Consider the following 71,326-nt stretch of genomic DNA (forward strand, 5'->3'; position numbering starts at 1 on the left):
AATCCCTCCATGGATGAGACATAAATCACATTTTTGTAGACAAGGTTTCAGCTGGAACAAAGTCTCAGACTGGGCCTTTTCCTCTCTTGTCCTTCCCCTCATAAATCTCCCCTGTGGTTTGTATTTGCAGCCTGAGCAAGGAGGGTTTGGAGGCATTTTCCTCCTGGTTGGCAGAGCTGGGTGGAATTCCAGCAGAGATGTTTTTATTCAGCACTTGGAGAGCACAGCAAGTGTGAGGAATTATGGAGGAATGGAGATAAATTTTTATTGCCATGTAGTGGGCTTGATTTACACAGAAATTTCGATTTTAAATAACAAGCTTTAGGCTGTGAGACCACAATTAAGTGAGACTTCATAACATTTGTAAAATATGTAAGATAAGACTGAGTCTGCTGCCAGTGCTACAATACAAGCTTGACTTTAGGAGCAGTGTGCAGCATAATATTTACTTTAAGCCCTAAATGGAGCACAGGATCTGCAATAAAAATATTTTAAAATGCTCCAGCAATAAACAAAGTAGCAGAGGAAAGAAGGAAAATAAAATCCAAGGCAGTGTATTGGTTTTTTTGTCAGCAAGGCAAATACACTGCCAGAAACACTCCCAAGAAATCAAACATCCAAACTACTCCTGGTTCCTTCTGTATTAACAGTGGAATAAGAAAAGGAAAACCTTGTACTGATGTTTCTATAAATATCTATAAATATCCTTTTTGTTCCACTCCAGGAAAAAATACTTTACTATTCACCTTTTAGCTAAAAAATCAGGATTTTTTTTTTTTCCTGTAAACCAAAGAGAGCAAGGGAAGGACAAATGTTGTTTGCAGATATTCTCCCCTGGAATGCCCATGGGCAGGAACATGCAGAAGAGATTTTCACAGATTTCTGGGCAGATCTCTGCAAACTGAAGATATTGTTGCTCCCTCAGTGCCAATAACATCTCTGAGTGTATTTTCCCCCCTACGTTTATTTATTTGCTATTATCAACAAATCAATGGGAGTGTTCATATTTTATCAGAGTTGTTGGAGTTTAGAGCTCCCGAGAGGAGCACAGAGAGAGAGTTTAAGTGGGTTTATCAGTAAAATGGGGGGATTTTTATCACTTTTAAAATATGACACAAATCTTCTGCTACAGGTGAATTTTTACACTGTGAGTTTTCATTCCCTGATAAATCTTTACTGATGCATCCATAACAAGCTGTGATTTACAGGCATTTTGTTCCCAAAACCCAGGATTTGGAGGCAGGATTAATTCTCACTGAAATCAGCACAGAACTGCTGGGGCTGAAATTCCTCCGTGGCTGTAATTAGTTATTAATCACATTTCCACTTGATTGCTGCATATATTAAACAGTGGTGCTTGGCTGGGAGGGGTAAATCAAACCTGCTACTTGTTGGGCCAAGAACAGGGAGGAAATGAACATTTTAAGCATTTTAAATTTCCAGTTTCTGCCCAGCAAACAGCAGGCAGGAATCTGGAATTAAACCATCCCAAGGACCAGATTTTCTCTCTCAGTTTTGACCTCTGGGGACCAAGAATTTGCCTTTGGGCTGCATCAGTCAGGAAGGTTTAAAGATAAATAGCTTCAGTGTTATGCAGATTTTCTGCAAAAATTTTACAGCCCAGAGATCCTGGGGAAGATTCTGGACCTTGATGTTTTAAATTCTGTCTGCAGAGGTGCCCCTGAGGAAAAGTTCATTTTTCACCCAGCAATTAATTCCTGTGGTTGTGCACACACAGTTTTAACCGTGGTTTTAACAGTTTTAATTGAGTAAAACTTGGAGTGAGCGAGGTCTCCGAGGTTTTGGGGCAGTTTCAGCACATTTTAGAAAAGATTTAATTTCCCTGCTTGTCAGCTGCACAGTGAAATCTGTTCCAATGGATGAATGGCTGGAAATTAAAAGGCAGAAGTAGAAAAGATGATGTGACTCTGACTCCTTCTTTCCCCCTCTTGCTCTCTGTCACAAGTCCTACATGAAAAGCCCAGATCTCAAAGTTTTGGATATATTTAGCACTTAATTACTTTCTGTTTAATTACTTGGCACCAACTAAATGCAACCTCATTAATTTTTAATATTGTTCTAATAACAATGATTAATTTGCCCTCTAAGAGACATCTCAATAACAAAACTGTGCCCAGTGTTGACAATGCCATAGAACCTGGACAAATCCTGGGGAAGGGAATTTATAACCTCAGCCTGTAACTTCTAACATCCTTTACATCTGAATAATATCACAGAGAAAAAAAAATCTAATTGCATTCCTAACATTTTGTGACACCAAAGTCTTCTATGATAAAATCATCTGGGATTGACAAAACTGTAATGAGAATCCATGACAAGAAAAAAAAAAAGGAGTTTTGCCTGTCTAAAGTCTGGTTTCTTTAATCAGTGTGAAGATTTCAAAAGAAGCAGTGTCCCTAAATCACCCATTGTATCTGGAAGAGCTTCAATAAAGAAAATGAAAAAAATCCCCTAAATAGAAATGTTTGCAAATGAAAAATGTGAGCTCTAACAAGTCTTCGAGTTCAATCAGCCCTTTAATTTAATGAATCATTTGCTTTCCTTTTATTACTTTACCTTCACACTCTCACCTCTTGCTTTTTCTTCATGCTCTGAATCATAGAATCAGAAAAACTTTGCATTTTAATTATCTTACCTCCAGACTTCCTTTGTAATGTGTTGATAATTTGCTTATAATTGAGTGGAACATTGGACCCATTCAATTTGATTTTTTATTTTTAAATCCTTCTCCTTCAGTAGCTCTCACAGTGCATGAGGTGCTGGTTACTCCTGGACTCAATAGATTGATTGGCTGGGTATTGATTAACCATCACCCTGCATTGGGGAATGGTTAAACACTTCAGCCAGGAGATAAAAATTGGCATTTTGCAGACTTTAAGGAGCATGAGGGAGTTGTTTCATCGACCCTGTGCTTTTCCTGGAGGTCTGGGCTGGGTTTTTGGTGTTCCTCAAGCAGGCTGGGAGCTGGGATCAACACCAGGGCTTTGTGTCTCTCCTTTTTCTGATTCCAGGGAATTTCTGCATCTGCTGTGTCCCAGCTCATGCAATGGCAGGAGAATGAGCTGCCAGCCTTAAAAAAGTGCACACTGCACATCCACAGGTGTGGCTTTTGGGTTTTTTTGGTCCCTGGTGGTATTTGCAAGGACCAGAGAGTGCTAATATAATTTAGCTATCTCTCAGAAAAGCTCACATTTAGCCAGCAGAGAAAGACCAGAGCCTTACTTGACAGTTCCACAAGAATCTTTATTTCATGGGAAGGGTGGTGAGGCAGGATTCTCTCAGAACAAAGGGCTATATTTATAGGGTTTATTTTTATTTATAGGGTTTATATATTTATTTATATATAAGTTCAGGGAGGATTCAAACTACAACCAATAAAAGTTTATACAAAGAACAGCATCCAATCCAAGTGAGAAGTTCTAAAGGTGAACTGACCAATTACACAAAATAATTTCTGACCAATTATCTTGCAGGGTGTTAGGAGAGTGACCAAATTCTTAAGGAATTGTCTCAGCTTTGGTATCTAGGATACCTTATCTATTATAGCAAGTTCCAGGGGAAGATGGCTTTGGAGGAATTGTATCATCCCCACCCAGGGATCTCCAGCAGCCACAAACCCTTCCCTGAGCTCTGCTGGCTCTCAGCACTGCCCAAACCCAACCTGCTGTGGGAGAGGAGCCCTTGGGAGCAGCAGATCCCCAGGAATTGCTGCCCAGCCCCATTCCCTGGGTGAGAAATCCCAGATTTCACCCTGCAGATCCTCAGGAATTGCTGCCCAGCCCCATTCCCTGGGTGAGAAATCCCAAATTTCACCCTGCAGATCCTCAGGAATCACTGCCCAGCCCCATTCCCTGGGTGAGAAATCCCAGATTTCACCCTGCACATCCTCAGGAATCGCTGCCCAGCCCCATTCCCTGGGTGAGAAATCCCAGATTTCACCCTGCACATCCTCAGGAATCACTGCCCAGCCCCATTCCCTGAGTGAGAAATCCCTGATTTCACCCTGCAGATCCTCAGGAATTGCTGTCCAGCCCCATTCCCTGGGTGAGAAATCCCAAATTTCACCCTGCAGATCCTCAGGAATTGCTGCCCAGCCCCATTCCCTGGGTGAGAAATCCCAGATTTCACCCTGCAGCTCCTCAGGAATCACTGCCCAGCTCCATTCCCTGGGTGAGAAATCCCAGATTTCACCCACAGGATGACACCAATGTGAATTTATGCAAATGCTGAGGTGTTTTCCTGGGGCTTGTGGAGACTTCATTCATTTCTCCTTGTCAAATATGGTTAAGATCCATATGTGTCACACTAATTAAAGCTTGTGTGGGGTGGAGAGGGATGAGGAGGGATGAGCAAAGAGACTTTTATTGGCTGGATCAAGGAACAGAGCTGTGCTCTGCTGCCATCACCTTTAATATACTCCAAAACTCTGATATGGCCTAATCTGGTCACAGAAATTGAAAAAAGGCATGATAGCAACAATGAATAAGGAAGGAGAGCACCAGGAGGCAGAAGTATAATTAGAAAAGCTGCCTTTATCTAAAAATTTCATTAAAAACAAAGCAACACTCAAACACACAGAGATATACAGGACATAAGTTTTAATTAAAAGTGCAGCTGCTGCTTTGCAGGCTCAGCTCAGAGCACTCATTTCCCTCTCCCAAACAATTCCCTGCCTCTGAAACTCCACATTTTGGAGCAGCTCTGGGGCTCAGGTTAGGAAGGAAATAGAAAACTGATCACAGCTCTGAGTTCATAAAATCCTGGGCTAATTGGCCACTGAGTCTTTACAGAATAATCTCCTGCTCTCACAGGCTGCAAAAGTCACCCAGCAATAAAATGAAGGGCTTTATAAAATATTTATATTATATAGATATTTTATAGGGTATTTTATAGAAGGATATTTTATAGAAGGTTATTTTATAGAAGGATATATAGAAGGATAATTATAAGGATATATAGAAGAATAATTTACACACTGTTTTAGGAATAAGCTTCTTCTCCAGGTCAGACTTTGGGATTTTCCCTTTCCTTGGAGCAAAAGGAGTGAGATAAATTTAATCTCTTCAGTTCCTTTTGCACTTGGGATTGTCTTAGTCCACATCACTTGATTAATGCAGTTATTATATATAATAAAGTTATTGCGGAGTTGTTGGGAGCTTGCTTAGAGATGGATCAGAAGAATTCTGAGATGTTTTCGAGTTTTTATTTTTTATTTCTTTATTTTAATGCTGTTTATTGTTTTTCCCTCTTTGGGAGTGTCCTTCATAAATCCTCACCTCTGGTTACTCACTTAAATTCCAGCTGAAAAATTGTTAAGGAAATATTAATGTAATTTACATTTCTGCCAAGGATCCTCACCTCCCCTCTTCATAAACAGCACAAACATGTCAAGGAAAACTCCAGAATCAAGGCAGTGTGTTAAAAAATAAATTTCCTGCTGGCTATAGACAACGTTGATGGGATAAAAATGAATCATTTCTCCCTGCTATACCTTGGCAGATTCTCACAGTGACAGCCAGGGTCAGTGTGCACCAGAGCTGGATTAAATCTGTGTCCTTGGCTCTGACACAGGAAGGCTGAAAAGAGGTAAAATTCAGGATTGTCCTGTCTATAATCATCAACAACCCCCAAAAAGTGATTGAAGTTAAATTCCATTTTGGGGTTGTGTTTCCTGCCCCAGAGCAGTGGGAGCTGCTGGGGGATGGAGCAGCCAGGGAATCACAGCCCAGCATCACTGAGCAAATTCTTGTCAATTCTTTCCCTTCCTTTCTCTCACCAGGCTTTACACAGCATTACATTAAGTTCTTCAAATCATGGCTTAATGCAAGCCTCAGTGATGTTTGTGTCCTCACATCCTGGCCAGCAAACCGAATTTAGTCCAATTTATCTGCTCTGGTTGCACTGAGTGGCCTCCAAAATGAATGCTGGCAAACACAGTGGCAGAAAGGAGTTAATAAAAGATAATTTTGCTGTTGACAAATATCACTGTTGGTGAGCCAGGCTCTGTGCAGGTCACTGGGGAAGCTGCAGGGATTATTTCATTTCCTCAGGGGGCTGATAGGATCTTGCTGCTCTCTGAGGCTGGCTGGGCTCAGAGCAGTCCCTGAGCTGCAAGGACAGAAAAGTGATGTTTGCAGCTGAACCAAAGGGCTGGGGGGACAGGGACTGAGCTCCCCTGGCTGGACAGAGCATTCCTGGCTCAGGGGTCACCCAGGGAATGCTGAGCTGGGGCAGATTTTGGGTCTGCAGGAGGATTTAGTTCAGATCCTGAAGCTGCTGCCTGGGTTCAAGAGGTCCCATCAGAGAATGGAGCAACACAACCTCTCATTTCTCTGCTGGGTCTTTTATTTCCTGAGCTCTGCCATGAAAGCTCTGTGCACACTCTGACTGGCAGAAGCTCAGGCTCCCACAAAAATCAGATTCTGCTCATTTTACACCCCAAAACATGGGTGGGAGTTTTGGCATTGCTGCTTGAACTGCAGGTGCAGGCTTTGCTTCTGAATTCTGAGTTGGGCTTTGAGCTCCATCTCTGCAAATGATAAATAAAATTCCCACCAAAGTGTGAGTCATTTTTATTGGCACAGATCTCCTGTCTGAGGTATTTTTCTTTCCAGGTGAATGCTGGATAATTAAATAATTCACATGGCAGTTGAGTTATGATACCTGAAAGTGTTTGCAATATCTGGATGAATAAAATAATGGTTCCCATGAAAAATGAAAGAGCATCAGTCAGATATTGAACAAGTCAGAGTCTTTACAGTTAATGATAATCAATAATAAATAAATAGAGATAGGCAGGTAAGTGGTTTTCCAACAATTTTGCATTGCTGATCCTGGGAGTTTGCTTACCAGTCATTAACTGCCTCACAATCTCATTTTACACCTTCCTGCCAGGAGAATATCAGCCTCCAAAAGTTTGGAAGAGATTGTCAGTGTTTCCCACCTGGCCAGACCTTCCTTTTCCTCAGTGTGAATTTATCAGCAATGACCAGAACTGGCTCCTGAGAGCTCTGTGGCTCTGCCCCAGTGAAGGATCCCCCTCACTGAGTGAAACAGGAGCCTGGAGACCCAGAGAGAGCCCAAAATCACCTTAAAAAGGGCCCAGTCTGTCAAATCTTAACCCTTGTGTTTAATCTTAACCCTTGATTTAAATCCTAACTCTTGTGTTTAATCTTAACCCTTGAGTTTAATCTTAACTCTTGAATTATATCTTAATCCTTGTGTTTAGTCTTAACCCTTATGTTTAATCTTAACTCAAATTAAATCTTAACCCTTGAGTTTAATCTCAACCCTTGTGTTAAATTTCAACCCTTGTGTTAAATCTTCTCTTATTTTTAATCTTAACCCTTGAGTTTAATCTTAACCCTTGATTTAAATCTTAAACCTTGAGTTTAATCTCAACCCTTGTGCTCAATCTTAATCCTTGAGTTTAATCTTAAACTTTGTGTTAAATCTGAACTCTAATGTTTAGTCTCAAACCTTGTGTTAAATCTCAACCCTTGTATTAAATCTTAACTCTTGAATTAAATCTTAACCCTTGAGTTAAATCTTAACCCTTATTTTTAATCTTAACCCTTGTGTTAAATCTCAACCCTTGTATTAAATCTTAACTCTTGAATTAAATCTTAACCCTTATTTTTAATCTTAACCCTTGTGTTAAATCTTAACTCTTATTTTTAATCTTAACCCTTAAGTTTAATCTTAACCCTTGATTTAAATCTTAAACCTTGAGTTTAATCTTAAACCTTGTGTTAAATCTTAACCCTTGAGTTTAATCTCAACCTTTGTGTTAAATTTCAACCCTTATGTTAAATCTTAACTCTTATTTTTAATCTTAACCCTTGAGTTTAATCTTAACCCTTGAGTTAACTCTTAACCCAGGGTTACCCAGCAGTGCTGCTTGCCATGCTCTGACCCCTCTGCAGAGCTCCCACAACCCAAAACCACCCAAATTTCAGGGAGAAGCCCTGCAGAGGCTGTGCCAACACAGGAATGCTCAGCCACACGTGTGTGATTTTCCTTCTCTCTAAGACCAGCCTCAACTCCCAGATCCACACTTCTGAATTTGCCTTGTGGAAGTCTGTGCCATCGTGGTGTTACTCTGATAACTCTGGATGAGATAAACACTCTCCATTCTATCAGACCTGATTTTTGCACAGTAAAAGTGCTGCCCATCAGCTCTGCAGTGAGCACAGTGCTTGTTTTCCTGCTCTCCAAGGAGATTAATCACAGATAACCAAAGTGTCACTGAGTTCCTGTGATTATCACTGCACCCCTCTTTCCTTTTCCTTTCTTTTTTAAGAGAAAATATGGCTTGAGTGATGGGAAACGTGGGCAGCACTCAATTGTGTGAAAGTCAAGTGGAAATCAGAGCCTGGTAACTGTTCAGCAGAATGAGTTAATGACTGTGACCCTGCTGATGTTAATCTGATTATTCTGAGAGGGAAGCAGGAGTTTCTGACTCTTGGCACTCTTTGGCAGAATGTGAACAGCAATGTTTGTCTCCTTGCTGCTTCCCTGATTTTTCAATGGGAATAATTGAAACATTTTAGTCCTGGAAATTCAGCATTTCATCTCAGGCCAAACTTAACACATCTCATTTTAGTTTTAGGCAGAAGTGCAGCCGTATTTCAACATAATGGCAGTTTGTGAATCCATGGATGTGCTCCTATAATTACAGCTGAAAATATTTGTAGGGAGAAAGCCTTGCCAGCTTTTCTGTGTTATATTATTAAATGTGTCCTTCTAAACATTTTTCATTCAGACTCCTTTGTTTAAAGCTATTGAATCAGGTAATCCATCATTTATATTCCTCAAAGATGCAGAACTCTGCTCAACAGGAGCTGAGGGTGCTCAGTGCCTGTTAATTCTTGTGGTCCCTCTGTAGAAAATGCACAGAATTTGTTGCCTCAAAGAACCCCAGGTCCAAGTTCAAGGATTTATTTGTGTTTTTATCTTCCTCAGAGTTCAGTGGTTCTTTCCAGACTCTTTAAAGTTCAGGCCAGTTTCAGTTTTCCACTCTTCTCATGGCTCTTCCCATGTCCTGGCCCTGGCACAAACCTGGGAAGCTCCATGGAAAAGCTGAATTTCCAGACAATGCAGAATTTCTGAAATCCTTCAGACATTTTTCTTCTTGTCTTAATCTGCCAGACTGCCTTCAAAAAATGGTGGGAAAAAAAAAAAACAAAACAGAAAAGCACCTCCAAAATCTGTTTGGTTTAAGGAATTCATAATTTTTGCCTGACTTTAGCTCTGAAATGTCACATTTCTTGGACAAACCTGAACTGGAATAATACTCAGATCTTTTTTGGCTCAAAGGCTCAGGTTTGCTTTTTTTTAATGTGAAACCTCAGAGAAAAAAGTCAAACTCTGGTCTGGAAACCATGGACACAAACTCTATTTTTAATCCACTGCCACCTTTAATATAAAAGACCCAAAAAATCGAGGGCTGGGTGTTTTTATGGGAAGTTTGGGGAGGGGATTTGGAGTTTTCCCAGGTGGGCTGGGACAATCCCTGCTGCACCCAGGGAATTTGTTCAGCCCTGGTTCCTTCCCTGGCTCTCTGTCCCAAGGTGGAATCAGCAGCTTGGGGGAAATCCATTCCCAGCTCCTTTCTCAGCTGAATATCAATATTTATTTTCATTTATTCCACTCCTGCCTGGGTTATTTCTCTGCACACCCAGAGGAGCCAGGTCCCAGAGTGCCCCTGGAAGGTTCAGTCTTTTCCCAGTTTTTAAGGGAAGAGCTGCTCCTCTCCCAATTTCCAAGCAGGGAAATCAGAGCAGGCTGGCACTTGCAGAGAATTGCATGGTGATTATGAGTGAACTTCTATTTCCTTTAATGAGGCACAAGGAAATTGCCTGACAATATTTTATTTTATTTTTTTTTCATGAGACAGAAATTTCCACTTAGTGCAATACCTAATTTCCTTCCCCAGGAATGCCTCCTATAGAATTCCCAGTTAGTTTGTAATTGTTTTCTTTTATCTCTGTGACTAATGAAATGCCCAAGATAAAAGGTTGTACTGAGAGGCAATTGGGATATTAGGAGTTTTTCTATGTCCCAAGTTTTATATATTCAACATGGAAATTAAATTAGGCTTCATTCCCCTGGAAATTTATATCTTGGCCCTTGTTATACTTCATATATTTAATTAAAATTATAATATATTTGGCTGCAGTTGTAAAATTATTTTAAAGGAAAGTGATCTCTTCTGGGGCTTGTTTGGGTGGTGAATTAAAAGCTGTGGAGATGCAGAAGGAATAACAAGGTCTGCTGGGAGAATGCTCAGAGACAATTGGTGAGAGTTTATTTAGACCTCTAGGAAATTCAGATTAAAATGTCTCCCCACATTAAGGTTTGCTGGAATCGTGGCTGCTGCACTAACATGGAAACAGAAACATTTCCCTGCTGTTTTTCCTTGTTTGGTTGCTACAATTCCATAAATCCCAGAGCTCTACGCTGATGTGCCCATTTCCCTTTAGTGGAGCCAGAGGAAAACTCTTTCCCACGGCACTGGAAATGACTTACCCTGACCACCTCCAATTTTCTCTCCTTGTAAACTCTGTTTAGTGTTACAAAAACAATTCCAAGGCCGATTGCAGGTGCCACACTTCTCCCCTGACCTTTAAATCAAATTCAGCCTTTCACTCTCCAGCCACCAAGGAAAACCTGACAGCTTAATAAAGTGGAGATTTTAGGCAATAAATCCAAGCATTCATGAGAAAAGGGATCAAAGCTCTGCCTCATTGTGGAAATTCCCAAACAAGGCTTCTGAAACTTGGCTAGAATCAAAATTTGGGTTGTCAGGAGTGAATTCTCCTTAAATAATAAATAATAAATAATAAATAATAAATAATAAATAATAAACAATAAATCAATGCTGTGCCTGCATGGCCCAGTCACCCCAGCCAAGATCAATTCATGCCAGGCTGGGATTAATGCCAGGCACGAGCTGGGAATCCCAATGCAGCCACCCCAAAATAAAGATATTTTGTCAAATATCATTTGGGATAATGTCCTCGTGGTTCAAACAAAGTGTGCAGGCTGAGAGGAGTCCTTGCCATCCCTGCCAGAGTTCCATGGTGCAGGTGTTTATGGAAACAGCTGTGGGTTTATTGTACTGACAAAGCAGGTCTGCAGAAATCCCTTTATTTTCAGACAGTCATGTGTGCCCAAGGGCATCCTGAAAGGGGAAATGCAGCTTTGGGGTCAAGCAAAAAACAAAGAACAATTAAAATGTTTGAGGCTGTATTAAAACCAAACATCATTTCTGATAACAAAGCAAATCCTGAATTCAGGGAGAAGGTCTGGCTTTCAGCAATTTACTGAAGGCATGAAAAAATCAAAATATTTGGCTTAGGCCAGTGAATAACAACTCCAAATTAAATCCCCCTGCAGGGGCATTTGCCACCAAATGCTCTGGAAATCAGATCTGTCTTCCCTAGAGAGAGAATGGAAGTTCCAGAATGGAATTCTGTGTTTCCACCTGGATTTGGCAACCAAACAAAGCAATGGAAGTTCCTCCTCTGCCATGGTTTTGGTTGGAAATTTTACTCTGAACTTGAAAAATGTTCCACTTTCAGTGAATCAGTGTTCTGATGAGGAGAAAAAGGGAATATTTTGCTTTCCATGGGAAATTCTCCTTTTTAGCTGTTGGGGGAGGGAGCCTGGCAGTGCCCAGAGTGGGATTTTCAGAATGGGATTTTTCAGAATGGGATTTTTCAGAGTGGGATTTTTAAGAATGGAATTTTTCAGAATGGGATTTTTCAGAACGAAACACCTTTCCATGTGTATCATACAAAATATTTCCATGTGTTTTATACAACATCTCTCCATGTGTTTTATACAACACCTTCCCATGTGTTTCATAGTTGCTGTAATTCTGCCTGCCCTGTGTTTCCCTGGGCCTGCCCCTGGAAATGCCTCCTCTAAACAATGACCCCAGGCTGCAAATATCCCAAATATATCCCCTGTAAACCCCTAAATTTTAATTTTCTGGTGGGGTTAAACCATTATCTACCCGACACAGACAGCATGGGATAAAAATAAAGGAATTGGGATTTGCTGTTATCAGTTGAACAGAAGTGCAAATTCAGAGGGGATCCATTGTTCCTGTGTTCATTTATTGTTGGCAAAAAAAAATAAAAATCCATTGCTTCAATGGAAATATCAGTGCAGATATAAGTAATTACATTTCTTTTCTCCTATTTTCTGCATGCTGGAAAGGGAGAGACTTACAGCAAAGAGAAGGAAAATCTGGAAATAAGGGGATTCAGCAGGGGAAAGGACAAGGACTCACACCTTTATTTTAGTGAGATCTGGGAAAGAGAAAAAAAAATAAAGCAGAAAATAAATTAAAAAATAAACCAACCAAAAGCACCTTATTTCATACAGAAAATACAAGTTTTCTGTCAACCTTGCAGATCAGAGGAAAGGGCTTAGGTTCTTTCTTTTGGACATAATTCATGGAGTAATAACAGATGAATACCCTCCCAAAGTCAAGATGCATTATTTCAAATTGCTCCTATATTTAAATATGAAACGAGCTGGCATTTTGTCATGTCAGCTAATGGAACTGCTGGGGAAAATCTGAGCTTGAAAAATAGACAATTAAATGGTTCCTTGGAAAACAAGAGAGGGATTTGCATATCTCTTTCTAATGATGAGTTTGCAGTTCTTCCAGAGCTCCAGCACAGTGTAAATCAGTGATGGGACCCAGAGCTGCTCAGGGAAATTCCATAAAAACTGCAATGTGTGGTTTTTGCTGCTTTGACATTTGCCAAAGGATTGTTCAGCTCTCCAATGGCTTTCCCAGCACAAAATGGAAAAGCTCATTCTGCTAAAATTGCTTGAATGTTGTATTGAGTCAGGGAACTCCTGCAAATTCCTTCTCTGTTATTCCTGTAAATCTCCAAGGAATTCTCTGCCTTTCCAGGCAGAATCCCACTTTGTATTCCAGGCAGACACACAAACCCTGGCAGCTGCCTCAGGGATCTTTTCTCTCGTTTTTAGCCTGGCTCCCTAAGGAAAGCCTCGTGTTTGGAGGGTGGGTGGGAGATGTGCAAACACATCTGTCCTTCTGGGCTGCCCTCTCCACATTCCCATGGTTTGGTCCCAGCTTTCCCAGAGTGAGAAAAGCTGCAGTGGGAGTTTATCAGGCACTGGAGAATATGCATCAATTATATAATATATATATAATTATATATATTATATTAAATAAATATAAATATAAATATAAATATAAATATAAATATAAATATAAATATAAATATAAATATAAATATAAATGTAAATGTAAATATAAATATAAATGTAAATGTAAATATATATATCTTCTCATCTACATGGACATATTTGTCCATCTCACTCCCTGCAGGAGGGGTTTGGATCCCTCAGTGCCCACAGGTGCCCTGTCCCAGTATCCCCCAGTATCTCCCAGTATCCCCCAGTATCTCCCAGTCCCCCCAGCTCCTGTTCCCAGCCAAGGCTGTTCCATGTAAGTAAAACCTCACAAAAGAAAAGCTTTATAAAATCAGGCCTTGCTATTTCAGCTGAATTCACAGCCAGCCTGGCAAGCTCCCATAAGAAAGAATCACAAGAATGAAAATCAGTTTGCATAACAACCTGTTGTTTAAAAAGGCAGTTTGCATCTGTGAAAAATATAAAAATCTTGGAAAATCCACACAGAAAAAATCTAAACACCTGTATAGAGAGAAAACCTTAACAGAAACAACTTCTAACCAATGAACTGAGTAGAAAGAAAGTTAATAATTAGAATTAATAATTAGAATTAAACACAAGAACTTAGAAAAGTGAATTAAAATAGGCTAGGACATTAGAGCTTCTGGCTGCTGAAATTTAGAAGTGTCCTACCTGTCTTTATTCACTGCCAGTGTTACACCAAGTGTGCAAACTTTGCTCCTGACTTTGGGAAAGTGAGAGAATGCAGGTTTTGCTGACTGAAGAACTTTGTGAATCAGCCCAGTGAGAGCTGGGGGAGCTCTGAGCTGTCCTGGGCATTGCTGTGAGCCTGGCACCTGCTCTGAGCTCAAATCACTGAAACCAGGGCCACAAAGGGTTCCAGGGTGAATTTTGGAGCTCCTCAGAGCTGGAGGCTGCAAACAGCCCCTCTGAAATCAGTGGAAATGCTCCTGGAGAAAACAGCAATTCAGCAGGGATAAGGGAATGAGAGCCCATCGCAGGGCTCAGAGCAGGCTTTGGATCCAGTGTGTAATTAGAAAAATATCAATGTTCCAGGAGTGCAAACGCTCCAATAGACTCGCTGGGATTGCCTGCATTGCAAAAGGCAGTTTTCACACAGTTCAAACTGCATTTCCTCTTGATTAGCAGCTTTTCTCTCTCTCTCTGGAGCTGGGAAAGTGAGGAAGGAAATTGGGGTTAGAGCTGATTCACCTGAACAGAATTTCTGCCTCTGTCTGTTAAATTTTGAGTTGGAGATGCAAGGTGGAAGGGTTTGTTACAGCTCAGCTGGACTCCAGGGGGAAAAAATATCAGAATATAGAACCATGATTTCAGAGGGACTGAATTAATCACTGAGCAATCCTTTAAGTAATTAAGGATCTATTAAATTGCCAGAGCTGGATCAGATTCCTCTCTGGACACTGCCCTGGTTGGGCAGGCTGGGCTCTGGATCATTTAAATAAATCTCTGCCAGGCTCAGGCTTGGAGTTGAGAAAACACACATGGAAGGACTTTGAAACAAAGCAGAGTTTAAATAAATAAATATTATTCATATTTATTAATAAATATCTGTTTGGGAGAAGCTGGCGGGCACATTTGGATCAGCTCCTGGCTTCTGTGAGCTCAGAATTTCTTCCTAGAGAAATTGAGATTCTGGATTGAGATTCTCTCAATCCAGAGAGGTTTTACTCGTTGTAAAATCATAGGAGTGATGCAAACATCACTCACAGAAGTCTCAGCATCTTCACTCCTGTATCCCAGTGCCTCATGTCAGATTGTCCCTAATTCCAACAGAAATTCTCTTTTCTGGATCCCCAATCTCAGCAGGGACTGCTCAGGCTGAGGCACAAAACTCTCCCTGCCTCACATCCTCTGCAATCTGCTGCTCCAGCCATTAAGAGCACAATTAGAAAGTCCCATGACAATGATGCTGTGAGTGTCTGACACCTCTGCTGGGGCTCAGCTGCTGAAGGCTGAGAAAAGCCCACGGGAAAAAGGAGATGCTGCTCATTTCCCTTCCCTGGGCAAATATATGAACCAGCCCAAACTCCTCATAATTACAGCAGGTGATAAAGATGCACTTTAATAGCAGGAGCTAATGGTGGGTGACACTTTTACAGGGGTGACAGATGATCTGTCTCTGTGCTCTGCACACTTTTGCTACAGGAGGAAGGTGAAACCTTTGATGTGAGGCACTAAATCAGTTATGAGGCAGCAATAAACTCCTGGCTGTGGCTTTAAAAATATTTATCCTTCTCAAACACCTCCTGCAAATGGTACAGGAGCAAATGGGTGGGGTCAGGCAGAGCTGTGCCCTCCTCCCCAGCAGGGTTTGGTTCTCTGTGCCTTTGGCAGCCCAGTGGAGCTGAACCACGTTTGGGTTCTGCTGCTTCATCCAGTGCTCAGCCTGGTGCTGCCAGGGGTGAGAGGCAGGAAAATCCCCAGTGCAGCCCAGCAGTAAAACACAAATCCAAAACACAGCCCAAATCCAAAACATCCCAAATCCAAAACACACCCCTAATCCAAAACACATCCCAAATCTAAAACACAATCCAAATCCAAACCACAATCCAAATCCAAAACACACCCCAAATCCAAAACACTTCCCAAATCCAAACCACAATCCAAATCCAAAACACATCCCAAATACAACACTTCCCAAATCCAAAACAAATCCCAAATCCAAAACACACCCCAAATCCAAAACACACCCCAAATCCAAAACAAACCCCAAATCCAAAACACTTCCCAAATCCACAACACATCCCAAATCCAAACCACATCCCAAATCCAGAACACTTCCCAAATCCAAATCACTTCCCAAATCCAAAACACACCCCAAATCCAAACCACATCCCAAATCCAAGGAGCTGCACCCCGTGTTCTGGAGGCAGGGAGTCACAGCAGCAGGGCTCTGCTTGGCCATGAAACCATCTCCTGTCTCTGCATTGAAAACTCTGGGGCTGAGCTTATCTTTTGAGTGAAAAACAAAAACAAAACAAAAAAACCCAAAACAATAAAAAACCAAAACCAACCAAACAAAAAACCCCACAAAACCAAAACCAAAAAACAAAAAAACCAAAAAGACCCCAAAAACAAACACACAAAAAAACCAAAAACTAAAACAAAAGAAGAAGCAAACAAACAAACAAAAAATTAAAAAAAAAAAAAACCAAAAAACACAAACAAAAAACCCCACAGAACCCTTAGGGTTTATTAAAGCTGTGTTTTTTCCTCATTATGTGGTTTGTCCTGATGATTATTGAAGCCCTTCCAGCTGCCCAGCTCAGGGAGAGCAGAATTTGCCTTGCAGGGACAGCAGCAGTGACAAGTGCAGGAAAGCTGAGTTTGAAACTCCATTTATTCCTGACAAAGTCTGTGTCTGATCTGAGCTCCACTCAGGGAGCTGGGGCTGGGTAACCTGTCAGAGAACACAGGAATCATTCTGGAAGGAGCTCCCTGAGCTTGGCAGGCTGGGGCAGAGCTGGATCCAATGTTTTGTCTGGGAATGAATTTCCTTCGTGGTAATTGATGCTTCCAGATGGCTCAAATGGTTCATGAGATCAACATTTTTATTTTTTTCTGCATGGTCTGAACTGGTTCATATTGTCCACGTTAATTATTTCAAGTCTGCACAACTTGGAGCAGAAATGCAGCTGAAAGTTCTGTGCAATTCAGATTTTATTTAGGAATAAGTTATAATTTAGCTTGCTCCTGCTGCCAGCTGGAAGGCTGAAGTGAGAAAGCAGCAAATTCATTTCTGAAAGGTTGGAGGAGATTTTTTCATAGGCAGGTGCTGCAACTTCAGAGCCTCAAACCTAAAGCAGGTTTCTCTAGCAGGAGCATTGTAAAATCTCTCTCCCCTCAGACACAGAGGAGAATATTTAATTCAACCCATGTCTGCATGTTCCTCTGGGGAGAACCCACATTGTTCTTCTCCTGCTGGGCAGAGCTGGAATTCTTAGGTGGGAAATATTTGGGTCTCCCAGGGAAGTCTGAGTGGTCCCAGGGGCTCTGTGGAGCATGACAAACTCATCCCATTTCTGTAAAATGTGAGTGGAACCACCACTTCTGCTCCTGCAGTGCCACAAAACCAGAGTTATCAGCCCTGATAAAGATTCCAGCAATATCTATTTTATTTATAGGTCACCTGGGTTATTCCTTTATTATAAAAATAAACCAATTTTGGCTGTGAAAGGAAAGAGGTCTGATCCCTGATGGAATGCAATAAACATCCCAGAATGGTTTGGTTTGCCAGGACGGCATCCTTTGGTGGGGTGCTGCTGTATTTACAGCTCTGTGACATGAATCTCTGTCTTTGAGCTCTGAAGAAAGATGATTTAATTCTCTCTCTCTTTCCTTCTTCCTCCTGCACACTCTCCATCAGCACCACCCCAACCCCTCACATTCCATTGCAGGCTCATTTTATTAATTTATTTATAATTAAGCAGAGATGCAGTCGCGTGTTGTTGTTTTTGAAGGATATTCTCAGCCATTTGGAGATTTTAAGCAGGGTGCATTAAGGTTAATTACCTAATAATTTACAGTATAAAACAGCCTTGCAGGCACTCTGATCTTCACTAATTGTGGCAGTGAACAAAGTAAACAAGAGTTTGCTTACATTCCAGCAGTGTGGGCAGGAAAAAAGCCCTTTGTGGGATTTGTGGTGTCCTTTCCTTCTCCTTGGCTCGTGGGCAGGGGCTGATCCAGAGCAGTGGAGTCTCTCCATATTCATTTTATAATGATTTTCCTTTCTTAACACAATTGAGATGTCCAATGCAGAGCAGCTGACTTTTATTGCATTAAAGGATATCAAACACTGTGCTGTGGAGGCAATAAATGCTAACAGGGTTTGGTGTGATGGGAAGAGGATTTTGAGGGGCTCAGGACAAAGGAAGCCAAAAGCCAAAGAAACTCCTGACAATGAGATTTTCCTCTTTCCTGGGCTTTCCCTGCTCTTTTCCTGGTCCAAAATCATCTGTTCCCAGCTCTCCAGGTGGCAAAAAATATGTGTGGCTTCACTGAATTCCTAAAAGTGGGCAGAACATTGCAAATGAGAGCAGACAGGTTAATTGTGGGGAGTGGAGCTGTGCTGTGATCCCAGGGTCAGCCTGGAAGTGATTCCAGCTCCTGGGGTGAGAACATTGCCAGCTCCCATCCTGTGTCTTGCTCTTTTCAATGATTCTGGTTGAGAATCTCAGCTGGGCTCTCTGAAGGACAGCACAGAGCACAGATCTTCTGGTAATTTGTTGGGGTTTTTTTGGTGGTGGTTTTTTGGTTTTTTGTTTTTTTGGGGTTTTTTTGGTTTTTTGGGTTTTTTTTGGTTTTTTGGGTTTTTTTTGTTTTTTTGTTTTTTTGGTTTGGTTGGTTGGTTGGTTTTTTTTATGTTAAAAGTGTCACGTGGAGTTCAAATGGTCCATGACTTGGAGCAGCATAATTCTCTATTCATCCAAGGTGCTTCCCTTCATTTTCCTACAATAAACTTCACCTTTGCAAGGGTTTTGTGTCTCAGATTCTCTGCAGGAGGGAACTTCATTCAGGTTCAGGAAGGGGCTTTGGGGTTTCTTTTTTCTGGTGCAATGCTGAGCAGCTGAAAGAGAAGTTGGGATGATTTTGTGTGCTGCAAAGCTACATCTCCCACCTTGTGTCACATCCACAAATCTCTCCTGTCTGCAGTGAGCAGTGTGTGAAGGCATTAATTGCATTTAATAAATATGAATGTTATATATATGAATTTAATATTAATTTAATAAATATGAATGTTATAGATATTAATTTAATATTAATTTAATAAATATGAATGTTCTGGAGAAGGAGCCTCAGCAGCTTTGCAGCCTCCTGGGCTGTGCTGGGACAAGCTCAGGAGCAGGAGGGACAGAAGAAAACCCTGAGCTCAGGACACACCAGCCTGGCTTTAGAGAGGATGGAGAGATCAGGCTCCAGCATTTCCTGCTGCCTTTGGTCAAATATTTCACCTCCCTTTTCTTCTCCTTCCCCCTGCAGCTCAGAATCCATTCAGGGATTTCCCATTAAAGCTTTCTCCAAAGTTTCACCCCCGAATGCTGCAGCCATTCTTCCTCCAGCTGGATTCCAGGTGAATAATTTGGAATGGAAACTCGAGACCTTTCAATTTCTCACAGAGGAAAATGGGAGTTATTTGGGGAATAGATTCCCCTCATCGCTACCATTGTCCAATAGTTCTGAAATTCTTTTAAAGAAAGTTGTAGCTAAGTGAAAAAAGGGAGAGTGTAAAGATTTTTTTTTTTCCCTTCATTTTTGGCTTCTTTTATTGCAGAAATATCTTGGTGGAAAGAAGAAAAAGAAAAGGGATGAGGAACTTGGACTGGCTCTGAAGGTATTCTTACTTTTTAATATTTTTAATGCTCTCAATTAAAACTCTCAGCAGATTGTAGAAAGGCAGGTTTGGAAGTTTTTGAAACTTGATTTAGACCTTTTCCTCCAACATTTTCAAGGGAAAGACTCAGAGAAGTGAGGCCAGGAGGAGCTCTGAGTTGTTTAATGGTATTTTACTTAAATAAACAGCAACCAGCAAAACTAATCCAGAATTTCATAGTATGGCTGGGCAGCAATAAAAACTCTGGTATTACTATAATAAAGCTTTCACTATTAAGGATCAAACCCTGCTCATTCTTGAGGATTCATTTTATCCAAAATGGTGAAACAAAGTGTGATTTATTGAGAAGAGACCTGAACAAACCAGGCAGACACTTCATCTTTGAAATGCTGTAGCATCCAGTGTGGAACTGGGCAATCTTTATATTTAAAGGGAAATCAATATCATTGATTCCACAAAATAAATCTGCTCCATATGAAACTATTACAAAATCTGGCTGTGGGGGAATAGAAACAAAAAAAAAACAACCACAGAGTTTTTTAAATCAAAGTGATCAAAATCAGGGTGGGTTTCTCACAGGCAGACACGATGAAAAGACAAAATGAGCAGCAGGAATTACACATCTGATCAGAATAAATGTGCCAGAAGTCTGGAAAATATCCAAACTTCTTATGTCCTTTCTTTCTGATGCAAACACTCCCTGCAGCAAAGCAAATTGCTGGGGGCTTTTATTTAAGTACAACATTTTAATGGAATTTTTTTGTTCCCTCTTCCACAAGGTGCTCCCAGCAATCAAACAAATGAGTGTCAGAATCCTAATCCCAGCCTAAAATGCAGTTTAGGACAATTCTGGAAGGCACAGCCCCAGATTAACTCTGTGCCCTGCTGGCAGCTCCATCCCTCCCACCCCACACCTTTCCCAGGGGAAGGAAATGCAGCTGGGCCAGGATTGCTGCCAGAACTCGAGGGAGATTTTTCAGTTTTAGCAGCACCATTCCACCCTAGCACTGAGTTTCTGGTTTAATAGTTTGATCAGTCTTATATAAAGTGACATTGGTAATTAAACTGGCATTCAGATCACCCATGGAAATGTACAGTGCTATATTTAAAGGCACAGAATAAAGTGAATTATGACTTAGGCTGCCACAAAACCAAAATTTTCTATGCAAAGCAGCTGCTCCTAAATTTTTTTAAGGAGGTTCTTTGTTAAAGCCACGCAGTTCCTGAGAAGAAAAAACAACCTGTCTGTCAGAGATACTTCAATTATCTTTATTTTACACTGGTTTTCTTCTGGAAATAATAGTAAAGAAGGTGCTCAGGATGCTTTTATCTGAAGCAATAAACCTCTAGGATGTTCAAGTGTAATTAATTGCATTGCTTAAAAGTAAGGGCTTCTAGCAGAATATACAAGCCTTGACATTTTTGTTATGCATAAAGTTGATTAGGCTCATGCCAGAATTAAGCAGCAGGATTATATTTTCATTCCATTCTTAAATTCTCATTAAAGCTGAAATAAGGGAAGCCTCCAACAAAAGCTACACTTGAGTAAAAAGTGATGACACATTCCAAGACTGGGGGAAGTGAGGATTGAGATCATCGTGGCATAAATACATTTCTTTCACGTTTGTCAGTTGTTAATTGACATTAAAAAAGACTTTTTAAATGCTCCAAAAGCAAAGCAGGGTTTGCAAGGAAATAACAGCACAGGGTTCTTTTAGAACACTGTTAAATCAGCTCAGTTTGCTGCTGAGTTATAAAGCAATTAAATGTTTTAGGGCTGGGGTGGGTTTCAGGAGTTTCACCCCAAATTCCTCTGGGGCTCTTGGGAGGTGCCAGCATTGGGGGCCCTGCAGCTCAGCCCCTGCCAGGGCTCTGCCAGGAGCTGCTGCCTCTCCCAACACAACAAATTGGGTTCTTTTAACCCAAACCCAAACAGGGAACAGAACCCTAAAGATCTGATCTGGGTGAGGGTGAAAACAGGGAGAGCACGGGAGGGAATTCAGATTTAACTGAACAAATCACTGCCAGATTTCCAGACCCTCTGGCTGGTATTTCTCAATACTGGAGATTTTTTATTTTTCACTGGCTGAAGATCCTGAGCAATCTGGATTCCACCAGAGGCTCTTAGAGAAACAACCCTGGGCTGTTCCTGAGAAAGGCTTTTAGTGCCTTACCCTGAAATGTTCTTTTTCTGCTTTTAGTGGAATAAATGTGATCCAGGCTGCAGGCAGAGGATGATCCAGCACTGGGATTTCTGCTGGCACTGGGATATTCCTCCTAATATTGCTCCTAATATTCCAGCACTGACTTTTCCAGCCCCCTGCACTGAACTCAAACCCTCTTTCTTTTACTGCTCTTTATCCCCAGGGAGGGGATCTGGAGGAGGTAAATAGTAAATAGCCCAATTTTTATTTATTTTTTTTACCAAGTAGAAGTAAATGTTTCTCACATTAACCTGCTGTTTATTTAAGGCTGAATTATCTGTGCCTGCACTTGGCATCCACTAAGCCCTGGTAGAAAGCAGTGAGGGGAACTTTAGGAAAGCTCAGTGGTGTTTGATATAACTTTGTTCATCAGGACTGGTTTGGATATAACTTTGTACATCAGGACTGCTTTTGTCCCCATGCTTTGGTTGGAGAATGGACAATCAACATCAATTTCCTTTAACCAAGGGGTTTCCAGGTTGTGGCCCCATTAGAAGATATTTCTCTGTGGCCACGTTTTTAAGGCTAATTTGATTTTCAGTTGCCTAAAAGCCATCAGATTTTAATTTTTTGTTGATGAATGTAAACATGATTCACCCTGGTTTTGTCTCTCCGCACTGCTCCAGCCCTGCCAGAGGGATGTGCTTGGCACCTCAAATCTCTGCTCAAAGCATTTCCTGCCCCTGCAAAATCCCTGCTGGTGCTGCAACCAAGAGTGAAGCAGATGCACAGCTCAGACATGGAAGGGAGTGACCCCAAATCCATGGAATCGCTGCAGATTGGAGCTCTGCACTAAAACTGGACAGATTTTGGCTCTGGACTAAAACTGGACAGATTTGAGCTCTGGACTAAGACTGGACAGATTTTAGCTGTGGACTAAAACTGCAGATTTTGGCTCTGGACTAAAACTGGGCAGATTTTGGCTCTGGACTAAAACTGCAGATTTTAGCTCTAGACTAAAACTGGACAGATTTTAGCTCTGGGCTAACACTGGACAGATTATAGCTCTGGACTGAAACTGGACAGATTTTGGCTCTGGATTAAAACTGGACAGATTTTAGCTCTGGATTAAAACTGGACACATTTTAGCTCTGGACTAGAACTGGACAGGTTTTAGCTCTGGACTAGAACTGCAGATTTTGGCTCTGGAAGCTCCTCTGTCTGCTCCCTCCTGCCTCATTTCCATGAGTGCTCATTCTGTAAAGACCCCTCCAGATCTGCCTTGCACCCATAAACAGCTTTTGGGATCTGGTCAGAGTTTTTTTCCAGTGGCAGGAGGATTGTGATCCTCAGGCATTTCTCCTGGTTTGTCTCTCACCATTCAGGAGACCTCAGGAATTTTTCAAGTCCATTTAAGTGGGATTTGGTTTGTCACCAGTTTATATCTCACTCCGAAATTCAATCAATCTTTATTCAGCTTCAGGACGTGCTAAATTGTTCAGATATTTTAAAGCTCTTCTTCCTTAAGGCTTCTGAGTCAAATTCTACATTTATTTAATAAAGCAGCCAGGATTTACTACACCAGTGCTGGTAAGCACTTTTTACTCTCCTCAAGATAGATTAGACTTGACTGTAGACTTTTTTTTTTGCTACAGCTGCACAAGTTTACAAGTCACAATTGAATTACCAAACTGAGGAAAAGAAAGATTATTCCTGTGGGTGCAATGCAGGTTGCAGACTTGTTTTCTTTTAAAGAAGAGTTTAAAGAATTAACAATAAATGTTATCAGCTGCAGCTAGAAAATGATGCTGACTTATTACTTTGTGGGCACCCTCCAGGGCATCATGAAAAGCAAATTCCTTAGCTGAGCTTTCCAGAAAAAAAAAAATCAACAATGCCCTTTTGAGCACCTTAAACTCAGATTTACTACAGAGGCAAAAACTCAGCTTGCAGGCACCCCTGGCTTGCCCCTGGACTTGCACAAATTGCAGTGCATAAAGAATTATTGATTTATTTACTGTTTAAACAATGTGTTCCTGTTGTGACTTTTTTGAATGGTATTTTTCCAAGTTTTGCAGGTTGCTGTTGCACATCAGGCTTTGCTCTTTTTTTATCTAAAAAACATTAAATGTTGTGAGCCATCACCTTTTTTCCTCCATGAAATGTGTTTGGTGCATTTTGTGCTGCTCTGCTGAGCAGCCTTTCACTGTAACCCTCGGATCAGAGAATTTCTCATCTCAGGGTGAGCTCCTGACAAATCACCAGGGTTTAGAGGTGCTCACAGCTGTCATTGTGGGCTGCTGGCATAACTGGAAACCTCATTTCAACCACCCTGTGTCTGAGGCAGGACTGGCACCTACAAGCACAAAAAATCCTTTTCCACCAGGTGTGTGTGCAGAATATTCAATCCAGCTTGAAAACACAAGGATTTGGGCACAGCCTGCAAGCCAGGCTTTGGAACTCAGCAATCTGCTGCTCCTGACACTGATGAGATCAGAGCTGGGACCCTCAGCTGCCTCTCACAGACCTGGAGAACAGAACCTGCTCGTTCAGGGAAATAATTCCTGTACAGAAAGGAGCTGACAGCTGAATCCTGCCCACTGAATCAGTGTTTGCAGCAGGATCAACCCAGACCATCTCACTTAACCACTATTGAATTCAAGGCAACAGAGATGGATGGGTTTGCAGTTATCTCCTCCAGAAACCTTTGTTATTTGTGGAGAAATCCATTTAAACACTCCACCAGAAGTAAAACACTCAGTGCTGCTGGATAATCCATTTCTTGCACAGCCCTGATGTTCCTTAGCAAAGCTGGGCTTTAGGTGTTCATTCCTCAAATGTTCCCAATGTTTGCTTTTCTAGAAATGAGCCAGAGTTTATTTGTCCCAAAGAAATGAGGGGTGAGTTGTCCTTAAAGAGATTTGTAGCTCGTGTTATCTCCTGCTCTGGCTGCACTGAGCAGTCCCACCTGGACTCTGAGTCCTGCAAATGGAATTTTTTTCCATTTTCCTGATGTTGAAGAGTCTCTTCAGTTTCTTCCCTCAGTGCCCAGGGAGATTTATTAATAAAAATAAAGAAAAAAAAGTCAAAAATGTGCCCAAATTTCATAGTGTTGGGTAACTGAGCTGGGGTGGTTAATTTGTACCAATAACTGCTGGATGGTAATCAATATTTCAATATTGATATTGAATATCTGTGAAGGAAAGGAAAGGAAAGGAAAGGAAAGGAAAGGAAAGGAAAGGAAAGGAAAGGAAAGGAAAGGAAAGGAAAGGAAAGGAAAGGAAAGGAAAGGAAAGGAAAGGAAAGGAAAGGAAAGGAAAGGAAAGGAAAGGAAAGGAAAGGAAAGGAAAGGAAAGGAAAGGAAAGGAAAGGAAAGGAAAGGAAAGGAAAGGAAAGGAAAGGAAAGGAAAGGAAAGGAAAGGAAAGGAAAGGAAAGGAATATGAAAAATTAAAATTGCAGGTTGCAACAATTGCTCAGCCATAAAAAGACCCAAATGATTGAATTACCACTCCTAAAATGTTCAGACACTGCTAGAAAATGATGTAACATAAACCACATAGACAGCCTTGTTAAAAATGGGAATATATTTTCCTTCTCTGTGTTTCAAAGTTGGTTTTTCCTTTTTATGTAGAGACAAAAGAACTTGTGAAAATTTCAAAGCTGCCTCGGTGCTTTTTCAAAAAGACTTTTGCCACCGAGTTCTTTTGAACAGGATTTTTTTGGGCTCTGCAGTTTTTGGGATTGTGCAGCCCAAATTCTTCACAGCACAGAGGATTCAAAGACAGAGCAGATTTCTACACTGGAGGAACAGGGGTGGGCAGGGAGACCTGGCTCCATCAGCAGCATTTACACCACTGAGGGCTGAAAGAAAGGAAAATAGAGAGGGGTTTTCCCCTTAGTGTCACCAAAAATAAATATAAAATATGAATTAACCAGATAAAAAAGTAAAAACCCTGACCTCATTCATAAAGAATTCACTGATAATAACATAAATCTGTTATTCTCAGAAAGAAATTTCTTTCTTTTGTCCTTACCACACGTGGCTCAGAAGTTTCCTTGCACATCCAACCCTTGTGAGGTCCAAAGTTCCTGCAAAGGGGGCACAGAGTGTGGGCACAGATCCTCCCCAAAATCTGCTGGAACTGCAGAGGATCACAAAGCCAGCCCTGACCCTCAGTGCAGGCTGGAATTGCTTTGAGAACAATCAAACCCCGATCTAAAATCCCCTTTAAACAGCGAAATGTTTCCTGAGCTTCAGGAAAATGCTGTGGCAGGGCATGGGAAGGCAGAAGGAAAAGGAATTTTATTTTCCATCCTCTCCCTTCTGGGAGCAGCCAAGGTGGGACAGCACAATAAAAATGAGGGCAAGATCTCCAGGAGTGACTAAACCCCACAGTTTGTTTTTATTTAAATGTTGAGGTGTGACCTGCCTGTCCCCAGATGCCACCTCTGAGTGTGTGATGACAGCAACTCCACTTAAACCTTTCCTTTAACCAGCAAAACAATTAACTGGTAATTCTGTTTTTTCCATCAAAATGTTTCCCTTCACTGAATAACTTCCCATCCTCTCCAGCTCAGGTTTAAATAATGACTCCAAAAAATCAGAAATGTTTTCAGAGGGGCAATCAGAGCAATGTTGAGACAGCTCAGGATTGCTCCTGGGTGCTCAAGGAGCCTTTGGAGATCATAAATTCACAAATTAAAGAAGTTGGATGCATCTGATCATTCTGAAATTATACTGACACCTTTAATGCCATTTTTAACCTGTCTCAGTAGCAACATTTCTTTCACATTACAGATATATCCATGGGCAAGGGGAGATGGCAGATTTTACCAATTTTGTACAAAATAACCAATGCTCCCATCTGAAATAAACTCTTCGGACAAGGAACCTCTTTAGAACATCATGCAAGCTATGATCTGCAATTCCAGGCAGTTTAGATACACATATATTTATATACACACATCTGGGGTACAGCAGTGACACATTTTGATTGCTCATCAGAACTTTTTAAGATTTTCAGCAATGGGAATCATTCACCTTCTTCTTGCCAGCTCCTTCCACTTCTTCCCCAGCTGCAGTGGTCAGCACAGGAATAAAATTGTGTGTGAAAAATCCTCTGTAATCTGATTTACAGGAGTGCAATCCTCCCAAAACAGCCCAAAATATCCTGTGGTGGGTGAGGAAAATGCAGGAATTTGGGCACAAATTGTGCCACAGCTCCCTGGTATTTTTCTGAGTTGGATTTTCAATCAGTGAACTCTCAACAGGACACCCTGCACTTGGCCAGCAAGGGAAGGAATTGCAAACAGATCCCAAAAGCAGCAAATCCCAGCCCAAAGTGGATTTTGGGGAAGCTCCCAGCTCACTGCAGGTGCTTCCACCCACAAACATTTTCAAGTGCACAGAAATGTTGAATTTAGAACCACATCCTTCATGACATTCAAGGCACAAAAATCCATCAATTCAGTGTATTTCGGGCACGAGGGGTGAAGGTTTCAGCAGCAGTCCTGTGAAAATCACTTTATTGAATGTTCAATCTGGTGCTGATGGCAGAAGCTAAAGCAGAGGTTTCATCCAAAATCCTGTGGAATCAATGTGATTCTTAACAGCAACTTCAGGGAGACCAGGATTTCTGCCTAAATTTTATTTTTAAATAAAATGCATAGGTCATTTCTAGATCCCTCTGATTACCTCCAGGTTTCTGCCAGATTAACTCATGGCAGTTTTTCTGCATGCTGGGATGTTTTCTGTGAATCCCAAAAGCTTCCATTTTGCATATAATAATCATTCCAATAAAAAAATAATATGAAGCGACTCCCAAATTTCAAAAGTCAAAAATTCAGCTAGCATATGTTAATCTTTATTATGGAACAATGATATAATAAATAAATAAATAAATTTATGCATTTACATGACCTGTACAAAAAGCTGGGAAGCCTTTGGACCAAGTTAGGTACCAGTTATTTGGATTTCATATTTGTTAAACAAATGATCTAAAATTTTATACACCCGTGGAGTTAAGGCAAAACCAGATAAGACCTTTAACACAACAGAAGGGGTGGAAAACACACAGAAACACAAACAAGGGGATCTCATCTCCAGCTGAGAGTGGTTGTGTCTAAGGAAGGAATCCCTCAATAGCTGAATAAATTTAATTATCAAATGAATTAAAATTGAAGAAGTGTGAGGTGTCCTGCAGGACAAAGCTGTTTGGTAAAGCTGTGCCTGAACAAACACCTTTAATTAATGCATAATCTGCTTTTCCTCAGGAATCAGCTCGTGGCACAGAGGAATCCCTTCCACATCCAACCAAACCCACCAAACCCCTCAGACTGATTTGTGGCTGAGCTGAAATATCTGAGTGACCCATCCAACACACAAGACACAGGGCAGAACTCGAGTCCTCCACTTAGCAATGAGAATTTCTCTCTAGGACAAGGGAACAGACCGTGGCAGTGCAGTCCCAGGACACAAACACCACCAATATTTCAACACACAGTTCTTTGGCAGCAACACACAAACTCTTGCTTGGAGTCTGAACTCAAACTCTCCTGCATGACAGACTTGGTGCCAGACTTTGCACAGTTAAAGAAAATCCACTTCTTCCCCAAATCCAGGAAATGAAATTGGAATAAATCTTCCAGGTAGCTTTAGGCTGCAACCTTAAGCATTGATATTTATTGTCTGCTTTAGTCTCAGTCTAAAGGTGTCATATTTGAGCAGACAAAATTCTGTGGAACTTCTCAGTAGTTCAGATGGGGCCAGAATCCATGGAGAGAATCCAAAACCACCCATGAGAAAGCAATAAAGAACCATCACTCCCATGATGACAAAATGATCTTCATGAAACAGAGGCAAGGACGAGTCCACACAGGAAAATTGACTTTACAGGGGGAAGACCAGGAAGCCAGAGAAAGTGGAGTACTGCCATCCACCGACCAGATTTCCCTTCTCCAGCTTCAGGTAGACCTTGTCCTCCTTGTCCAGGTAGAGCAGCACCCCGTTGGTGGCAGCTTCACGGGTGACATCCTTGTCCCCAGCGAAAGCAGAGATCACTGGCTTCCCATTCAGCATCAAATTCACCTGCAAGAGAGCCCCTGAGAAGCTCTAATGAACTGCAAAGCACCAAGAGCCACCCCTGAGCATCACCCACGGTGCAAGGGCCCAGTCCTCAATGCTTGTTGGGTTTTTTTAAACTAATTAATGACATTTGTTTGGTACAAGCACGGGGATGTTCATGAGCTGGAGCTGCAGCTCGGTTGGCATCACCTCAGCTGGTAGCACTTTGCCTATCTCAAGGGTTAGTTACTCAACAGGAGGAAAAAAAATTTAAAAAATATGTATATTTTCAAGAAATTTGGGCACCCAGAGCTGTTACACAAGGTGTCAGAAGCACCACAGCGGGCTGGGAGCTTACACTGCACTGGGAACAAAACGTGTGTCCCTCTCAATTCTGATGGCAGCTCAGTTCTGAAGTTTGGAACAGATTTTTAGCTTTATAAACTGACCCCATTTCTTCTATCAAACACTCCTGCAAGCAAGCTCAGCCTCTGCTCTGAGAGTAGCATCTCAATAAAGATGGGCAGGGCTTGGGGGGACGGGCAGATCCAGGCATTTTTCATTTCTCCCATTTCTCTTTGCTGTTTTTCCCCTTCCAAGCAGCTCTAAAGCAGCCACAGGGGGGGAATTATGGGATGCTCACCCACATCCACTGTGCTGGCCTTGCTTGTGGTCCCATTCATTTTATTGGGAGTCACCACAGAATAAATCAGTGCTCAGCAGAAGTCAGGGCAGCACGGGCTGGGATTTATCTGGGATTCACCTGTCTGGGAAATCCACTGAATCAGGCGTCTCCAGGGAACTAACAGCATTTTAATGATGTTTAATGGCTCTAACAGATGTTGTGGGGGCAGAGGAAAGCCTGCAGGTGATTTAGTGGGGCTGGGACTCAAACCAGCTTGATCTCTGCAAAGGTTCCTGGTTCTCCTTTCCAGGATGCCAGGAAAAGAGCATCAGGGCTTTACTCATTGCTTGGCTTGGATTTTCACTCTTTCTGTTCCCCCTGGAACCATCTGACAGGAATTTAACCACAATAGAAAACACAGATTTGCATGGGATGGTTTCACTCTGACTCTTCCAAAGCAGAGCCAAGCAAACCCATCCATCACTTCAGAATCTCTTACCCATGAAAGATTTCAGGCCATGCCACAGGTTGGAACATTCCCTGCCTTGAGCTCCTGGTTTGTGAAATGCCAGAGTCTGAGCTGCACTTGAGCTTTCTTGGCAATGGGGATTTTAAATCCACTGAAGTAACAGCTACTCAGCCTTCAGCAGGCAAGAGAGTGAAAAGAACACATTCTGAGCTCATTAAACAGATTAGAAGCTCATTATAGAGATTTTTGTGAGGTCAATGCTTCATTTAAGGCTTTGTCATTGACCTGATTGGAATTTGGATTTTCCACTGTGAGCTGAAGGGGAATTTCAGCAGGGAAGGGACCGTGGTTTTCACCAGCCCTCTGCCACCCCAGAGCAGCCACAGAGACATCTCTGACCACTCCTCCTGCAGGAATCCATCCCAGCTCAGCCTGGCAGGCTCAAAACCACATCCAGGAGCAGGAGAGAGCAGGGAAAGCACAGAAACTCCAGGGAACAACTCCTGGGTGGAGATGAGGGCAGCCAGATGTTCCTGCAGCTCTGGAGAGCCAGGAGGTGCCACAGCAGCTGCCCTGGCAGGGAGATTCAGGATTTACTTCCAGGAATTTGCTGTTGGCTCTGCAAGGGGATGTTCAGGAATTTCAAGGCTTTTCCCTGTGTAATTAGGCAGCTCTGTTGCTATTAAACTACAGAAGTGCAGAGTTAGCCCTTTTCTCCAATACATCACTCACCTTTTATACATCATATGATGAAAAAAGAAGTAATTTAAATTGCTGTAAGAATTTAAATTGCTGTAAAGGCTCCCTAGAAGACATTGCTGCAGGGATAAACCAACCTTGGTCCTCAGCACACTGAGGGCACAACCAGGTACTGGCACCAGGTGCCAGGGCACAAATAATTCCAAAAATACTCAAATCTGGTGCTCAGATCCTGTGTTCCACACAGTGAGCTTAACCTGTAGCAAAAACAACTCCTCAGCAGCACTGAAGTGAAATTCAGAGCTCTCTTTTCCTCTTGGATCATTCATTCTCTTGAATGTTTTATGTCCCCCTGGATATTCATGGCATGGAGGTGAAGTTGTGGTGATTTATGTTTGCTGAGGATCCTGCCTTATTTCTGTTCCTTTTTAATGGACTCTACTGCCAGGAAGTCAACACCACAGGTTGCTGTAAACTAAGCTATTTTTTCTCAAAATCATATTAAATGCTGCTGTGCTCAGTCAATATTCTATCCTAAATAAAGAATTTTAATCAAGGTTTTGTAACCATGCTCATCAACATACCTGGATTGTTTGACTCTGGTAGACTTTAATTACATGAAAATTGAAACTGTAAATTCCTTTCCGTGGTGATACGAAGACAGACTCCAACGTGAAAAAATTGCCCACATTTACAAGGATCTACAAAGAGAAAATAAAGCATGGGGATTAGTCCAGGTAGTGAGTGCTAAGGAAAAATACACATTATTAACTTTAGAAAGCAGTCACTCATGGAAAAATTTTAATCTGCATCAAAGCTGGTTTATTAATTTTCTCTCAATTACTTTGGAATAACTCATAAAATGGGGATTTAATTGTATTTAGAGGACAACTTTACTGCGAGTAAATCAAGATGGGAATTATTTCTTACCTTGCTGCTACACCATACCCTCAAAAAAAGCATTTTTGTTCAAAATGCCAGGAAAGCACCAATTCTGGGAGTGGCAATGGCCAAGCCAACAGTGCCTTCCCAAAGAGGCAGGTGTGAGCAGGGAGCCCATGAACAGCACAAACCAGCCCAGCCCGGGCTGGGGCACTGAGCAGCAGAACCTTCCTGGGAGCCTCAGCTCTTTTTATCAGCATTAACAATAATTTGGATTTAACTGAAGGGAGAGGAGTGGCAGAGGGGAACATCTCAGATGAGTGCATCACCCATGTGCTACATATCCTCTGAAATGGAATTTTGCTCTCTTCCCACCTCATTCTGCTTTATTTTTAATTGGTATTTCCAGGCTCCTTTGTGCCTCAGAAGGGCTGTCCGTGGAGTTTCAGGGTGATTTACAGTGCCAGCACCGAGCTGGGTGGCACATCTGGCTCCAGCTGTCACCGCAATTTACTGCTCAGCACAGCAGCGTGTAGGAACAAGAACCATCAGTCTCGGGGACTTCGGGCTCGCCCCAGGACGGGAGCTGGGTTTAAAACGTGTGTTGGTATCTGCGGGTTAATACCGAGCTGAGCTGAGCGGGCTGGACCGTGCTGGGAAAGTTAAAAGGTTTTCCCTTGGAATTCTCTCCTCCTCCTCTCTCAGAAGCTGCACAAACCACCCGAACCCTACAGAGCCATCCCCGTGTCCCCAACCCCACGGGTACCCCGGCACCTCCCGGGCTCGCTCCCCGCCTCTCCCCGGGGCAAACCGGGACCCTCTGCAGCCCCCGGGCTCTGTCCTGTCCTGTCCTGTGCTGTCCTGTCCTGTCCTGTCCTGTCCGGTCCTGTCCTGTCCTGTGCTGTCCTGTCCTGTCCTGTCCGGTCCTGTCCGGTCCTGTCCTGTCCTGTCCTGTCCTGTCCTGTCCTGTCCTGTCCTGTCCGGTCCTGTCCTGTCCTGTCCTGTCCTGTCCTGTCCTGTCCTGTCCTGTCCGGTCCTGTCCTGTCCTGTCCCTCCTCCCCGGGGGATTCCCAGATTCCAGCGGGGACGAGATACAGGGATGGGATGCAGGGACGGGATGCAGGGATGGGATACAGGGATGGGATGCAGGGATGGGATACAGGGACGAGATACAGGATGGGATGCAGGAACGGGATGCAGGGATGGGATGCAGGGATGGGATGCAGGAACGGGATGTAGGAACGGGATGCAGGGACGGGATGCAGGGACGGGATGCAGGGATGGGATGCCGGGATGGGATGCAGGGACGGGATGCAGGGACCGGAGCACCTGTTGGGCGCGGGCGATGCGCACCGCGGGATGCCGCTCCCTCACCTGGTCGAAGTAGATGATGCGCGTCTTGTTGCTCATCTCGGAGGGCTCGTGGTTGGTGCTCCGCACGGCCGAGAAGGCCACCTTGGAGTTGGCCGCCCGCACGGAGATGCCCAGCGGCGAGGAGGACGAGCCCTTGGCGTCGGGGGCCGGGTTGGAGTCGCACACCACCAGGCACTTGCCCTCCAGCACGATGGGCTCGGTGTCGTTCTGCGCGGTGGCCACGCGGCCGCCCAGCGCCAGGGCCAGCAGCAGCAACAGCCGCCAGCCCATGGTCCGCACCCGCGGCCACTCCGCGCCCCGCTCCGGCCACTGGGCACCGCTCCGGCCACTGGGCACCGCTCCGGCCACTGGGCACCGCTCCGGCCGCTGGGCACCGCTCCGGACACTGGGCACCGCTCCGGCCACTGGGCACTGCTCCGGCCACCGGGCACCGCTCCGGCCACCGGGCACCGCTCCGGCCACCGGGCACCGCTCCGGCCGCTGGGCACCGCTCCGGCCACCGGGCACCGCTCCGGCCACCGGGCACCGCTCCGGCCGCTGGGCACCGCTCCGGCCACCGGGCACCGCTCCGGCCACTGGGCACCGCTCCGGCCACCGCACCCGCGGTCACTCCGCGCCCGGCTCCGGGCACCGCGCTCCGGGCTCCGCGCTGCTCGCCGCGGCTCCGCTCCCCCGGCTCCTCTTCTGTGCTCGCCTCCTCCTCCCACCGCCACCGCTTTGGTGCCGGCTTCTTATTCTTCTTCTTCTTTTTTTTTTTTTTCCTCTTTCTTTCTTTCTTTCTTTCTCTCGCCGGTTCTTTAAAAAGCGCCGCAAAAATCCGCCCAGCGCAATCGGCGCTGTCCAGAACGCCCTTTTGTCCCCGCGCTCCACATCAAAAAACAGCGTGAGAAAGGGAGGTGGGGGGAAAAATCCTGCAGGTGAATTATTGCTGAGAGAGAGGAACGAGAGGTGCCGGAGCAATAAACCCTTGTGGTGCTGCCATGAGCGCGGGTGGAGCTGGAGATCCGGGATGCTCGAGATGGGAGCTGGGAGATGAGAGATGGGAGCTGCGAGCTTCCCCCGGCGCTGCCGGAGCTGCTCTGACAGCGCGGCAGGAGCTGCACCCTCCCCTGCTCGCTCTGTCTGAGTCTCTGCCCCCAAACCCCCCTGCCCAGCCCTGTCACACCAAACCTGTGACACCAAACCAGCCCTGTCACACCAAACCTGCCCTGTCACACCAAACCTGCCCAGCCCTGTCACACCAAACCTGCCCTGTCACACCAAACCTGCCCTGTCACACCAAACCTGCCCAGCCCTGTCACACCAAACCTGCCCAGTCCTGTCACACCAAACCTGCCCAATTCTGTCACACCAAACCTGCCCTGCTCTGTCACACCAAACCTGTGACACCAAACCAGCCCTGTCACACCAAACCTGCCCTGTCACACCAAACCTGCCCAGCCCTGTCACACCAAACCTGCCCTGCCCTGTCACACCAAACCTCATGGTGATACCATGTGCTTATGGTGGGATTTACCTGCTCTGTCTATTAATTTGTTTTTATGGTGTGTCTTGGAGGGATTGGGACGCTGAGCAGGTCCTTACCTTAGTTCTCCTGTGAATTTTGAGATGATTAAAAACACGAGTGGCTTGGTGCTGGTTTCTAGACAAGATCTTTCCTGCTTCACCTGGCCCTGTTTGAAATAATCTCATGGTGAAACCTCAACTCCCTGGGCTGGGATTTGGCCAGGGGATTCTGGACCAGTGCAGAGCTGGGTGTGGCCATCAACTTTCTCCACGTGCTGCTCCAGGAGACATCAGGGCTGTAAATAATATCCATAATCCCCAAATCCACACCTTGGGAAGCAGCCTGGAGAGTCCCTATCACCAAAATCCCTGACACACATCAGGAAACACCTCCTCCCTTTTCCCCACCCAAACAGAAGGAAGAGAGCTCCCAGGTTATTTGTGACAATCCTTCGTTGGGTGGCTGAGCTGGGCTTTAATTGCTGAGCAAAATGAGGGAGGTTTGCAGGGGATGCTGTGGGTTGAAAAGTGGAGTTTGTGTTTAATTTGTAAGCAGCAAGGTTAATGGTTGCTCTTATTTTATCTGACAAAGAATTTCTCAGTATTGATCCAGCTCCCTCTAATTTGTGTTTTGTGTTTTGGATTTTGTGTTTCTTCCTTTGAAGCAAAAATGAGGAAAATAAATAGCAACAGCACACAACAATGGAAATTCAGATGAAGCTCACAGCTTCTTTCCCTTTCTGGACACACACTGTGGAAGCCTAAAACTGCCTCCAGTTGGAAGAATTTTGATGTTTCACAGGAGATTTCCAGCACTGAGGCAGCTTTCTGACAGAGGGAAGAGCCAGGGGGAGGATCAGGATAAAACACCATGTTTGCATTTACATTTCCCTTTACCTCTCTCCTTGTAAACCTGCATTAAATACGATTTCTGTATCAATATTGCATGATTCCTCCCAAATCTCTTCGGAAACAGAACATCTTGCTTTGTGTAATTAGTGATTTGCCTCACAAAAGAGAGGAATAATCTGCCTCAGACTTCCAGAATTGTTCCAGCACCCCCAGCCCCTCCAGGATCTCCCACCCCAAACAGGAGATGTGGGATGGATAACACTGATGGCAATCCCCACCTGTGCTTGTGCTCAGGCTTTTCCCTGGCTTCCCTTCAGCTGGAATTGCAATTCCTGAGCTGGCTGTGTCCCCTCCTGGCTGTGTCCCCTCCTGGACAGCTGCCCACAGCTCTCTGCTGCTCAAACACGTCGTTGGCCAAAGCCAAGACAAATTCACCTGGCTAACGAGCCTGATGGTTCTTAAAAACAGCCTGAAAATGTTTTAGAAATTGTAAATGTTTTCAATTTCACTTCATTGAAATGTAAACAGATCCTGGAATATAATAGGAATAGGGGTATAATAAAATCAGCTGTACATGACTATAGTGAATAGACGGTTTTGGTCTTTCATTCACGCTGATGCAGACTCAAGCCTAGATTTTCCTTGCTTTATTTTAATCTAAAATCCAATTTCTCTTGTTTTTTAAGGAACTTTTTCCATAGTTTGCTTATTTTAATGTACCTTTCCTCAATCCATCCCATCTTCAGGAATTTTTTAAACTTCCTACAGCAACAGAACAGAAAAAAAAAAATTAAAAACAGTTTCCTAGTTATATTTGTTGGGCTGCTTTAGCTTCCCTGACACTGTGCTGTGATAAATCTGTGTTTTGATGGCCTCCTCAGGAAAGAGAGTTCTCAACCTCCCTGTGAATTTTAGAGGTGATTAAGGAAATGAGTCAGCAGGATGGCTGCCTGTGTGAAGGTACCACAGCTCAGATCTGCTGACAGCTCTGACTTTGAGCTCTTTATTCAGCATTTCTGGAGCAGCCAGACCTTCTCTTCCACCAAAGCTCAGCACGAGCACCAGGGGGAAATTTGGGTTTGAAATTCCCATGATGCTGCCAGTCCTTCCAGCATTTACTCGTTGATGGATGGCTGGGAATATTCCAGTTTTTCTGGTTTTAAGTCTGGGTTTCCATCAGTGTAAAAGTGAGAGCCAAGTGTGACCCTGGAAGTTCTTGTTGTAGGAGTCACTTGTGTGCAACATCAATGGGCCAGCAAATGTCATCACTGATCTTCACTAAACCATCCACAAAGGGCTGGATAGTTCTTGTATTTATGTTTATTCAGAATATTTCCAGGAAATACTCACATGTTTAACCCTCCTGTAAAAACAGAGGTTATGTGGATAACGACCATCAAGCACACACATTAACTGCTTTTAAAGCAGGTATTTGCATTTAAAACTTGTTATAAAGCAAAATTTAATTCTTGGTTTATTATTGTATTTCAGGGTTTTTGTCTCCATGAATTCCAGCCCTTGGGGAGTTTTCCTGCCCGCACAAAGGGAGAGACAAATGCAGAAAAAGGATTTACACACCAAACCTCAAAGCTTTGTGCATTTTGGGCAGAGGAACTGGAGAGCTGCAGGGCAAGTTCAGCAATTCCATCCTCTGAAGGTTTGGATGGGGTTTGGTTTTCCTAAAAAGCAAAATTCCTGACAGCAAAATGAGAAATGAGATTGTTTTGGGTGGCAGGAGTCCAAGGAATCAATGACAGCAACTTGGGATCTTGTCTGGGAGTTATTTCCTGAACAGAAAAATTCCTGGGTTGGAATTGAGTCGAGCAAATTTCTGTTTGTAATTGAATTGTTTCAGACCAAGTCCTGCAGAGCCTCTTCAGGAAAATTTCCAGGAGCTACAAGAAGAATTTTGGTATAAATCTGCTCATCAGCTCTTGATTTTCATGGACAAAAACCTTTGGGGTTTTTTAGGTCAGTGCTTATGAGCAAATGACATCACCCTAGCAGAGATATTTATTTATTATTTACCCTCACCCAAAAGTGTCAGTGATTTATGTTTCTAAACTCATTGCAGCACTTCTAAACTGCACCCAGGGACTTCAAATCTGCATCTGAAACCTTTTGTTTCAAAAGTCTCATTTGTCAAATGAGCTTAAAGCAATATTTAGCTGCTTTGTGCCTTTCTTTTGTTTAATTACTGCTGACTGCCGTTGTATAAAATATTCCCAGTGGGCAAAATCCATCCCTGGGTAAGTAGGCAGTGAGTGGGGAGGCTTAAAGCTCATTTAGCAAAGCCTGCAATCATTTCAGTGTGCACCAAAACCCCTCTGTGCTGCTCAGACACATCACAGCGTGCTGTGAGTGAAGGATTCCAGTCAGAGCTAAAGAAAATCTTATTTTCACCAAATGTTCATACCTGAGTTCGTTGGAGCTTTCAAAGGCTCTCCTTGTTACTCTGGGAGTGAAGCAGCTGGTTCAGCCTTCAGTGCATTGTAAATAGTGAAAAAAATGAATATTTGCATTGAATTTGGGGAGGGAAGTTACCAGCTGAGGATTTGGCAGCCTGATGGAGGCACTGGTGCAGGAATCTTGGACCTGGGAATGTCCAGGTCCCAAATCCTGGCAATGTCCAGGTCCCAAATCCTGGCAATGTCCAGGTCTCAAATCCTGGGAATGTCCAGGTCCCAAATCCTGGGAATGTCCAGGTCCCAAATCCTGGCAATGTCCAGGTCCCAAACTCTGGCAATGTCCAGGTCCCAAATCCTGGGAATGTCCAGGTCCCAAACTCTGGGAATGTCCAGGTCCCCAAACCCTGGGAATGTCCAGGTCCCAAATCCTGGCAATGTCCAGGTCCCCAAATCCTGGGAATGTCCAGGTCCCAAATCCTGGGAATGTCCAGGTCCCAAATCCTGGCAATGTCCAGGTCCCAAACTCTGTGATATCCAGGTCCCAAACTCTGGCAATGTCCAGGTCCCAAACCCTGGCAATGTCCCAGGTCCCAAACTCTGGCAATGTCCAGGTCCCAAACCCTGGCAATGTCCAGGTCCCAAACTCTGGGAATGTCCAGGTCCCAAACCCTGGGAATGTCCAGGTCCCAAACCCTGGCAATGTCCAGGTCCCAAATCCTGGCAGGGAGCAGGGCAGGATCTGTCCAGGAGCTCCTGGAGCCTCACCAGAGCAGCCCCTGGCTCTGGAGTTTTCCACATGTTCTCCTTTACAATGAGCAGTTTAAAACTTTTGTGTTTTTTCTGAGCCATTTAGCACAGGAGGATTTTCTAAGAACTCTTCCAGGCTTTGTGCAGTGAGCACCAACAAGGGCCCTTTCACCAACCCCACTTTTATTCTCTTTATCTGACAGCATTTCCCCCTTCTCCTAAAACTGCTTTGGATTTGAAAGGCATTAATTCAAACCAGAAACCAGCATTCCTGAGTGGTATCACAGCTTTTCTGCACAGAAAGTGACCAAACTTTTAATTTTACTGCTCATTTATATGGATTAGCAGGAGCACTCTGCCTGGTGCCTGCAGTTCAGGTAGGAAAGGCAAAAGAAATTTTAAAAAAGAGGAAAACTGGAAAGCAAAGTTCAGCCTCTGCCCTGGGGTATAATTGCCCACTTCTGGAAGTTCCATTTTTTCCACTGCTAATCTCTGCTCTTTACTCTGCTGGTTTGAAGAAATCAGGGGAGAATTGGAGAGCTCTGCCCCTGGGACAGGGATTTGTATTTCAGCCTGTGAATTCTTGAAAAGCCCCTGTGGGAGCTGAAATCCCCTCAGTGACCTGACCCCAAGCATCCCCTGGGCAGGGTGGGACCCTCTGGGATGTTGGATAAAGTCAGGGATTTCTTCTGGGAGCTCCAGGGCTGTTCTGAGCCGTGCTGCTGCTGAAATCCATCATTGTCCAATGTGAGACACAGAAATTATCTTCCCTGCCCCTGCTGCTCCTGCTCAGAAATGTGCATTTGAAGGAAACAAACCATGGAAAAAAAAAAAAAAAAATCTCCTTTTGCATTGGAGCCAGTGGTTCTGACCCTGCTGAGCTGGCAGAGGAAATTCAGCTCTGAGCCACAGCTGAATATTGACACAGATTTCACTGATCAGAACCTGCAACACCTTCACTAATAATTCACATTCCTGAATATGCCAGAAATCAGCTCTGTGGGGAAAAAAATAACCCAGATGTGAAAATGGTGCAGTTCTTGCAGGTCAGCTTGCTCCTAGTGGTAATATTTTCCACAAAAAGAAGCATCACCGCATGATTTTATAAATTTTGCAAGGACATTATCCCCAGGGAGACTTGGAGCTCATCTACATAATCCCAAATAAATGTTGAGGTGTAAAAAAAACATTTTTCTTTACACCCCTAAAACTCAATAATACAATTTAAGAGACCAGAAAAACCCCAGCCTTATGGTAAATAAATTAAAGAAGGAGGTAGGGAGCAAGGTTATTTTTACATATAAATCAGGATGTCTCAGGGAACAGCTCCCCCTCCATAGGAAAGCTTTGTTCTCTCTGAAGGAGACAGAACTCCATGCCAAGAAGGTATTTCTTTAAAATTTTAATTAATTTTTTTTTAATTAATGCTCCAGGATGTTCCCACAAAGGCACAGCTATCGACCACTGGGCAGGATATATTTTTAATTGGGAGAGGCCTTGCCAGCTGAGCTATAAAACAAGTGCAAGCTGTTAAATAGAATAATGGAGAAGAAAGACTTGGGGAGAAAAAGTAATGAGGAAAATAAAAAAAGGGAAAAAAAAAACTTTAGTTAAAAGAGACTTAGCAGGTTTTTTTGGAGCTAAAAATATCAAGAAATTTATCCTGAGCATCACTGCTGTCCTGGAAATGGCTCTGCTGTCCAGGATTATCTGACAGGAGTGGAAAATCAGAATTTTGGAGCTGTAATCACACACATCCAAAGCTGCCAGGGCTGTTCCCAGGCAGGAACAGGAATGAAAAAGGAATTGAATTTTCCTCCTCCAGGCAGAAATGAGGGGTGCAAGCTGTGGAACCTGTGGGTACCACTCTGATGCTGGCTCGAGGCAAATACAGCAAATTTTGTGTAAATTTAAATATTTGAATTGTTCTGCAAATGTTTTTATGTCAAATAATTCTCAAGGGGTGCTAATTTTGGTTCTGTTTCTTTCCTTTTGCCCCTGAGAAGTTAATCTGGGAGCAGTGTCCTAACAGGACTGGAGGGAAGCACAAATTACTCATTTTTCTGGTTCAGACATGAAAAAAATCTTCCAGCCTCATTTCCAGGCAGTGCCCAAGTGTCCCTGCACTGCTGGAGATTGCTCTTGGCTGGCCCAGCACCGGAATTCTGAATTTCTGAGAATGAATTGAGAAGGAAATTGTGAAATTCTGGAGCCAGGCTCTGTCCTGCCCTGGGTGCTCCAGTCAGCCCTGGCTGTGCAGAAATGTTAAATTCCAGCTCTGAAGATGCAATTCTCAGGTGTAAAGTTCATCCAAACCTCTCACAGGGGTCACTCCCAGCTGCTCTCAGTGCTCAGGGCAGGGAAAATGTTCAGAATTTCCATCAAAGCCCAAATATGGGGCAGAAAGACCCAAAATAAATCAGATAACTCTTCTAAAATGAATCACATAACTCTTCTAAAATAAATCACATAACTTCTCTAAAATAAATCACATAACTTTTCTAAAATGAATCAGATAACTTCTCTAAAATGAATCAGATAACTCTTCTAAAATATATCATTTAACTTCTCTAAAATATATAATTTAACTTTTCTAAAATAAATGATTCTCTTTTGTCTCAACCCATGCTCTTTGCAAACCTGAGAGAGAAAATGCCAGGTTTTATCAGTGCCTTTTTCCAGCTGTTTTCTGCTGTTTTTTACTCACACCCATTTTGGTTTTATTTCCAGGCCACCCATACATTGAGCTCCATTTCATTATTCTAATTAAAAACGTGTAGAAGCCAACAAACACAGCAGAAATAATTTCTCTTTTGAAAGCCATGGATAATTCCCTCCCACATCCATTCCTTGGATGCTTCATGACACCTTTTTATTTTGCTGCTCTGACATTTTTCACTTCCTGCCAATGCAAATTTTATATATTGATTAATTCCTGTAGCATTTATGGCAAATACATGAAATTAGACATGAAAAATGGGGGACAGGGCAAAATAAAACACTCAGCCAGGAACTTTCTTTGTGACATACAAAGTTTGCAATGTTTTAATAGCAAAATAAACAGGAATTTATTTAAATAAATTCTGTGGGTGACAGCTCCCCATTTCATTAGAAAATGTGTGAAGTATTCTTTAGACATTAGATCACCACACAGAAAGTTATTAATTGGAAATAATAATTAAAACTGGGTCAGGAGCTGGGGCATTCAAAGGAAAAGATTGAAAAGAGGAATTATAAAAAACAAAAAGTGTTTTTTTCTCAGTGAATGGGAACCTCAAGGTATGGAAGCACAAAATTGAGAGGCTCATAAGTGATCTGGGATATTACAGATTAAATACCATTTAAAATTACACATTATAAATTTAATTTCTCTCAAAAATCGAGGTGTTCTGCTGCACAGCTGAGATTGGCAAAGTGCTGCTTATCAATAAAGAAGAAAAAAAATTAAAAATTGTTTCCTGGCCTCCTCTTTCCCCCACCTCTCCATAAAATTTGTGTTTTCACAGTGTGACTTCAGCACACGCCTTCCTGAACTCGCTGATGAACGCTGATATCCACCCAAAGAGCTCCTGAGAGTCCAGGTCTGGGGGCTCCCCAAACCTCACCTGGAATTGGAAATAAAAGAATATTTAAAATATCTGAGTGAGCTAAAGCATGTCCAGCAGCTTCAGGAAATTTAAACAGCAGAAAAAAATTTCATATCTCCATTATTGTTAATATTAATGGAAAGAAGAAGAGGAATAAGAGCTAAAAGGAGAAAGAAGCAAACTTGGAGCTGTCTGAAATCTCCAGGGAACTGAGAGCCAAAATATCCCAAATAAAAGTGACCTAAGGAGTGGCCATTGAATTATTTCAGGTTCATCTGGCTGGACTACAAATGTCCAGCTGAAGAGGAGAAAAATCAGCAAACCCTGAAGTTTTCTGGCTCTGCAGCTTGGTAGATGAATCATTAATTAAAGAAAATGTGTACAGAAATGTAAAATTGCATTTTACATAACAAAAATGACACAGAAATGTCCTAACCCCAGGACCAGGATATTTTCCAGTTTCAGAGGTTATTTCTGTCCCTTGGATATGGGATTTAATTTCTGTTCCTACAGCCAGTATAAATACAAAATAAGTGAGAATTTCTTGCACTCCTTTCCCCTCCTTTGTTCCCTTTTAAAAAGAAATGCAGGTTTATTTTCATTTATTTTCATTGCATTTTAAAATGATATGTACCAGTACATTGCTGTAAAGCTTCTTCATTTCCTCACATCTTTTTGACAGCTGGGAGAGATCCCCTTCATATTTCTGAATTAAATCCTGTAATGAAATAAAACTTAATTTGCTGCAGGAGCATAGAATTAAAGCAGGAATTAAACAGCAGTGAAAACAAAATCATTCAAGGCCAAATTTTCGTGTCATAAAAATTTCACATTTCACAAAAGAGGAGTGCACACACATTCCCTTGCAAGCATTAAGACATCAAAGTTTTTTTAAAAAAAGGAATATTAACATTAGGGAGTTTTAAGTGTATTATAAAATGACAAAACCTAAAGAAAATTAAAGAAAATGTGGCAGAGCCAGAGAAGCATCACAAATTCAAACACTGCCAGTCTCAGGTTCTTTACACAAATAAAAATTCTCAATTTTGGCTTGTTTGGAACAGCCACATTGTCAACATCGTGTGAAAGGAGCACAGAAAGTGTGGGACAGCAGAGATGTCACAGGGAGGGGACACCTGAGCTGCCCAGGGGGTTTGGGGTGGAACTTAGGGAAAATTTCCTCATTAAAGGTTGTGCAGCCCTGGCACAGCTGCCCAGGGCAGTTCTGGAGCCCCCAACCCTGCAGGGGCTCAGGGAAAGGGCAGTTGGGGGATTTGGGGCATTTGGGGGCATTTGGGGTTTTTGGGGCTTTTGGGGCATTTGGGGCATTTGGGGCATTTGGGGACATTTGGGGGATTTGGGGGATTTGGGGGATTTGGGGGATTTGGGGGATTTGAGGGATTTGGGGCTTTTGGGGCATTTGGGGGCATTTGGGGGATTTGGGGGCATTTGGGGGATTTGGGGGATTTGAGGGATTTGGGGGCATTTGGAGCTTTTGAGGGATTTGGGGGCATTTGGGGGATTTGAGGGATTTGGGGCTTTTGGGGCATTTGGGGCTTTTGGAGGCATTTGAGGGATTTGGGGGATTTGAAGGATTTGGGGGATTTGGGGCATTTGGGGCTTTTGGGGACATCCAGGTTGTGCTGGCTGTGCAGTCACCCTTGAAGGGCTTTTCCAGCCCTAAAGGACTGGAAATGATTTATGGACAATCAGGATTTCAGGATTTCTGTGTTCCATAACAACTGGATGATCTTTAAGGTCCCTTCCAAACCACTCCATGATTCTTTGATCCTCTCTAAATCCCCTTCTGTCTGAGGGCAGAATAAATTATTACAAATTCACTCCAAAATTCCAGTTATCCCAAAGTGCTTCCCTAGGGTTGCCTGCTCCTCATCCACTTGCCTGCAAAAATGAGAGATGCAGAAACACCAAAACCCTTCCCACAATACAAAAGGGAAGGGAATAAGGGAATTCAGAAGGGAATAAAATCACTTTCCCTCAAATTCTCCTGGTTCCCAGCAGGAACTCCCAGGTTACTCCTCCCTTACTCCAGGGATTTACCTTCAGCTCCTTGCAGAACTGCAGCTCCTGAGGTGTTGCCTTGCTTGCTCTGGGTTTGAGGAGCCTCCTGCACTGGATGAGGTTCTCCAATTCTTTTTTTAACACTGACAAAAGGAAAAAAAATACGAGGTATTTCACCAGGTGTCCAAAGGGCTGCAATTGTCTGGTTTAGGGCACGAGGAAAACACAAAGAATGTGAGTCTGCAACACATTTATCTGGGAGTATTAACCCCTGGTGGGAGGGAGAGCTCCTGGATGAGGCATTTTCTGAGGGAATAAATGTGATCACATCCCAGCAAGAGCAGGATAATGAAGAGGTGGAGAGAGTGGTGAAGCAGCAGCCATAAATCTGACCTTCCCTGGCCATGGAAACAACATCCTAAAAACCCACATTTCATGTGGGAACTGCTGGGTTGTGAGAGGATGGAGTAAAAATCCTCTGTGGAGCAGAAAGGAGTTTGTTAGCTGGGCTGCCTCGCTGGGAAATGGCACAGAGGGCACAGCCCTGGCTCCCCTGGAATCTCCCTGGGAATTCCTGCAGCTCTCAGCTCCAGGACTGGCAGAGCACCCCTGGATTTTGGGGCATCTCCCTCCTCTGTGCCCTGGGCACAGCAGGAATCCACAGAGGGAAGAGCTCAGTCCCACCTGGCTCCCTGAGCTTCCCTTTGGGCATCTCCAGCATTTCACAGCTTTGCCCAGCACTTCAAAACCTGGCTTTAAAATATTCACTGGTTTTGGATTGTCCCTGCTCCCCAGGAGTGACTGAAGGTAAATATTGTTATGTTTAGTGATTTATGTCTCCTAAAAGGGGAAAAATCCACACTGAAGGAACCTCCAGAGGTGAGCCCAGAGCCCAGAAGGGTTTGCTCACCAAAGAGGGATCATCATTCAGGTCTGTTATCCCAGGCTGAAATTGGGAATATTGGTGTGCACAAAGTTATGGCCAGCACCCACATCACACCTTCTAAAGACAGATTTTTATAAATTTCAACAAAATAATCATCATTTCCACCCAGTGACTGTCTGCTATCAGCTCTCAAAGGGCTCAGTGCAAAACCCACTGAGCTCACAGGTCATGTTCCATGGGGAGCTGGAAACCCATTTTACAAAACCTATTTTACAAAACCCATTTTACAAAACCCATTTTACAAAACCCATCTTCCATTCAAACAACCTTGTTCTGTCCCTCCTGTTGGCTTCCCTGCTGCTGGAGTCCTTTCCAGAGAAGGAAACCAGTTTGTTTCCAGAAAGTTCTTGCCCTCCAGGAGGTTTTCTCCTGCTTCATTCCCATCTCATGTCCCAGACACTCTCACAGCCATCACTGTGATGGAGCACTTGTGCCACTTAACTTTTCTATTTTATGATAAAATCTAGTTACCATGACCAGTACTTTTTTTTTTTTTTTTTTTTTTTTTTTTTTTTGCATTTCTGAACCACCTGGACACACTTCAATATTTTTTTTTTTAATTCTTCACAGTAACATGGCAGGTTAAGCATCTCCATGGCAACACTTCACCTCAATGTTTTGAACCTTTAACTCTCTTTACAAAACTACAAAGGTGCAGTGAAAACCTGTTCCAAATGACTGCACAGTGCATGAAAATCTGCCTCTGAATGTGGAAACCACATTTACATACCATCAACTTCAGCACTGAGGCCCTTCATGGACGCTGGAGAGGAAGAGAGAGGGGAAAAAACATAATAAATATCATTTACACAGTGAGAATGGGAGTCTGCAGGGAAGTTGAAGGAGTTAATTTTTTATTTGTTGATTATTTTTCCCCCTTTCCCTCCTCTCACCATCAGGAACAGCTTCAAACTCTGTCAGCTCCTGAGGAAAGGTGGCCAGCTGGGGCTCGTGGGACAGGATCTGCTCCACCAGGGCGTGCAGGAGGGTGAACGTCCTGTCCCTGCCCCTCAGCAGAGGCAGCTGCAAGACAACAACACACTATCACCACCCCTTAAAAAGAAAATAAAGCATGAAAAAAGGAGCAGAAGAGATGCTGATAGATCCCAGGTGTATTTGGCAAGAACAGAAAACAACAGAATTAAATTTCTCCTTTTTGTGTTGCTGTTTCACACATCCCTGGCTCATTTCTGGTGTCCAGCTCAGCTCAGACAATTCCTCATGCCAAGGGATTTGGATATCAGGGCAGGCAGCATTTTGATGTTGTGCCTCATTAGAGACACAGAATATTCAGAATATTCAGCACCCAAAGGCAGTGCTGCTGCCTGAAAAGGGGAGCACAGTTTGTGGTCACAGACCTGAGGGAATTCATTGTTAACAGGATTTTGTTCTCGTGCAGCCAGGGGCAGCTGGTAAAATGTGAGCTTTAATTAGGAATTACTGCCTCTGTCCAGCCAGGGAGGGCTCCTGTTAATGGCTCACAAACCCTACAACAGGATGGCTTTAATCAGAAGGAAATATTCCTCACCTTGGCCAGAGAGGACAGCCGGAATCCTCTGGCCACCTCCTTCCCAGCTTTTTCATTCAGGTGGTTCCCCATGGCCAGAATGTACTCCAGGACTGCCACAAACCTTGGGCTGGACTGCAGCTGCTTGCTTGCCTGGATATTCTGGATTATCAGCTGGAACACACAGACCTTCCCTCAGCCTGGGATGGGGACAAATCCCTGGGATGGGGACAAATCCCTGGGGTCTGGGGACAAATCCCTGGGCTCTGGGGACAAATCCCTGGGGTGTGGGGACAAATCCCTGGGGTGTGGAGACAAATTCCTGAGGTCTGGGGACAAATCCCTGGGGTCTGGGGACAAATCCCTGGGGTGTGGGGACAAATCCCTGGGGTCTGGGAACAAATCCCTGGGGTCTGGGGACCCCTCAGTGCAGCCCCTCGGGGGTTTCCAGCAGGTCCCAGCCCCCCAAACAGAGCTGTGCTGGCACAGCCACCCCAGAAGGAGTCACATCCCTTCTGGCTGCCAAAAAAAAGGGTTTTGCTGTTTGGTTGCCCAAATTTCAGGGGTCAGGGGAAGCAGGGTCTGGAGCTCCATCCTTCCCCTCCCTCCCTCCCTTTCACACCAGCTCAATGCTGTTATCAAAATGCTTAGCACAGTTTCCCCACCAGGAAGAATAATAATTTCCTGTACTCAAACTCAGAATAATTCAGTTTTCCCAGGGAAGCCACCTCCCTCCTGGGGCTGTAGGTACAGGAGGTGATTTTGTTCTCAGTTTAAAAATCTGTATTTTTTTTAGGACCACACCTCTTTTCATCAGTCACCATCATACAGATTTAAAAACAAGGAGAGGATGAAGCACATGGGTGCTCTGAAAGCTGTTAAAGCATTTATAGCACAGCTCAGGGCCAGAGGGCACTGAAATCCAATATTCACATTGTCCCTTAGGCTTTCAGGTGTAGATTCTGTGCTTTAAAAACAGGTGTTAGCGTGCATAAGAACATTCTCAGACACTAATTAGCTCTTCAGTGAACATTAAATAGCCATCAAAGCAAACAGTGCATAGAATAACTTCCAAATATTCAATATTTGGCTTCAGTGGAGGACAGCAAAGGTGCAGCTGCACCAGGCAGGGTCAGAATCTCTGCATCTCCCCTGTGCTTTCCATCTGCTCCTCTGCTGAGCTCCCCTCACTGTCCCTGTGCTTTTCATCACAGCCAGACAGAGGATGACAGCTTGGTCTGGCAAGAACTTTCACATTTTATTTTCATCCCCATGCAGAACGAGGGCAAAAACCTCTGAAAGATTTTTCACGGTGTGGAAATGCTTGTTTAGAATCAAAGCATGGACAAAACCTGGCTTGGAACAGGAGATCCAGCCATGAGCTGGCACTGGTTTATTTGCATCTCCCCACCCTGGAAAAAGGCAGAGAGGGATTTGAGCTCTGGTTCCCAAAAATTTCACCCCAGAGCTGTGATCTATAGGGGGAACAGCTCCTTGAGTCTTCAGGAAATCATCAATCTCTTTGAGATTTGTCAAATAAACTTTCCTGTGTCCAAGAGTGATTCTTCCAGCTCATGGGGCCAGAACCTCCCCAGTAAAGGAATTGAATTTTAATGGTGAAATTCACTTCTGGCTTATCCCTGGTCAAAGAAGGGAAGTTTAATAACTCCAAATACAATTTTGAAGGTGTTTTCCTGTTCTTTTCTCTTTTGTGGAAGTCTCTTCTACTGCCACACCCTTTATCTTGCACCTTGGTGGCATCAGGACGATATCAAACACACAAGTGGGGGGAAAAAAACCAAAAACCAAAATAATCCTCCCAAAGTGCACAGCTCTGAGATCTGCTCTGAGGTGATTTGGGCCCTCCTGTCACCCTGGAGGTGCTGATCCCTGCTGGCACTCACAGGCTCCAGGTCCCTGATGCTCTCGGGGAGCTCCCGGACACTGAGCAGCAGATCCAACCTCTGCCCCAGCTGGGGGATTTTACACATCTGCACAGAGTTAAAAAACAGAATTAAAAATCACACTTACACCAAAACATGCATGTTTTCATGAAAACCTTTCATTATTCATTGAGCAATTCAGCTGTGCCAGGGTTTGCCTAATTTCATTTATCCATTTTATTCTGGATCTCAATCCTGTGGATGCACTCTGGCACAAACCTGCAAATTCCCTGGGTGCTCCTGGGCAGAGAGCATTAAAATCAACTGCATCAATTACATGTATTTAATCATTAATACATGTAATTTTATAATTAAATACATGTAATTAAATACATGTAATTTTATAATTTTATATTAATTAAATACATGTAATTTTAATACATTAAATACATGTAATTTTATATTAAATACATGTAATTAAATACATGTAATTAAATTAAATACATGTAATTTTATAATTTTTAAATGTCATTTATAAATTTTATTTATTTTATATTGTAATTTTATAGATTATGGCTTCTAGATTTTGGGAATCTAGCTTTAGGTCAGGATAAATAAAGGATAAAGAGGAGGAGTGTGACTTTGAGACAGAAAGGGATTCATAATTCTCTTTTTGTTATCTACCTGTCTCAAGTCTTCACCAGAATAATCCTTTCATACTCTGGGTGGTAATAATAATAATAATAATAGTAATAATAATAATAGTAATAATAATAATAACAACAACAACAATAATAATAATAATAATTTCATAGTTATAATAGTAGTAATAATAATGACTTCATAGTTAATAATAATAGTAGTAATAATAATAATAATAATAACAATAATAATAATAATAATAATAATAATAATCCTTTCATACTCGTTCTGGATGAGATTGTCAATTTAAGTCCTACACAACAGCTTCTAGCAGTGGTTTTAGCTCAGAGAATGTCCTAAAAATAAGATGTGGTGTTTTTTAATATTGAAACTCCTCACCTCCAACATAAACTGGTCAACCACGTGCAGCTCTGAGCAGGAGCCCTTGAAGGACAGGTACCTCTCTGCATCTTTGGGTGTGGGCAAATATCTGCAAAGAGAAAATTAAAATTAGTTGTCCTCTTCATTCTGTATTCTGATAAAATAATTATTCTGTTCATTGGTTGGAATTCCCTACATTTTGTGTGGTTTATGTGTTTTATATTTATTGTTTATTCTTTTTAGGTAGCAAAATTGATCTGCAGATACCTCTGGATATCTGGAAATGTTTCTATGTGCATAAGGCTTGGAAATAGCCAGAACCTCCACCTGCAGATGCAGAGAATTTGGAATGCCAGAATATTTTAGAAAAAGTAAAACCATGAGACAGAGGAGTCCAGGCCATGATTTCCAAAGAGGTTGGGTCCTTTCTTATCTCAATTATCACAGAATATCCTGAGCTGGAAGGGACCCACAAGGAGCAATCCCAACAACCCCAGCCTGGGGGGTTCTCTCCTTTATCCCCATTTTTACAAGGTTTTGGGGGTTTCTCTCCTTTATCTCATTTTTACAAAGTTTTGGGGGTTTCTCTCCTTTATCCCCATTTTTACAAGGTTTTGGGGGGTTCTCTCCTTTATCCCCATTTTTACAAGGGTTTGGGGGTTTCTCTCTTTATCTCATTTTTACAAGGTTTTGGAGGTTTCTCTCCTTTATCCCCATTTTTACAAGGTTTTGGAGGTTTCTCTCCTTTATCCCCATTTTTACAAGGGTTTGGGGGTTTCTCTCTTTATCCCCATTTTTACAAGGTTTTTAACTTGCTTCAACAGCGACAGCACAAATCACAGCCCCACAACTTCCTCCCTTCTGCACAAGGTCGGAATATCCTCCAGGGCCACGGATTTTTTAGAAGATTGATGTCTTCAAATGTGCCTTGGAAAAACAAGACAGCAGCAGAGCTCTCTCCTTTGGAGATCCTGCCTGGGCCACCACGGGGGGAATTCACAGCATTTCTTCAGAAAAATGGAATCAATGTCACAGCTCACATGTGAGGAGTGTAAAGGAGCTGAAATAAATATTCAGCTCTGCTCTCTTTTCTTCCTCTTAAAACAAACTTCTAAATTTGCAGCAGGAGTGATTAAACATTCATGGGCAGAGCTATCCATTTCCAGTCAAAGTCAGGGAGTTTACTCAAAGATGGAAAAAAGCAAATATTTTAGCATGTTAAACACAGGACAAACACGAAGATTTATTTTACTGTTGTCAATAATTAATATGACATTTCAATTGTAAAATTGAATTAACTCTATATTGTAGCAGATTAAAATGGAATCTTTTCAGTCCATTTTAGCATCAAGAAAAAAATGAATTTTCATTTAAAAATAAGTTAGCTGTTGACAAATGAAGGGGTGTTTATTCATCATTAAAAATAGCTTGAGCTTTTAAGCAAATTCATAGAACATATTTTAAAATAGCAAACATCTTCGTTTAATCAGAAGTCTGATACTCCATAAAACTCTTTAGCTGCATTATGCACAGAAAATGGAACTAACAGATTATCTGGAAGGTTTAAAACTTAAAGCATTAAACAATGGGAACCATGAGAAAGGAGGCACAAAAACACGTGAATGCATTCCATAAATATCTTTGTACATGAATGCAGTTCTAATGGAATTTGCTCAATGAAAAAGATTTCCATTTCTCTGGGAAAAAAAAAAAAAAAAGAAAAAAAAGAAGTTTAGAGGGAGATTGAAGCTTTGTTGTTAAGACATGAGGATAAAGAATCAGAGGTGCAGGTTTGTGTATCAAATTAATTCCTAATTAAATCCCACCCCACATTCCACTGCATGAGCAGGACCCTGCTCACAGCCTTGGAAATGGAATCTGGGCTTTGACTTTCAGTGTTTTTCACTCTCCAAGAGCAGGATTTAGACAGATACTCTGACAGGTACAATTTACCAAAATGTGAGTATTGATCTAAAACCGACACAAAAGACTCTGTAACAATTTAAAGTTACAAAGTCAATGTTTGTTCAGCACTGGGCAGCAGCGTGGGGTAACCCTCTAATACACACTGCAAAATTCCAGGTGATCACAGAGTCTATTTATTGGCAAAAGGTTAAAACAATTAAATATTCATAATATCAGCCCCTCCCATCCCTATGGTAATTAGTTTGAATGGCAATTAAACATATGGTTGGCTTCTTGAATTAAGTCTGGGCTCGTTTTTGTGGGGAGGGGTCTCAAAAGGAGGAAGTAAGGTGAGTCTTCCTCACCCTGAACTCTCAAACTTTTCTATCAATGACAATATAAATGGTTTCTGGGGATAGTCCAGTGTTTCAAAGAAAGAGTTTCTGCTTGCATTGTCCATGTTTCTCTCACTAGTTTGGTTTTTTCCCACTGCAAGCACAGCTGAACAAACATTAAATGACAGGCAATCAATTATTTAAGTTTCAGGTAACAATCTCAAGCCCAGTTTCTTCTAACTAGAATCCTAATTTTTCTGAGATTAGTGTTTCACTGAGAGGAATTTCCCAGCCCTGCCTGGACTCCTGTCCTGCCCATGGGCTCTCAGCTGGAGGCCACAGTTCCCAGAGGTGAAATTTCCCTAAATTGAGTGAAATCTCTTCAGAAATGCTGAGTGTGCTCCCTGGGTGGGAGGCACAGAGCCCTGCACCAGGGAAATTCTGCAGAGCTGATGCTCCTGAGAATTCCTGTCTGCTCCTTCCATTCCCAGTGCCTTGGGAGCCCAAGCCTTCATTTTGAGATGAATCTCAACTGTTTCAGTTCCACTCAAAACTCTTGGGGTGGAAAAAAAAGAAAATACAGCTTGCTTTCAGTGCAGGATTTGCACTTGGATTCATCGATTTTGGCAGTAAATAAAAATCCCAGGAACAGAATCCTTGAAGCCTGATAGCATCGTTTGAATCCTCAAAATAATACAGAGCAATGCAACAATCAATACCCCTTACACATCCCCCTGCTGGGAATATTCCCTCAGCATTATTGCCCTCAATAAAAGACTTCAGGGAAAGAAATATGATGTTTCAAGCTTCATTGCCATCATCATTATTATTATGGTCTGATGGCAAGGAGCCCAGAGGCCACAAATCAGCGATGCCCCAGCAATTCCAGCAGGTCCTGGGCTGAATCCTGAGCAGAGAGTGGGGTCAGTGCCTGGGAAATGGGGCTGGAGGAACCTCCTTGGCTTTCACCTTTCCAGGAGCAGCCTCACCTGAGACAGGTGAGCACCTCAATGCCCAATTTCCCTGCAGCTCCTTCCTGCCCAGCTCCAGCCCTGCAATCAAATATTTCTGTTCTCCTTGAGCCTTTGGGGTCAGATTTGCAGCAGTGCCCTCAGTGGGGCCGTGCACCTTCCAGCAGATCCTAATTGCTGTGGGGTTTAACTGGGAGGGCTCAGGGACAGCAAGGAAATTCCTTCCAGAATTGAAAAAAACATTTAAATATCCAGTGTCCCACCCATGTCCTTTCAGACCCCAAAAACCATCACACAACGACATTAATTCCATGTTTCATGTCTGTTCTTCAGGATTCTGCAGACTTCCGAATTCCTGTCCCAAAATTAAACTGATTCCACAAGAAGCACAAACATTAATTATTTACTTCCTCACTTTCTCTGTCAGTGTCTTCTTTTCCCCAGATTTCTTTAGCAAAACACTAAATTTTTTTTTTTGTCTCATTTTGCAGCAAGAATCAGCAAGAATCCACATCAAGCTTCTGGATGTAAAAATGTTTATTAAAATGGCCCAAGGTTCACATAGGGACTGGGATGTGGAACAGATCCCACTCTAGATCCCTTTCTTTCTCTCTTTTTTTCGTTTTTTTCTTTCTTTCTTTTTTTTCTTTGTTTTTCTTTCTTTCTTTCCTTTCTTTCTTTTTCTTTCTTTTTCTCTTTCTATTTCTTTTTCTCTTTTCTTTCTTTCTTTCTTTCATCTCAAACTATCCAAAGAGATAAAATCCAGCTCCTGTGAATTTCAATAGTTGTTTGCTTCCACTCCTGAAATCTCTCATTTTGTTAAAGCAGAAATCTCACTCTGCTTTAAACCCCCAAATCTCTGCCACTCAGACACACAAATATTCCCAATATTTCATCATCCCAAACCCCTCCTTTAACTCTCATCTGCCTCCCTCCTCTCCAAAAAAACTTTCCAAACTCCACATCATCTGCAGAAGATTCTGGCATCTCCAAAAGGTCCCAAAACCAAACAATTCCCCCCAAAATCACCTTCTGAGTGCTGTAATCTGCTCATCTGAGAGCCCCCCACTCTCCTCGTGGATGATGAACAGTTTGTCCTTCAGCTCACTGGGTTTGATACGGAAACTTTTAAGAAAAATGTCTGGAGAAAAAAAAAAAAAAAATCTTGGGTTACTTGGAAGGAAATGCTCGAGGGAAGAAAAAACACCAAAGTATCTCATCTGTACTTAGCAGAATTAAAAAAAAAAAAAAAAAAAGAACAAATAACCAGAATAAAAAAAAATTTAACAGCTGCTGTCATAAGGCAAAAACTCAATCTTCATATTTTCGTTAAATTTACATAGCAGTCATCAAGGAAAAACAAATCTGAGGATGATTTTCTTGTCTCTCAGTGTTACATGCCCCCTCTGGGGCAGAAATTTCTTTTTTCAATAAGAATCCATTAGAGAACTTAACTTTTATTTGTATTTTCTCCCACCCTGGCCTTGAATTTAGTGTGGAAATCTCTCAGAATTCTCCTTTTCCTCTGCTCTTCACAACTCCACTCGAAATCTCCAGCATTTTTAACCCACTGGCATTTTGGAGCTTCATCTTTTTATTCATTAATTTGATCCATTAATAAGGACTGTGGTTTGCAGCACTTGCAGGAAGATTAATCAGAATTCTCAGGATCAAATTAACTTTTGATCTGAGTAATGTCCATTATGATCAGGAAATGCCAAAACTCTCACTGATGAGGATAAGATTAAGAAAGGGATGTAGAACGTCCCAGAAAAAAAGCTGTAAGAGGAACAGGATCAAAAGGAGCAATGGTGCTGTTTGCAAAGCAAAAGAAAGACATTTCCTCAAAGAAGCTGCAATAATTTAGTGGATAAAAGTGCTATTACAAGATTCTTTTATCTGTAACAGCACTTTCCCATCACTCCCCCTTTTAACCCTTCAAATTGTCAGTTTAGGGATGCAATAATTCTGAGTTATCTCCATTTTTATTTCCCAATTAAAACTTTACACGCTCTCCAAAATACATTTTTTTCTTCATCATATTCATCAAGATGAAATCATTAAAACTTCAGAGTTGACTGCCCCAAATTTTTTACAAATGTTACCATCTTCAAGCATCTCTAGGTTGTGGAAATATTTTGGAAAGGCATTTTTGTGCCAGAAATCAGAGTGCCCTTTGAAGAACAATTACTGCTGCTCCTCCAATATCCACCACTGCTCATCAAGGGGATGAAAAGTCCTTTACAATATTTTATTAACAGGACCAGGACTGGGTGCTGAGCTGCTTCATCAGCTCTGAAATGAGTTCTAGGTCAGGCTTTGGGTAGAACCCCACCTGAAACAAAGGGGTTTGTTCAAGAGCAGGATCCTGAGCCCTTGGCCAGGGAAAATCCAGGAATTGCTGACCTGGAGCTGAGCCCTTGGCCAGGGAAAAGCCAGGAATTGCTGACCTGGAGCTGAGCCCTTGGCCAGGGAAAAGCCAGGAATTGCTGACCTGGAGCTGAGCCCTTGGCCAGGGAAAATCCAGGAATTGCTGAGCTGGAGCTGCTCACACCAACCCTCCTGCCCCTCTGCCTCCCAGCCTCTCCTGTGTGACTGTGCAGCCACAAAACTGGAAGAGCCTTTGAAGCCAGAGGCTTAAATTGATTTCACAGATGTTGGGAATTATTTTCCACATCTGCCCCAAGACAGCAGCATCACAGCTCAGTGGCTCACACAAAAAAAGAAAAAAAAATAAAGCACAAAAAGCAGTTTGGGGGTTTATCTCTGCAGCATCAAGAGTCACTTTGGGAGCAACTGAGGCATGGAATTTTTTTTTTATAAAGAGAGAAGCAGTGAATTAAAGGATGATTTACACACAGCCTTGGTCAGTGCCGTGCAGAGGCAGAAAGCACAAATGGAAATGCAGGCAGAGCTCAGCCCAGGCTCACAGAGAGGAGCACACAGCCCCTGTGCATCACTCACTGAAGTTGTGTGCAACTTTTCTGTCCAGCAGGATGTGCTGGCTCGCTGCAGGCTCGCTGCCCAGGAGCACTGCTGAGTCCTGGAGCTGGAACTGCTCACACAGCCTGCACACATCTATTCTCCTCTTGCTCGGGTCACACGATCCCCAGACTGATTTTTGAATCTAAAAATACAGGAGGGACACAGGGTAAACAAAAAGCCAGCAGAACAGAGGCCCTTTGTTCCATGCCAGCACAAAGAGGGGCATCCAGGTTATTTTATGGCACAGCTGGATTCCTATAACTATCCATGTCACACAGGCTGCAACATTTAGGATATTTTTTTCCTTTAACAGTCTCATCCTCACCTTGTCGTAAGGAACAACATCCCAGTGGAAGGCTTTGGTTCTCTTTGCTGCTGGGGAGAGGCTGCAGGGCTGGGGCAGGGCAGGTGGGGCTGGTGGAGGCTCAGCCCTGCCCCTGGCAGGTGGAAAAGGTGCTGCTGGGGCTGCCAGCCCCTCTGCAGGCTCTGCAGAGGATGCAGGCTGGCTCAGGCTGCTCCTGGCACAATTCCCAGCAGGATGGGCACTCTCCTGTCCCTGCTCACTCAGGGGCAAAACAAGCTCATAGTCAGCCTCAGGGGAGCTGCAGGCTGGGGCTGGCAGCAGGGGGACAGAGGTGCAGGGCTGGCAGAGCCTGTCCAGGACACAGAGCCACTCCTGCAGCCTGCCTGCAGCCTCTGCTCCGCTGCTCTGCACCGTCAGGGGCACGCGGAACCTGCAACGAGAAATGCAGAAATGCAGAAATGCAGCAGCAGGAATGGCAACAGCACCCTGAGCAACACAGAGCTGCTGATCCCTGAAACTGGGAGTTATAAACTTTCTGTGCTGGCACTGACCCCAGAGAACACTGCTTTGAGTAACACAGATCCCTAAAACTTGGGAGCTCTGAGATTTCTGTTCTGACACTGACCCTGATAGCATAGGGTTAAAAATGTTTCTAAAAACATGGGAATTGTATACAACAGATTCAGGGGGTGGGAAGAAAGGTTGGGTCTGGCATCATGTGATAAATAATGTGATTGTTAAATGTAATAATTGTTTGGTAAATGGAATATATTATTGAATATATTATTGAATATATTATATTGATCATAATAAGAATCATGAGAAGTGATGAAATGGTAACAAGAATCATGAGAAAGGGGATTTTGGGGACCTGATGGAAATCACAAGAATCCATGCTTGGATAAGATCAATGTGTACAGCAGAACAATGTGGGTTTAGTAATTATTCTATAGTTACATAACAAAAGGGTATAAAAACCTGTCCCTCTGGAATCCATGTGGAGTCAGATTTGGGTTTGTACCCTGATCCCAGAGCTCTGCAATAAAAGCCCCTGCACATCCTCAGCCTGTGATGGTGTGATTCTACACTAACAACCCCAGGAGAGCCCTGCTTGGACTAACACAGAGCTGCTGGATCCCTGAAACCTGGGAATTATAAACTTTCTGTGCTTTCTGGCACTGACCCCAGGAGAACACTGCTTTGGACCTGAGGCCTTGGAGAAATCTCCAAATTTGAGTGCTGGAGTTGGAATCACTGTAGTGATGTAGTTAAATAGAATTGTGTGATTTCACATGGTGAAGGGTTTGGAATTTAAGGGTTTTAGAATATAGTAATAGGTATGGGACAAGAATTTTGGGTGGTGTCTCTTTCTGTCTTCTTCCTTCTTCTTCATGCTTTCAGTTAATCATTTTTGTTTGGACAGTCAGTGCTGCACTGAGGGTCACAGGAATTTGGTTATTGGGTCAAAAATATAAATAATATAAAATAAAATATATAATAATATGGAATTATATAATATTAAAATGTATATAATATTATAATATATAATAAAATAATATTTAAATAATATTTAAATAATATATTTATAATATTTAAATAATATATGAATAATATTTAAATAATATATTGATAATATTTAAATAATATATAAATAATATAGGTGCTCAGCCCCACTTTGCATTCCTGCTGAGAATCCTCCCCAGATCTCTGCAGAGCCGTGGCTGGGGTGGTCTGTGCCATCCTGGTGGCCTCATTTCTGCAGTGCTGTCACTGAGATCTCTGCCTTACCCAATGAAGCAGCAGCAGTACTCACAGGTAGTGCTGGTCCCTGGTGTGCAGGGAGAAGGTGCTGCAGGCACTGTCCCTGCTGAGCCCCACGCTCCCAGCTGCCAGGGGGATGGTGGCAGTGGCAGGGGCTGTCCCCAGGCTGTACAAAGCCAATTCTCCTTCCCGCAGCTGCGCCAGGCACCTGGGGGACAAGGGACAGACACAGCTCATTCCTCTTTGGCTTCTTGTTTGCACAACCTGGCCCCTGCTGAGGCACCCTCCAATGTCAATAAATCTCCACATTTTACAGCATCCTCTCTGGAACACTCAGAAACATCAATAGTAGAGAATAAAACCTTTGAGATGTTCTTGTTGGAGAATTTCTTGGTTTTATCTGACACCTAAATAAAGTGAGACATAAAATCTGAACAGCCTGCCATGCCCAGTGAGAGCTACAATGAGATGTGACCATCAATTAAAATCACCCCAAAACTGTTAATATTTTAGCCATGCTCTGTCCCTCCCTCTCCATTTACTCCTCCTGTTTATTTGGGTGTTGGATCTTTGGGACTTGGAGCTTTTAGAGGAATCCACTGTGACTGAGCAGTGCAAAACGTGACAAAGCTTCAGAGCTCCTGTGTCTTCCAGGTTTCACTCCACCAAGCCATTAACAAATCACCAAATTGATTCCCAATCTCCACCAAGCTATAAACAGATCACCAAATTGATTCCCAATCATCCAGTTTCTCTTGGGAATCCTGTTGCTCCACAGGAACCCATCCTGGGCCCCCTCATTCCCAGGAACCACTTGACAGGAATTGCATTCTGCTTTTATGCCAAAATTTGGGGAAAAGCTCTTTAAATTATAATTAATCCTGCAAGAAATTGTCTGAGCATGCAGAGCTTCCAATCCTCTGCTTCAGCCTCTCCCCTGGAATCCTGCCCTGCTCTTTGGAACAAAGGTCCCAACAAGTCTTGGGTTTTACTGTGGGTTTTATTCTTATTTAAGCTTTTGCCTTCTCATTTTTCTGGAGGGTTTTTGCCTTTCTTTATCATTCTGGCAAAACTCTCTTCCCCTCCACTCTCTCTTCAAGGTGTGGCTGGGTTGATTCAGGTGCTCTATGAAGAATTTAAATAAGTTTAGCTGCTCCAGAACAAATTAAACATGAAATAGAAATTGCCTCTATTCCCACACAAGCAGTCAGAGTGATCAGAATTGTTTCATGGAGCTGGCAGTGCTATTGATCTCTCCTTTCTGCAAGGCAGGGACTTATGGTTTAATCGGATCTCCTGATGCTTCCACCATCACTTACTTGGCCACAAAAAAAAAATAAAATAAAAAGGAGGAGGAAGAGAGAGGATTAATATCAAGAAGAAAACAGCAAGGGCTTTGCTTCACAAGATAAATAGAAATCAATTTTTGTTTGTTAACAAGGTAACAAATCTGGGACACACTCGAGCGTGGTGTTTACAAGACACACAGTGGTAGCCTTTTAAAAGCAATTAAAATCATTTTCTGTGAACTGTGAAGTCTTTTCAGATAATTTCCCTGTGCAGATAATTACAATGTGATTTTATTTTCATTAACTAGACAGAATTTTTTTCCTCTTTCTTCCCCTCCTTTGATGGTTTCAGAAATTCCCAAGGTTTTAGGAGCTGTCAGGGAAGGGTGGTTTATCTGCAGAATGGGGAGCAAACCATGGAAAACCACTGGATTACTGAGAATGGAGGGAAAAACCAGGAAAGAAACAAATCCCAGCATCAGAATTGTTCTGAGCACCATCACCATTGCAGATTTGTGCCAATGCCCCCAGATCTCAACTTTGGTTTTTTGGGTCCCACTGCTGCACCCACAGCTCATGCAGTGCCTCCAGATTGAGCATCTGCCTTTTACTTCAAAAACCCTAAATAATTAAGTCATTATCAGTACATCCAAACCTAAATGCATCTGTCAGAAGTTTTAACGAAATCCAGAGCTCATACTTCACCCATTCAGTGGAGGTGGAAGTGTTCTGCTGCAGATCCAGCAGCCCTTCGTGGATCACATCACATTCTGCAGCCCTCCCAGGGCAGGACTCCACTGCTCTCTTGTAAGAATTTCTCTGGATAACTCTGCTCAGCAGGTAGATTATCTGGATAATCAGTGGCAGCAGAGAAAAAAAAATATTTTTTCAATTCCCTTGAATAAGACATCAATAGTTGGATTTTACAAGTACAAAGCCACAGTCAAAAGGGTAAATTAAATCAGCATGAAATAACTCAGGTCTTTCTATGATGCAAAACAACTGCAATTTGGGTTTATGCCCACAATTCTAAACCTGTCAGCCTAAGGAGAATATAATTTTATTCTGAAGGGGTTACTGTAAAACAGAACTTTAAAATTCATAGACAAAGCAGCCCAGCACAAAGTTTCTGCTCAGCTCAGCTCAGCTCAGCACTCGATTGATTCAGCTGAAAATCTCACACAATGCTCAAAGATGAACCACTGGGTCTCTTCTCAGCATGAGGACAATCCTCATTCATGCTTAAAATCGGGCATTTTAGAAAATATCTTATACAGGGAACAAAAAGTGCTGCCAAAGCTCCGATCAGGATTCAGCTGTGCACATCAGCAGTTCTGTTTGCTTGTTTTACACCCCCAGAGCAGCTCTGTCCATGCTGTGCTGAGCTGCCCCACTCCCACACCCCACCTCGAGCTGCTGCAGGAGAAATACACACAGCAAATTAATATGATTGTGTAGAAGTTGATTTATTGTTTCCTTTTAGCTCTAATTATATAGGATTTTTTTGATTGGTATTTTTATGCTGTTCATGTGCCTTGCACCAGCCCCTCAGGTATGATGATTGGGCACTGTCCAGAACTTCACTGCCCACCTTTATTTTGGGTCTTTTAATCTTGGTATGCTGTTTTTCAGTCTTTTTTTTTTTTTTAATTAGCATAGTTTATATTTTAGTAGCCTTGAAGGGTCTTAACAAGTTGCAGAAAAACATTTAAAAGGTTCAAACAAATAAACATTCATAATACCAGCCCCTCCCATCCCTGTTTCCCATGGTAATTAGCTTGAATAGCTATTAAATATATGGTTGGCTTCTTGAATTAAGTCTGGGGTCATTTTTGTGGGGAGGGGTCTTAAAAGGAGGAAGTAAGGTGAGTCTTCCTCACCCTGATCTTTTCTATCAATAACAATATAAATGGTTTGTGGGGATAGTCCAGTGTTTCAAAGAATGAGTTTGTGGTTGCATTGTCCATGTTTTTTTGGACCTACCTACCAGTTTCATCCTTTCCCATTGCAAGCACAGCTGAGCAAACATAAATCGACAGGCAATCAATTATTTAACTTTCAGGTAACTATTTCACTACAATCCCAATTTCTTTAAGATCAGTGTTTCATGCCTGGGATTTCCAGCACTGCTTTTCCAAACCCACCTTCCTTTTGTCATCCAGGGACACAGCCTCCAGCTCGTAGTCCTGCCTGCCGTGGAACACGATGCTGAAGCGCCTCCTCTCAGCATCCTCGCAGCCTTTCACTTGGGAGAAAGGGAACTGCTTCTTGATGATCCCTTTCTCAATGTTAAAAATGGTCCTGCTGTTGAAATCAAGCTGCAATAGAAAATCCTGCATCACCTCAGGCCAGCTGGGTTGAAAGGTGAAGACAGCATCCTAACACTGTGAAGGTGTTTAGATAAAAGACCAGAATAAATAGAATTTTAAATTACATTAATAAATATAATTTTAAATTACATTAACAAATATAATTTTCAATTACATTCCACCATCAATGTTCGTTTTAGTCACCAAAAAATCCCAGATATTCCTTGTAAGCTGTGTTTCCACACATCTCCTTTGATGAATATGCATCCATTTATCACTCTGAATTATTACTTCTTTCTCCTTGTCTCACAAAGCCCAGTGCAGGAACTTCCCCTTCAGCACAAATTAAGGCAGAACCACTCATCCAGTTCCTCACTCCTTCAGTCTCTGAAGTGCAGGTGGTTAAAAAAGCAGTTTTATGTTAAAAGTTAAAAACTTGAACGTGCAGACCACAGCACCAAATGCCCACGTGCAGTTTTTCCCTCTGTCCTGTTTATAGCAGGAGACTTCCAGAACCTTCCTGATGAAAGAGAACCTTCCAGAACCTTCCTCATGATTTTCTCTGACTTTTGAAGGTTGCTGGTAATTAGAGAACTGAAATTCAACTTACCCAGATTCCCACACTGATAACTTCCACATCTATTATGCTTCCCTTCATTTTTCCACTTTATGTCTAAACAAAAATATCTTTTCATAAAAAAAAAAAAGGTGGATAATGCCAGAAAAATTGTATTTTGTACAGTTAAGATGTAGTAAATAAAAACCACCCTGTAGCATGCATGGTTTGGACTCGTTCATTATCAAATTTTATCCAAACTACAAGGAGTTTTAGTGAAATCCAGGAAAAAAACCCATGAAACCTTTGTCCCTGAGTTCATGACAGCAGGAAATCACCATCAGGTGTTGCTGCAGAAATTTGCTTTAATACAAAAGGGAGAAGTTTTGAAGTTACCTGCAAAATTCGTTTCTGCCACCGGTAGTGTTTGTACTTGTAGATAATGAAGTTAAACTGGGACCCAGTTAATGAATCCTGTGGATCCTGGGAAATAAAAGAGGAATCAGCAACACATCCCACGCTGGGAGCACGTTTGGGATATTTGGGATGTGCATTTGGGATAACCAAATCCAGCTGTTCTCTCTCTGTGAACAGAAACAGCTCTGGAGCCCAGCAGGAGAATTCCAGATGGAGACAGAAACATCCTCCTGACTTCTGTTAATTAATGAGGATGGGGACAGAGATTATTCACACTGACAGAGAGTTTGGGTTAAATATGAGGAAGGAATTCTTTACAGTGAGGGTGGAAATGAGAAGCCTCCAGTGCCTGAAGGAGCTGCAGGGAAGGTGGAGAGGGAAGATTGGCAAAGGATGGAGTGTCAGGACACAGGGAATGGCTTCACACTGGAGCAGGGGAGGTTTGGGTGGGATATGGGGCAGGAATTCCTCCTGGGAGGGTGGGGAGGTGCCACAGAAGGCACAGGAAATGTTCCAGGCTTGGAGCAGCCTGGCACAGCAGGAGAGGGAACAAGATGAGCTTTAAGGTCCCTTCCAACCCAACCCAAACCATTCTGGGATTCTGCAATTCCGTGATTCTGCCCCACATGAATTAATCCAGGATTTATTGCTACCCTTGGATAACAATCCCAGCATGGATCCGAGCTCCTGAATCCAGGTAATCCATCAGTGCACACCAAAGCAGCCTGTCCTGGCTGGGAACTGGGATGTTTGGGATTCCCAAGCTGGGATTGTGTTCTTGAAAACAGCCCAGAACTCTCCTCATCCCTGCAGGGCTCTCCAGAATGTGTTCCAAAATACATCAAAGGAATAGATGACCAAGTGCATTACCTTTTCAGCACACACCTCCTTCTGTGCCAGGTGCAGAGCTCCTTCGATGCTCACTTCTTTGTTTTTCACCATGTTCATAATTTTGAGGATTTTTTCCTGGCTTAACTAGAAGGAAAAAAAAAAAAAGTCAATAAAATGTTTTTAGAGACTGGATTTTCATCTGGCTGTGGAGGATTCAGAGTGCTCATGACACAGCCACGGTGGCTGCCATAAAATTACAATTTCACTCATAGTTTATGTTCTACTGCCAATCTGCCCAGCAAATACAATCTCCCTTTGAAACCCAGTGAATGTCTACAAGTTATCAAACACACAGGGGCTTTTACAACTTCAGAAGACGTGGTGCTAATATCTGGAGATGGAACAGCCAGGGGGAAACCTCTTTGAGTTAGAAACGCTGGCAAGAAGTGAAAACATCAATTTTGCATGGGAGCCTGTCTCATCCTGAGCGCAGAGCCCTGCACACAGCACAACATGAAAGCACAATCAGGAGCATTTGACATTTTCAGGGTGAAGAGGGGGCAAACTGCTGTTGGTGCAGGGAGGTGCAGCTGCCACAGGGGCTCAGTTAAAAACATGAGAAGCCAGCGTTGAATTTCCCCTTTTTCTCTCACCAAAACAGGAGCTGGAGGTGCCAATAAATCCCAGAGCAATTTGTGTCAGTGCTGAGTGCACAGGCAGGGCTGTGATGGCAAACAGGAGTCCAGCAAAGAGAAAAGGACAGGGGGGAGCAGGGACACCGAGCTGCAGCTGCCAGACAGAGATTTGGGCTTTGGAGAGCAATAAAGGATTTGAGACAGACCCCCTGAGTGACAGCCACCCCTCAGCACAGATGGAGTTTGGAAGGAGCCTGGGGAATTTGGGATTTTTTTTATCCAAATCATTCCCTGTGCCCAGAGAATGAATTGTTCACCAGGAGAGATCCCAGTGATTTCCAAGCATTGTTTCCAAACTCTGCAGGTGCACACCCAGGTGCAGAGCCCAGCACAGGAGCAGGAAAGGGGACAGGAGGGTTGGGAGGGGACAGGAGGGATCTGAAGGAGCAGAGAAGGGGACAGGGGGGTTGGGAAGGGGACAGGAGGGTTATGAAGAGGACAGGAGGGTTAGGAAGGGGACAGGATAGCTGGGAAAGGGACAGGAGGGATCTGAAGGAGCAGAGAAGGGGGCAGGAGGGTTGGGAAGGGGACAGGGGGATTGGGAAGGGGGCAGGAGGGTTAGGAGGGGGACAGGAGGATTAGGAAGGGGACAGGAGGGTTAGAAAGGGGACAGGAGGGCTGGGAGGGGGACAGGAGGGTTGGGGAGGGTTGGGAAGGGGACAGGAGGGTTGGGAAGGGGACAGGGGGATTGGGAAGGACAGGAGGGATCTGAAGGAGCAGAAAAGGGGACAGGAGGATTAGGAAGGGGACAGGAAGGTTGGGAAGGGGCAGAGAAGGGGACAGGAGGGTTAGGAAGGGGACAGGGGGGTTGGGAAGGACTGGAGGGTTAGGAACAGGACAGGAGGGATCTGAAGGAGCCTCCCCTGCAGCTGGAGCTGCAGATGTTGAGCACCTGCCCTGCTCTTCCTGCACCCACCACTCCCCACAAGCAGAGCAGCCCAAAGCCCTGCTGGGGCCACACAGGATCCCTGAGGCTGGAAAACCCTTCCAGACCATTGTGTCCAGCCTGTGACTGACCCAACCACCTCCAGCCCAAACCCACAGGCACCAACAAAACCACCAGTGCAGCTCAGAGCTCCAGCAAACCACAACATTTCCCTTTTTCCCAAGCCCCACTAACCCTGCACTCTTTATTTTAGCAGATTCCTGCCAGCTCACCCAGCCCCTGGGGGACACACGCTGCACAGCCTCCAAATAAAAGCAGGAGAAGGAGAAATATTTTGTTTTTGGAGCTGGGGTTGTCAATGCTAATGTAAGGTAAGTGATGGCCCAGCTCCCAGCAGTGAGAGGAGGTGAAGCTGCCTGAGAATTCATTCACAGAAAGCTCCTGCAGTGCCCTCGCTGCTGGAATTTTAAATGGCCGCATATTCACACCTCACACGCTCTGGGTAGGATTGGATTTAACAAGACAATTCCCCTCTGAACAAACTGTGTGTGAGTAAACAGGAATATGGATCTGTTTGAGCTGAAAAATGCAGTTACCTTAAGGCAAAGCTCTGCCTGCAAAGTGCAAGAGCCCATTAATTCAGGGTAGCAGCTCCTGAGATGAAGCTGGAAACTGTTTTTGCCTTTTGGAGAAAAGTTCAAAGAATTTTTGCAGCACGATGACAATTTTAATTTCATTTTTTTCAAGTTTAATATTTTAAGATGTTTTCCTTTTTTAAAAAATTGCAGAAAGGGAGACATTCAACTCAATATTCAACTCCTCCTTACCTCCACCAAAACCTCTTCTAGACTGAAATGAAATTCTGCCCAAGATGTGAAAACAGCAGGGAACATTCATAATTTAATTAATAATGGATGAGGGGGGAAATGCTCACAAAAGAGAAACAAATCATTGTGTGTATGGAAATCCAGGAAGGTTTGTCAGTGTGTCAGAGCCCTGACAGAGAATCCATCCCCGAGGAGCACACAGCAGGCACAGCCTGGGACAGGTTCTGTTATCAGCACTTTGTTCTTTTACACCTCCCTTAACTCTCTGTACATCTGGAATCTGGAGGGAAACATTTCCAAAGCCAAGAGAGGCCAAAAAGGCATTTTTCAGCTCCTGAGAACTGTCAGAATTATTTGTCAGAAGTCTGCCTGCCTCACTTGTTGACAATCATGTTTCATGGTATTTTTACTTGCAAACAAGACTTTGGTATCAGATCCTGACCTTTCACATTTTGTGTCTTTGGGGCTTTTCTCTCAGCATGACACAGATTTTGTAATGTGTTTGTTTTGGTTATATTTTTCTTAAAAAAAACCAAAATTTATCATGTTATCCTCCAAAATGTCACTCAACCAGTCTGTGTTATAAAATGTGACTGGAGCAACCAAATTGAATGTTTTATACAAGACTGAAAAACAAAACTTAGGAAAAAAACAACATTCTTCTATTATAAAGCAGGCTCATTAAGGAAATACACGAGATTGTGTTAATAATGCACTCCCCTACCTGCCAGGTTAGAGCAGCTTGTTTAAAACTGATTAAATTTTCATCACCCTCCCCAAATTCAGTAGGGTGATTGAAAGAATTCACAATTGAAGGAAGAGCGTGGGGCTCCAGAAGGAGAAGTGAGAAGTGAATTCTCTGGAAGGAGAGGGGAGGTTTTTATAGTTTTGGCCTGGTATAAAATGTGTTCAGTGGGGACAGAGGAGATTTCTGCCTTGTTCTGGGGCAGCTGCCAGTGCTGCCCTGCTCCTGACCCCTGCCAGGCCTTCCTGCCTCTCCCCATGCACCCAAAAGGAGCCTCTGGAGGGTTTGCATGGAGTCCAGCCACTGCAGAAATGCTACAGACCTGGAATATTAAAGATTAGATAGAAATATTAAAGATCTGAAAATATTAAATATAAAAAAATGTTAAAGATCTGAAAATATTAAATATCTGAAAATATTAAATATCTAAAAATATTAAATATCTAAAAATATTAAGGATAGATATATTAAAGATCTGAAAATATTAAAGCTCTAAAAGTACTAAGGATAGATATATTAAAGATCTGAAAATATTAAAGATCTAAAAATACTAAGGATAGATATATTAAAGATCTGAAAATATTAAAGATCTAAAAATATTAAAGATCTGGAAATATTAAATATCTAAAAATATCAAATATCTAAAAATATCAAAGATAGAAATATTAAAGAACTGAAAATATTAAAGATCTAAAAATATGAAGGATAGGTATATTAAAGATCTGAAAATATTAAAGATCTGGAAATATTAAAGATCTGGAAATATCAAATGTAGAAACATTAAAGATCTGGAACAATCCCAGACCTCCCAAGGAAAAGGGGTTGAAGCCAGCTCACCCAAGTCACTGTGGAGGGGCAGAGGGAAGCACACAGGACATGGGGCAAGGACAAAACACAAATGTGCTCCTGCAGAGCAATTCCAGCTCCCTGTGCCTTGTGTCAGTTTGTTCTCATTCCTCTGATGCCCAAAGAGGCTCCCTAGAACTGAACAGTTAAAGGAATAAAGCAGGGATTTATTACAAACCCTCCCAAGGATTCCCCTGGGCAGTGCCAGAGCCTGGCTGAGCTCACACCCAGGATGGAGCAGGGTGGGCAATGGCTCAGGAGTTTCACACTTGGATCAGTTCTGTTCCATTCCCACCTTGGGTTCATTGTCCAATTCCAGCTCCAGGCTCTGTAGTCCCACCCTCCCAGATTCTCTCCTCAATTCCCTGGTTGCACTTTTTGGTTCTGGGGTTGGACAAGGATTGTTTTGTGTGCCTGAGCTGGGAGGAGAACCTGTAACACTTTATGTGAAATTCAGAGTTATTCAGCAATGCACTACAGAATCTGGAACCAGGACCTCCCTACCCAAATCCTCCAACACAACAGCAAGCTGATGCAAACACACTCCTGGGATGTTTGCAGGTCCACAGAGCAGGAAATGTGGCTGCAGAGCCCCTCACGGGTGTCACAAACTCTGGTGTGACTGGGTGAGACATCACAGCTCATCCACCCCCAGCTCTGCCATTTCCTGAGGCAGCCAAGCCCAGCCATGCAGAAATCCTGCACCACAGAGGAGCAGCTTTGCTTCAGTTCCACCCAAGATTTTGCTGTTAAACATTCCTTACACTGCTCCTGGTTCGGCATTAAACATCCCTGGTGTCCCATCCAGAGGGAGGTGGGGCTGGGGTTGTTCCAAATCCTCTGCCCTCCTCAGCAGCATCTTCTGGAGCCTCCATGCTCCAAGGAAAAAGGGCTCAGCCCAAGGGGAATTGCTGCTTTACAGAGAATTCATTAATTTTGGGGCATAAACCAGTCTGACTTTCTCTCTGCCTGAATGCTGAATGTGTCATTTAAGTGATTTTAAAGACAGCAGACACAATCTGGATTGCCTTAAAGCTCCAGCTTGGTGTTCTCAACTTCCCTCTCCCACTTTATTCACTTTCACCAGGTTGGAACTCAGTGCTGAGTGCCCCCAAAAATTTCCAGGTTTTCTCCTAGGACTGGCCTTCAGTTCTAATTTACATGAAATCTCAAAGCAGGTGACTGATGTGCTGTTTCTATGTGGCAATGCCATCTTTTGTAGCCAAGCCTAGAGACAGACTAATATCATTTGTCAAACAGAGCTGCTATTCATCAAATAAATTATCCATCTGTAATAATATTTTGCATTATTTTTGCAGATCCATATCTGGCTGAACAGTATCTGTCAACATTTATTCAAAGAAGAAGGGATTCATCAAACAGGAGCTTGATTTCCTTGAAAATTCTGGAAATTCTGTCACTTCCAGAAGGAGCTGGAGGAGCCCAGAGATATATTATTGTAATTTATGTCTTACAGGTATAAAGGCATGGAGTGATTGATTATAACAACATAAAAATGTCAAAGAACAGTTCTCAAAAATATGAATATACAAACTGGTGCCCAGTGATGTGTCCATAGCACAATACCAACAGTTTTAGCTATTTTCAACATTGAAAAAATCACCAAATCGAGGAATCTCAAAGCCTTAGCATTTCTTAAAATTCCCTTGGAAAACAATGACACTTTACAGTCTCACATGAGGCAAACCCTTCAGATTTTCCCTCAATCACCAGCACAGACCCTCCTGCTCCATCAGCTCTGAGAACTCATCAGGAAATTACTCTTGGAAAATAATTTCCCTGTGAAAATTCAGGATAAATTGAGTGGTGCTGCTTGCACAGGAGACTGACTGGGGGTTGTGCTCTCCAGTGTTTCATCAGGATTGAAGATTATATTCATTAAATTTGGGGATTTTGATGGGCAGCTGGAAAGAACTACGAGGGGATTCAAATTCCAAACAGCCTTGACAAATGAGAGCAGCAATAATCTATAATTCAGCAAGCAGAGGGGAAAAAAATCTGGATGTACAGCAGGAGCTGCCAGCTTCACAAGCTCTGGCTGAAGAATGTATTTTTTGCAGAAAAAGCCCAGAAGTTTGAGCAGCTTGCAAAGTGACAGCAGCTCCCATCATGGAGCTGCTGCAATAAAAGGGAATTTCCCTCAGGGAGATCCCAGACAGCAGCAAAACTCTGAAATAAGAGTTCAGCACTGACAAAGGAATAGGGGGAGGATTTCCATTCCAGAAAAGAGCTGGATAATGGGAGCAATCAGCTCAGGATGGTGAGAGCAGGGAAAAATGGGATTTCCAAGGGAGAATTGGGGTTGCAGAGGGTTTGGGGATTTCTCAGGTTCAGGAAAAGCTGCTGCCAAAAGGGAAGGAGCAGGAGGGTCAGGAGAAACAGGAGAGAAATCACAAAACAGGCTCTGCTGAGATTGGAAAACACGAGGGTGACACTGAGCCATCCAGGGAAAATCAAGGAGGCTCCCACCAGTGAATTAAATAAAGCAGAATTAAACAAATGCTTTGGGCCTTATCCAACCTGGTTTTGCACTTGAATTCAGTCCAAGCCTGCAAGGAACTGAGAGTTCCACTGCTTGTCCAGGGGAAATGGGCAGGCAGAGGTTGAAAAATTTAGGAAAATCCCATCCAGGCCATGAGCTTTGAGTGCCAAGGCAGAGATAATCCCTGGAAATCTCCTTCTGGAACCAGCCTCAGCATCACCACACACCATGGCCTGAGTATTTCAAATCAGATTTTATTTAAAACAATCCTTGAGTGTGAACTTGCCCAGCAGCTTCTTGGTGTGCTGGGGTATAGTTTAAATGCTCTGCCACAAAATGGACTGAAATGAAATGGAATAGAATAAAGTGGCTCATACAGGAGCATTTCAGTTTGCTACTCAAATAACAACATCCTGTGCCTTTAGTGAGGGTAATTAAAATAATCCACAGTGATAAGAAGCATCAACGATTATCATATTTGCTTATTAACATGAGAGTCAAACTAATTTTGTGAAGAAATGAGGATTGCTGGGCTATTTAACAGTGACATCTAATTATTTTGGAGAAAAACATGCATCCTTCTGCTCACAGGCTCACAGTCTCCTCTCGTGCCCTCATGTCTCATAAAACAAAAATTCATTCCGAGCCAGAACAGGGCTGCTACAATTATTAAACGCTGAACAAGAGATTTCATTCTGCTGGAGGTTTATTAAATCACATTAACACCTGCTAAGCACAAGGTATGGAGTGCAGCAGAGAGCAAGCAGTACTGGCTTCTTGCACATTTAACTGAGGATTCAGGGTCTCCATGAGTTTCATGTTAATTAGCTGGAACATTTAATGAACAAACCCTTCATTATATTCTAATCAAAACATGCCTGACCTGACTTTTCCTTTCCCCAGGATTCTGGGTTGTTAATAAACCATCCTAGCAAAACATTGAGGTGAATTCCTCCTTACCCATCTCCTAAACTCCAGCAGATTTAGCAGATGTGATCCTTGTCTGTATAAATGGTTTTATTCTGTTCTGAATTCTTTGCCTTTAAAAACACACCAGGTTTTCCAAACAGGAAGAATCCTCAGGATCAGCTACTGGAGCATCTATTTAAGCTGGTCTTAAAGTCAGAAAATAATGTATGTTAAAAAAAATAAATAAATGCTTGGGATTATTCATTGTGCTCTGAGTTTCAGGAATATTGAGAGTGAAACAGGAGCTCCAAATGGCTCAGGAGCAGGAAATCTGAGGAATTCAGCAGGAAACTGAGGGGTTTCAGCTTAGTCTGGGTGATGAGGACTCATCTCAGGATGTGCTTCACCCCTGTCCCTCAGGCCAGAGCTGCTGCCAAGGCTGGGTGCACATTCATGAACACAAATATCAGAAAATATGGAACCATTTGGCCTCATTTGAATGGAATTGATCCCCTGGTAAGCACACAGTGAAAATCCACTCTAAGCTACCCTAGAAAAGACCAGGGATATTTAAAAAAATAGGGAAAAAATCAATCACCTAGGAGAGGTGGCCTTTAAGAAAAAGTCTGATGAAAATTGTAGGGGAAATCCATGGGGATAAAGTACTTTGAAGCAGTTGATTAAAGTAAAGCAGGGTGGAAAAGCAAAAGGTCTGACCTTCCACCGTGATCTGCTCAGCTCTCAGAAGAAAAGCCTCAGCAAGACATAAAGTCAGCTCTTAAAAGGAGTTCACAAGAAGTTTAAAAGTCGTTTTTCTCAGGCACAGTTTCGCTCTGTGGGTATTTTGGTACAGGCTGAGCTCTGTGCGTGTGCTTCACTGCAGGTCTGGGGGTGAAAGTCACTCAAAAGTGGCACCATCTGGCCGTGGTTTCCTG

At 43.0% G+C, this 71,326-nt stretch overlaps 2 protein-coding genes across 2 annotated transcripts; both read right to left on the reverse strand.

The window, feature by feature from the left end:
- Positions 1 to 27,566: 27,566 nt before the first annotated feature.
- Positions 27,567 to 33,252, reverse strand: CBLN4 (cerebellin 4 precursor). Its single transcript, XM_033075302.2, has 3 exons — positions 32,837 to 33,252; positions 31,165 to 31,281; positions 27,567 to 28,811 (listed from the first exon to the last, which is right to left on the reverse strand). The coding sequence occupies exons 1-3, from the start codon at positions 33,104 to 33,106 to the stop codon at positions 28,614 to 28,616; spliced, it is 585 nt and encodes a 194-aa protein (XP_032931193.1). The 5' UTR covers positions 33,107 to 33,252; the 3' UTR covers positions 27,567 to 28,613.
- Positions 33,253 to 41,368: 8,116 nt separating this feature from the next.
- On the reverse strand, positions 41,369 to 55,957 carry LOC117004289 (formin-like protein 1). Its single transcript, XM_033074981.1, has 11 exons — positions 55,839 to 55,957; positions 55,493 to 55,655; positions 53,558 to 53,669; positions 49,336 to 49,426; positions 48,316 to 48,402; positions 46,433 to 46,585; positions 45,798 to 45,927; positions 45,635 to 45,667; positions 43,998 to 44,101; positions 42,571 to 42,654; positions 41,369 to 41,954 (listed from the first exon to the last, which is right to left on the reverse strand). The coding sequence occupies exons 4-11, from the start codon at positions 49,342 to 49,344 to the stop codon at positions 41,850 to 41,852; spliced, it is 705 nt and encodes a 234-aa protein (XP_032930872.1). The 5' UTR covers positions 49,345 to 49,426; positions 53,558 to 53,669; positions 55,493 to 55,655; positions 55,839 to 55,957; the 3' UTR covers positions 41,369 to 41,849.
- Positions 55,958 to 71,326: the final 15,369 nt, after the last annotated feature.

Source organism: Catharus ustulatus, chromosome 17 (assembly GCF_009819885.2).
Source record: "Catharus ustulatus isolate bCatUst1 chromosome 17, bCatUst1.pri.v2, whole genome shotgun sequence".
NCBI lineage: Eukaryota > Metazoa > Chordata > Aves > Passeriformes > Turdidae > Catharus > Catharus ustulatus.

Excerpts from the sequence above, each read along its gene's own strand:
- CBLN4 (XM_033075302.2), bottom strand. The coding sequence starts at position 33,106 with ATGGGCTGGCGGCTGTTGCTGCTGCTGGCCCTGGCGCTGGGCGGCCGC. Across the intron at positions 31,282-32,836 it reads GCATCATCTACTTCGACCAG|ATCCTTGTAAATGTGGGCAA; the intron begins GTGAGGGAGCGG and ends TTCTCTTTGTAG. Across the intron at positions 28,812-31,164 it reads ACCAGAGTCAAACAATCCAG|GTGAATTTGATGCTGAATGG; the intron begins GTATGTTGATGA and ends GCTCTCTTGCAG.
- LOC117004289 (XM_033074981.1), bottom strand. Across the intron at positions 45,928-46,432 it reads GGCTGTCCTCTCTGGCCAAG|CTGCCTCTGCTGAGGGGCAG; the intron begins GTGAGGAATATT and ends GTTGTCTTGCAG. Across the intron at positions 42,655-43,997 it reads AGTTCTGCAAGGAGCTGAAG|GATTTAATTCAGAAATATGA; the intron begins GTAAATCCCTGG and ends ATTTCATTACAG.